General features: G+C 40.2%; 2 protein-coding genes across 3 annotated transcripts; both read right to left on the bottom strand.

Moving 5' to 3' along the window:
- Positions 1–33,716: 33,716 nt before the first annotated feature.
- On the bottom strand, positions 33,717–36,285 carry LOC135568608 (protein-lysine methyltransferase METTL21C-like). Its single transcript, XM_065015418.1, has 4 exons — positions 35,668–36,285; positions 35,361–35,512; positions 34,495–34,612; positions 33,717–34,360 (listed from the first exon to the last, which is right to left on the bottom strand). Exons 1-4 carry the CDS (start codon positions 35,861–35,863, stop codon positions 33,978–33,980), a joined length of 849 nt encoding a protein of 282 aa, XP_064871490.1. The 5' UTR covers positions 35,864–36,285; the 3' UTR covers positions 33,717–33,977.
- On the bottom strand, positions 33,717–55,163 carry LOC135568607 (protein-lysine methyltransferase METTL21C-like). Of its 2 annotated transcripts, XM_065015417.1 has the most exons (5): positions 54,043–55,163; positions 51,882–51,999; positions 49,758–50,003; positions 49,274–49,456; positions 33,717–34,010 (listed from the first exon to the last, which is right to left on the bottom strand). In XM_065015417.1, the coding sequence occupies exons 1-4, from the start codon at positions 54,388–54,390 to the stop codon at positions 49,284–49,286; spliced, it is 885 nt and encodes a 294-aa protein (XP_064871489.1). In that variant the 5' UTR covers positions 54,391–55,163; the 3' UTR covers positions 33,717–34,010; positions 49,274–49,283. The 2 variants fall into 2 exon arrangements, with proteins under 2 accessions (XP_064871489.1, XP_064871488.1); XM_065015416.1 differs by lacking the exon at positions 33,717–34,010 and having other exon boundaries at positions 48,917–49,456.
- Positions 55,164–72,089: the final 16,926 nt, after the last annotated feature.

Genomic DNA, 72,089 nt, shown 5'->3' with positions numbered 1-72,089 from the left:
CTGTCAGTCTCTCTGTCTGTTTGGGTCTCTCTACCTGCTGTCAGTCTCTCTCTGTCTGTTTGGGTCTCTCTACCTGCTGTCAGTCTCTCTGTCTGTTTGGGTCTCTCTACCTGCTGTCAGTCTCTCTCTGTCTGTTTGGGTCTCTCTACCTGCTGTCAGTCTCTCTCTGTCTGTTTGGGTCTCTCTACCTGCTGTCAGTCTCTCTCTGTCTGTTTGGGTCTCTCTACCTGCTGTCAGTCTCTCTGTCTGTTTGGGTCTCTCTACCTGCTGTCTCTCTGTCTGTTTGGGTCTCTCTACCTGCTGTCATCTCTCTCTGTCTGTTTGGGTCTCTCTACCTGCTGTCAGTCTCTCTGTCTGTTTGGGTCTCTCTACCTGCTGTCAGTCTCTCTGTCTGTTTGGGTCTCTCTACCTGCTGTCAGTCTCTCTGTCTGTTTGGGTCTCTCTACCTGCTGTCAGTCTCTCTGTCTGTTTGGGTCTCTACCTGCTGTCAGTCTCTCTCTGTCTGTTTGGGTCTCTCTACCTGCTGTCAGTCTGTCTGTTTGGGTCTCTCTACCTGCTGTCAGTCTCTCTGTCTGTTTGGGTCTCTCTACCTGCTGTCAGTCTCTCTGTCTCTTTCTCTCTCTCTCTCTCTCTCTCTCTTACCTCTCTCTCTCTCTCTCTTCCTCCCTTACCACTCTCTCTCTCTCTCTCTCTTCCTCCCTTACCTCTCTCTTCCTCCCTTATCTCTCTCTCTCTCTGTTTGGGTCTCTCTCTCTCTCTCTCTGTCTGTTTGGGTCTCTCTGCTTCACTCTCTCTGTCTCTCTCTCCTGCTTCCTCCCTGTTTGGGTCCTCTACCTGCTGTCTCTCTCTCTCTCTTCCTCCCTTACCTCTCTCTCTCCCCCCCTCCAGGTTAGACACCAGTTCCCTGTATGATGACCTGAAGGAGAACTTCTCTTCCTACCTGCCACTACATGTTCAGAGGCTGCACCAGCTCGACTCTGAGAAGGTACACACACTATCTGCTGTTGATTAATCGTGTCTAACCCTGATCTCTCTCTTTCTCTGCTGTTGATTGGTCGTGTCTAACCCTGATCTCTCTCTCTCTGCTGTTGATTAGTCGCGTCTAACCCTGATCTCTCTCTCTCTGCTGTTGATTAGTCGTGTCTAACCTTGATCTCTCTCTCTCTCTCTGCTGTTGATTAGTCGTGTCTAACCTTGATCTCTCTCTCTCTCTCTGCTGTTGATTAGTCGTGTCTAACCCTGATCTCTCTCTCTCTGCTGTTGATTAGTCGTGTCTAACCCTGATCTCTCTCTCTTTGCTGTTGATTGGTCGCGTCTAACCCTGATCTCTCTCTCTCTGCTGTTGATTAGTCGTGTCTAACCCTGATCTCTCTCTCTCTGCTGTTGATTAGTCGTGTCTAACCCTGATCTCTCTCTCTCTGCTGTTGATTAGTCGTGTCTAACCCTGATCTCTCTCTGCTGTTGATTGGTCGCGTCTAACCCTGATCTCTCTCTGCTGTTGATTAGTCGTGTCTAACCCTGATCTCTCTCTCTCTCTCTGCTGTTGATTAGTCGTGTCTAACCCTGATCTCTCTCTGCTGTTGATTAGTCGCGTCTAACCCTGATCTCTCTCTCTCTGCTGTTGATTAGTCGTGTCTAACCCTGATCTCTCTCTGCTGTTGATTAGTCGCGTCTAACCCTGATCTCTCTCTGCTGTTGATTAGTCGTGTCTAACCCTGATCTCTCTCTCTCTCTGCTGTTGATTAGTCGTGTCTAACCCTGATCTCTCTCTGCTGTTGATTAGTCGCGTCTAACCCTGATCTCCCTCTCTCTCTGCTGTTGATTAGTCGCGTCTAACCGTGATCTCTCTCTGCTGTTGATTAGTCGCGTCTAACCCTGATCTCTCTCTGTTGTTGATTAGTCCCGTCTAACCTTGATCTCTCTCTCTGCTGTTGATTAGTCGCGTCTAACCCTGATCTCTCTCTCTCTGCTGTTGATTAGTCGCGTCTAACCCTGATCTCTCTCTGCTGTTGATTAGTCGCGTCTAACCCTGATCTCTCTCTGCTGTTGATTAGTCGCGTCTAACCCTGATCTCTCTCTCTGCTGTTGATTAGTCGTGTCTAACCCTGATCTCTCTCTGCTGTTGATTAGTCGCGTCTAACCCTGATCTCTGCTGTTGATTAGTCGCGTCTAACCCTGATCTGCTGTTGATTGGTCGCGTCTAACCCTGATCTCTCTCTCTCTCTCTGCTGTTGATTGGTCGCGTGTCTAACCCTGATCTCTCTCTCTCTCTCTGCTGTTGATTAGCCGTGTCTAACCCTGATCTCTCTCTGCTGTTGATTAGTCCCGTCTAACCCTGATCTCTCTCTGTTGTTGATTAGTCCCGTCTAACCTTGATCTCTCTCTCTGCTGTTGATTAGTCGCGTCTAACCCTGATCTCTCTCTCTGCTGTTGATTAGTCGCGTCTAACCCTGATCTCTCTCTGCTGTTGATTAGTCGCGTCTAACCCTGATCTCTCTCTCTCTGCTGTTGATTAGTCGCGTCTAACCCTGATCTCTCTCTCTGCTGTTGATTAGTCGTGTCTAACCCTGATCTCTCTCTCTTGCTGTTGATTAGTCGCGTCTAACCCTGATCTCTCTCTGCTGTTGATTAGTCGCGTCTAACCCTGATCTCTCTCTCTGCTGTTGATTGGTCGTGTCTAACCCTGATCTCTCTCTGCTGTTGATTGGTCGCGTCTAACCCTGATCTCTCTCTCTGCTGTTGATTGGTCGCGTCTAACCCTGATCTCTCTCTGCTGTTGATTAGTCTTGTCTAACCCTGATCTCTCTCTTTCTCTGCTGTTGATTGGTCGCGTCTAACCCTGATCTCTCTCTGCTGTTGATTAGTCGTGTCTAACCCTGATCTCTCTCTCTGCTGTTGATTGGTCGTGTCTAACCCTGATCTCTCTCTGCTGTTGATTAATCGTGTCTAACCCTGATCTCTCTCTCTCTCGCTGCTGTTGATTAGCCGTGTCTAACCCTGATCTCTCTCTGCTGTTGATTAGTCCCGTCTAACCCTGATCTCTCTTTCTGCTGTTGATTAGTCGCGTCTAACCCTGATCTCCCTCTCTCTCTGCTGTTGATTAGTCGCGTCTAACCGTGATCTCTCTCTGCTGTTGATTAGTCGCGTCTAACCCTGATTTCTCTCTCTGCTGTTGATTGGTCGTTAGACCAGTCCCTAACCCTGATCTCTCCTACTCTCTCCTGCTATTTGATTTTAGACCAGTGTCTAACCCTATCTCTCTCTATCTCTGCTGCTTTGATTAGGGCCGTGTACTAAACCCCCTAGACCAGAACCCTATTCCTATATAGTGCACTATATCCCTATCTCTCTCTGCTGTTGATTAGACCCGAACCCTAACCCTATATAGTGCATCTCTCCCTATTCTGTTATTGATTAGTCCTACTTTAGACCAACCTATAGAACCCTATTCCCTATATAGTGATATTCCCTATAGTAGACCAGGGCCTAACCCTGATCTCTCTCTGCTACTTTGCTGTATGATTAGTGCACTACTTTAGACCAGGGCTATAGAACTCTATTCCCTATATATGTGCATTTTAGACCAGAGCCTAACCCTATTCCCTATCACTACTTTGCTGTTGATTAGTGCACTACTTTAGACCAGGGCCCTATAGAACCCTATTCCCTATATATGTTGATTTTAGACCAGAACCCTATAGAACCCTATTCCCTGATCTAGTCTCTACTTTGACCAGAACCCTATAGAACTAACCCTATATAGTGCACTACTTTAGACCAGCTGAACCCTATTCCCTATTGTGCACTACTTTAGACCAGAACCCTATACCCTATTCCCTATATATCTACTTTAGACCAGCCCTATTCCTATTGTGCACTACTTTAGACCAGGGCCCTATAGAACCCTATTCCCTATCACTACTTTAGCTGTTGATTGGTAGACCAGGCCCTAACCCTATTCCCTATATATAGTGCACTACTTTAGACCAGGGCCCTATAGAACTATTCCCTGATCTAGTGCACTACTTTAGACTCCCTGAACCCTATTGATTGTGCACTACTTTAGACCAGACTAACCCTATATATAGTGCACTACTTTAGACCAGAACCCTATTGATTGGTGCACTACTTTAGACCAGAACTATTCCCTATATAGTGCACTACTTTAGACTGCTGTTGATTGGTGCTACTAACCCTGAACCCTATTCCCTATCACTCTGCTGTATTCCCTATTGTGCACTACTTTAGACCAGGGCCCTAACCCTGATCTCTCTACTTTCCAGCCCTGTATGATATAGTGCACTACTTTAGACCAGGGCCCTAACCCTATCTCTATATAGTGCACTACTTTAGATTGGTCCAGAACCTATTCCCTATCTAGTGCACTACTTTAGACCAGGGCCTCTGCCCTATTGATTGTGCACTACTTTAGACCAGGGTCCCTATACCCTATCCCTCTAGTGCACTACTTTAGACCAGGGTCTATGAACCCTTGGTACTTTAGACCAGAACCCTATTCCTATACACTACTTTAGACCAGGGCCCTATAGAACGCTATTGATTAGGTGCACTACTTTAGACCAGAACCCTATTCCCTATAAATAGTGCACTACTTTAGCTGTATGATTATTCCCTATATAGTGCACTAACCAGAACCCTATTCCCTATATATAGTGCACTACTTTAGACCAGGGCTCTGAACCCTGTTCCCTATTGGCACTACTTTAGACCAGAACCCTATTCCCTATATAGTGCACTACTTTAGACTGCCCTAGTCCCTGATTGTGCACTACTTTAGACCAGAACCCTAACCCCTATATAGTGCACTACTTTAGACCAGAACCCTATTCCTATATGGTGCACTACTTTAGACCAGAACCCTATTCCCTATATGCACTACTTTATGTAGGAGCGTCTTTAGACCAGCGCCTATATATAGTGACATTTAGACCAGAACCCTATTCCCTATATAGTGCACTACTTTAGACAGGGTTCTATAGAACCCTATCCCTATATAGTGCACTACTTTAGACCAGGGCCCTATAGAACCCTAGTCCCCATATAGTGCACTACTTTAGACCAGAACCCTATTCCCTATATAGTGCACTACTTTAGACCAGAACCCTACCCTATCCCTAGAGGTACACTACACTTAGACCAGGGCCCTATAGAACCCTATTCCCAAATAGTGCACCCTTTATTCCCTATATATAGTGCACTACTTTAGACCAGGGCCCTATAGAACCCTATTCCCTATATAGTGCACTACTTTAGACCAGGGCCCTAACCCTATTCCCTATATAGTGCACTACTTTAGACCAGAACCCCTATTCCCTATATAGTGCACTACTTTAGACCAGGGCCCTATAGAACCCTATTCCCTATATAGTACACTACTTTAGTCCAGGTGCCCTACTTTAGAACCCTATTCCCTATATATATATAGTGCACTACTTTAGACCACCCTATTCCCTATATAGTGCACTACTTTAGACCAGAACCCTATTCCCTATATAGTGCACTACTTTAGACCAGGGCCCTATAGAACCCTATTCTATAGAACCCTTTAGATTCCTATTCCCTATATAGTGCACTACTTTAGACCAGAACCCTATAGAACCCTATTCCCTATATATAGTGCACTACTTTAGACCAGGGCCCTATTCCCTATAGTGCACTACTTTAGACCCCTATAGAACCCTATTCCCTATAGTAGTGCACTACTTTAGACCAGGGCCCTATAGAACCCTATTCCCTATATAGTGCACTACTTTAGACCAGGGCCCTATAGAACCCTATTCCCTATATAGTGCACTAGTGACCAGAACCCTATTCCCTATATAGTGCACTACTTTAGACCAGGGCCCTAGAACCCTATTCCCTATATAGTGCACTACTTTAGACCAGAGCCCTATAGAACCCTATTCCCTATATAGTGCACTACTTTAGACCAGAGCCCTATAGAACCCTAGTCCCTATATATAGTGCACTACTTTAGACCAGGGCCCTATAGAACCCTATTCCCTATATATAGTGCACTACTTTAGACCAGGGCCCTATAGAACCCTAGTCCCTATGTAGTGCACTACTTTAGACCAGAACCCTAGTCCCCATATATAGTGCACTACTTTAGACCAGGGCCCTATAGAACCCTAGTCCCTATATAGTGCACTACTTTAGACCAGAACCCTATTCCCTATATATAGTGCACTACTTTAGTCCAGGGCCCTATAGAACCCTATTCCCTATATATAGTGCACTACTTTAGACCAGGACCCTATAGAACCCTAGTCCCTACCCTACGTTAGACCAGAACCCTATTCCTATATAGTGCACTACTTTAGACCAGGGCCCTATAGAACCCTATTCCCTATATATAGTGCACTACTTTAGACCAGGGCCCTATAGAACCCTATTCCCTATATATAGTACACTACTTTAGACCAGGGCCCTATAGAACCCTATTCCCTATATATAGTGCACTACTTTAGACCAGGGCCCTATAGAACCCTATTCCCTATATATAGTGCACTACTTTAGACCAGAACCCTATTCCCTATATAGTGCACTACTTTAGACCAGGGCCCTATAGACCCTATTCCCTTTAGTGCACTACTTTAGACCAGGCCATATAGAACCCTATTCCCTATATAGTACACTACTTTAGACCAGAGCCCTATAGAACCCTATTCCCTATATAGTGCACTACTTTAGACCAGGCCCTATTCTATAGAACCCTATTCCCTATATAGTGCACTACTTTAGACCAGAACCCTATTCCCTATATACTTTTAGACCAGACCATAGAACCCTATTCCCTATATAGTGCACTACTTTAGCCACCCTACTTTAGACTTTAGCCCTATAGAACCCTATTCCCTATATAGTGCACTACTTTAGACCAGAGCCCTATAGAACCCTATTCCCTATATAGTGCACTACTTTAGACCAGAACCCTATTCCCTATATAGTGCACTACTTTAGACCCTATTCCCTATATAGTGCACTACTTTAGACCAGAACCCTATTCCCTATATAGTGCACTACTTTAGACCAGGGCCCTATAGAACCCTATTCCCTATATAGTGCACTACTTTAGACCAGAACCCTATTCCCTATATAGTGCACTACTTTAGACCAGAACCCTATTCCCTATATATATAGTACTTTTTAGACCAGAACCCTATTCCCTATATAGTGCACTACTTTAGACCAGGGCCCTATAGAACCCTATTCCCTATATAGTGCACTACTTTAGACCAGGGCCCTAGAACCCTATTCCCTATATAGTGCACTACTTTAGACCAGGGCCCTATTCCCTATATATAGTACACTACTTTAGACCAGGGCCCTATAGAACCCTATTCCCTATATAGTGCACTACTTTAGACCAGAACCCTATAGAACCCTATTCCCTATATAGTGCACTACTTTAGACCAGAACCCTATAGAACCCTATTCCCTATATAGTGCACTACTTTAGACCAGAACCCTATAGAACCCTATTCCCTATATAGTGCACTACTTTAGACCAGAACCCTATTCCCTATATAGTGCACTACTTTAGACCAGAACCCTATTCCCTATATAGTGCACTACTTTAGACCAGAACCCTATTCCCTATATATAGTGCACTACTTTAGACCAGAACCCTATTCCCTATATAGTGCACTACTTTAGACCAGAACCCTATTCCCTATATAGTGCACTACTTTAGACCAGAACCCTATTCCCTATATATAGTGCACTACTTTAGACCAGAACCCTATTCCCTATATAGTGCACTACTTTAGACCAGGGCCTACTTTAGGGGCCTATAGGCAATAGGGCTCCATTCAGGGCTCATCCTTAGACAGTCAGGTCACAACAGATTGTCTGTCTGTTAAAACCACTCCCCTTTACCTCATTTCTATTGGACAGAGAATTTGTAACTTGATATCTAATAGAACTTCCTGTTTCTGTGTGTTTCCTGCAGTGACATGGAGAAGCAGAAATGTTCCCTGCTGGATGCTCTGTGTAGGAAGGGCTGTGCCCTGGCTGACCTGGTCCTGCTGCCTGCTCCACCCCAGGACGGGGCTGGGGGGCTGGGGAGGCTGGGGGGCCGGAGGGGCCGGGGGGCCGGAGAGGCCGGGGGGGCCGGAGAGGCCGGAGACGGGGCAGAGACAGGGGCCGAAGAGGAGGAGGTGACCAGCTCTGACGACGCCCAACAGGGCAGGGCCAAAGCCTTGACAGACACCTTCTGGGAGCTGCAGAAGTGGGTGGAGCTAACGGACTCTAAGGTGAGGAGAAGAGGTGTGGCCAGCTGTTTCCTCGACGATCCCCGGCTTACGCCACAACTTGCAGTGGATGATGTGTCAACGGTAACGAATCATCCATCTCAATCTTTATGGTCTGATCCCCTTGCTCCCCAGGTGTTGACGTTCTCCTACAAACATGCACTAGTCAATAAGATGTACGGCAGAGCCCTGAAGTTTGCCTCCAAGATCGTAGAAGATAAACCCAGTAGAGAGAACTTGAAGAACTGCATTCAGGTTAGAAACATCTACTTCCTGTCAGTCATGTTTTACAGCCTCAGTCCACCTACCTGATACATCTACTTCCTGTTAGTTATGTTTTACAGCCTCAGTCCAACTACCTGATACATCTACTTCCTGTTAGTCATGTTTTACAGCCTCAGTCCAACTACCTGATACATCTACTTCCTGTTAGTCATGTTTTACAGCCTCAGTCCACCTACCTGATACATCTACTTCCTGTTAGTCCTGTTTTACAGCCTCAGTCCAACTACCTGATACATCTACTTCCTGTCAGTCATGTTAGTCTAAGACTAGCAGTGTTTAATCTGTCTGTAACACTTGAACAAAGAGCCTAAAGCTCAAGAGACATTCAGATAGCAATCTACTTCCTGTATGGTGACATCACGTCCTGTTTGTTTTCAGGTAATGCGGTCCTTGGGCTGGATGCACTGTGCCACTTTCACAGAGAACTGGCTGCCCATCATGTACCCTGCCGACTACACTCCCTTCTAGACACTCTGTTACACACACACACACACACACACACACACACACACACACAGCAGTCATGGATTGACCTCACACACATAAACACACACACACACACACACACACACACAGCAGTCATGGATTGACCTCACACACATAAACACACACACACACACACACACACACACACACACACAGCAGTCATGGATTGACCTCACACACATACACACACACACACACACACACAGCAGTCATGGATTGACCTCACACACACACACACACACACACACACAGCAGTCATGGATTGACCTCACACACACACACACAGCAGTCATGGATTGACCTCACACACACACACACAGCAGTCATGGATTGACCTCACACACACACACACACACACACACACACACACATAAACACACATCTGAAAACAGTCAGCGTTTTTTTTTTTTTTTTTTTAACCAAATCTTGACTGAATTCCTCGAAACAATGTGGTCGCGTAGAGAAGATTTCAACCCAGACACATTTTCAGAGCTTCTTGTTCGAATAAACCCCCCCCCTGGTGTTCAGTTGTAGATAGAAAGATGAAGTCCCAGAACGGATTGGATCGTTTCATCTTTATCTGAATAATATCTTTGTTCTGAATGTTTCACCCTGCTGAATGAACCCGGGCTGTAGAAAGGTACCGACACGCGTCATAATACACATTATAAACAGGCAATATAACACGATATTATTCTCCCTGATGGCGTTTAAAAATGTGTGTGTGTGTGTGTGTGTGTGTGTGTGTGTGTGTGTGTGTGTGCGCGTATGTCTTTTAGAGAAAACAAAAAGGGGGAGGTTTTGTGTTTGGAAGCTGATCATTTTGAGTCGATGTCAAATTGAACCCTGTAGTTTTACTTGAATGTCCATTATTCCTTTGTGTGTGTGTGTGTGTGTGTGTGTGTGTGTGTCCTCTCTTTGGAATCCCTGGAAAGAGCCTCCCTCGTTGTCAGGATTCCACAGTGATCCTGTCCTCGCTTTTGTTTCACCCCTCCCTCCCTCCTTTCCTCCCTCCTTCCCTACCTCCTTCCCTCCTTTCCTCCCTCCTTCCCTACCTCCTTTCTCTGTGCTGTAAATTAAGCATTTGAGGTTTTAGTTACGGTCTGAAGTTCACGGTTCATCTGTCTCATTCTGTCTTCTCGTTGCCAACGACAGTCTCTCCTAATGGCCTTAACTTTAATCAACCACGGGACCGTCGGCGCCGTCCAACTCTAGACTCCAGATCGATCAGAACAACCTCCTCATATCTCTCTGGCTGTGGCCCAAACACCACCCTATTCCCTATATAGTGCACTTCTTGTGACTAGAGCCCTGCGGGGGGTTTCATACGGCTGTGATTTGAAAGCGGTGCACTCTATAAGGGAATAGGTTAACATTTGGGAGGCATCCTATCGGTTCTCTCTGCTGGTGTCAAAAGACCTTTCGGATGAATATTAATGGGATGTCTTGTATTTATATTACAACTCAAAAAACGTAGTCAATTAAACGACAATATTTTACGGAATGTTAAGATTTTAAGGAAATGTACCTTTTATAGTATTATTTTATAACCATATTCTTCCTGGACGACATATGGAAAGTACCAACACACAGTTTTGTTATCACTGTAATGGAATTATGTCACAAATGAATAAAAAGATTTGGAAGAGTAATTGTATGAGTGTCTTATGTAAATATCTGCTCCACCAGTGGACTACTCAGGACTTCCTATATCCATAACCCATTTATATTTGACCATAGAAACTGGAACAAAGACAGCAAAGCACATATATTTTTTAATATTTAATATCAATCCACATCGTGGAAGCCATTTTGAGCCTTTTATTTGTTGTTGTTGTCTGTGTTGTATGTGGGACATATTTGGGAGATGGACCGTTGCTAGGCAACAGTCCCGAAACGCGATTGAGAGAACAAGGACTTCTGAAGCTTCAAGTAAAGCCAATGTTACTAAACTAGTTAGGTTGAATCAGTTTTAAAGTGAAACTAATGAATTATGAAATGTAGTGAATATATGAACCGTTAGTGCAGGATGTCATGTAAAAAAATATTACCGGCATGAAATAGTTTCCAATCGTTCAGATAGTTGTGTTGTAACATTTTGACGGGCTGTTTCTTTCTGCCTGTCTACTGCTATCGTTATGCTGAGTTGACTGTAAAAGATGAATTGCTAAAGTTAGCTAGTAGTGATTAGGGACCGTTAGCCATTTTTAAAATGAGCAGGATACGTTTTCTGAAGGAACTGTGTCTAGCCAACTGGGACAGCCAACTGCCCACATTGGGATCATTTCTCTGCGTGCTTTTTTTATGGCTATGTGGGAAGCTAATCAACTTCAAGAGGGCCGTCTTGGTTTAGCTTGGCGTTAAATAAGCAGCGCACCCCCCTAGTCAACTACTGTAATGAAACCCCCTAGCAGCCCCTAGACTACCATACACACCCTTCTACCATCATGCACTGCCTCAGTCAGAAACTCTGTCTAGACTACCATACACACCCTTCTACCATCATGCACTGCCTCAGTCAGAAACTCTGGCTAGACTACCATACACACCCTTCTACCATCATGCACTGCCTCAGTCAGAAACTCTGTCTAGACTACCATACACACCCTTCTACCATCATGCACTGCCTCAGTCAGAAACTCTGGCTAGACTACCATACACACCCTTCTACCATCATGCACTGCCTCAGTCAGAAATTCTGTCTAGACTACCATACACCCTTCTACCATCATGCACTGCCTCAGTCAGAAACTCTTGTCCAGACTACCATACACACCCTTCTACCATCATGCACTGCCTCAGTCAGAAACTCTTGTCCAGACTACCATACACACCCTTCTACCATCATGCACTGCCTCAGTCAGAAACTCTGGCTAGACTACCATACACACCCTTCTACCATCATGCACTGCCTCTCTACCCCTTCTACAGACATTATAACTGTTATCTCTACCCTTCTACTACCATACACCCTTCTACCATCATGACATTATAACTGATATCCTCAGTCATTAAAACTGAAACTCTTTCTAGACTTACCATACATCTCTACCCCTTCTACCATTATAACTGTTATCCTGTTATCTCTACCTTCCCTACCATACACACCCTTCTACTGATATCTGCCTCTCTACCCCTTCTACAGACATTATAACTGTTATCTCTACCCCTTCTACAGACATTATAACTTCTACAGACATTATAACTGGTATCTCTACCCCTTCTACGGACATTATAACTGATATCCTGTTATCTCTACCCCTTCTACAGACATTAAAACTTATCTCTACCCCTTCTACATACATTAAAACTGTTATCTCTACCCCTTCTACAGACATTATAACTGTTATCTCTACCCCTTCTACAGACATAACTGATATCCTGTTATCTCTACCCTTCTACAGGCATTATAACTGATATCTCTACCCCTTCTACAGACATTATAACTGTTATCCTGTTATCTCTACCCCTTCTACAGACATTATAACTGTTATCTCTACCCCTTCTACAGACAGTATCCTGTTATCTCTACTTCTACAGACATTATAACTGTTATCCTGTTACTGATATCCTGTTATCTCTACCCCTTCTACAGACATTATAACTGGTATCTCTACCCTTCTACAGACATTAAAACTGTTATCTCTACCCCTTCTACAGACATTATAACTGTTATCCTGTTATCTCTACCCCTTCTACAGACATTATAACTGGTATCCTGTTATCTCTACCCCTTCTACAGACATTACAACTGTTATCTCTACCCCTTCTACAGACATTATAACTGGTATCCTGTTATCTCTACCCCTTCTACAGACATTATAACTGTTATCTCTACCCCTTCTACAGACATTATAACTGTTATCCTGTTATCTCTACCCCTTCTACAGACATTATAACTGGTATCCTGTTATCTCTACCCCTTCTACAGACATTATAACTGTTATCTCTACCCTTCTACAGACATAACTGATATCCTGTTATCTCTACCCCTTCTACAGACATTATAACTGTTATCTCTACCCCTTCTACAGACATTATAACTGGTATCCTGTTATCTCTACCCTTCTACAGACATTATAACTGTTATCCTGTTATCTCTACCCCTTCTACAGACATAACTGATATCCTGTTATCTCTACCCCTTCTACAGACATTATAACTGTTATCTCTACTCCTTCTACAGACATTACAACTGTTATCCTGTTATCTCTACCCCTTCTACAGACATTATAACTGTTATCCTGTTATCTCTACCCTTCTACAGACATTAAAACTGTTATCTCTACCCTTCTACAGACATTATAACTGTTATCCTGTTATCTCTACCCTTTCTACAGACATTATAACTGATATCCTGTTATCTCTACCCCTTCTACAGACATTAAAACTGATATCCTGTTATCTCTACCCCTTCTACAGACATTACAACTGTTATCTCTACCCCTTCTACAGACATTATAACTGTTATCCTGTTATCTCTACCCCTTCTACAGACATTACAACTGTTATCTCTACCCCTTCTACAGACATTATAACTGTTATCCTGTTATCTCTACCCCTTCTACAGACATTACAACTGTTATCTCTACCCCTTCTACAGACATTAAAACTGTTATCTCTACCCCTTCTACAGACATTATAACTGTTATCCTGTTATCTCTACCCCTTCTACAGACATTATAACTGGTATCCTGTTATCTCTACCCCTTCTACAGACATTATAACTGATATCTCTACCCCTTCTACAGACATTATAACTGATATCCTGATATCTCTACCCCTTCTACAGACATTATAACTGTTATCCTGTTATCTCTACCCCTTCTACAGACATTATAACTGATATCCTGTTATCTCTACCCCTTCTACAGACATAACTGATATCCTGTTATCTCTACCCCTTCTACAGACATTATAACTGTTATCTCTACCCCTTCTACAGACATAACTGGTATCCTGTTATCTCTACCCCTTCTACAGACATTAAAACTGTTATCTCTACCCCTTCTACAGACATTATAACTGTTATCCTGTTATCTCTACCCCTTCTACAGACATTATAACTGATATCCTGTTATCTCTACCCCTTCTACAGACATTATAACTGTTATCCTGTTATCTCTACCCCTTCTACAGACATTATAACTGTTATCCTGTTATCTCTACCCCTTCTACAGACATTATAACTGTTATCCTGTTATCTCTACCCCTTCTACAGACATTATAACTGGTATCCTGTTATCTCTACCCCTTCTACAGACATTATAACTGGTATCCTGTTATCTCTACCCCTTCTACAGACATTATAACTGGTATCCTGTTATCTCTACCCCTTCTACAGACATTATAACTGGTATCCTGTTATCTCTACCCCTTCTACAGACATTATAACTGATATCCTGTTATCTCTACCCCTTCTACAGACATTATAACTGTTACCTCTACTCCTTCTACAGACATAACTGATATCTCTACCCCTTCTACAGACATTATAACTGATATCCTGTTATCTCTACCCCTTCTACAGACATTATAACTGATATCTCTACCCCTTCTACAGATGTTAAAACTGTTTATCTTGCTGGACACTCATCCCATCATACCAACACAACGATATATTTAGAGAGGAGACCATCTGACACACACATCTATCCATTACCCAATCTCTGTTTACAAACAGCATGTGTAATAGCAGTTTTGAGTCAGTGCTGTGGAGAGATATATACACACACACACACACACCACTATTACTCAGTGTCTGTTTACAAGCAGCATGTGTAATAGCAGTTTTGAGTCAGTGCTGTGGAGAGATATACACACACACACACACACACACACTATTACTCAGTGTCTGTTTACAAACAGCATGTGTAATAGCAGTTTTGAGTCAGTGCTGTGGAGAGATATATACACACACACACACACACACACACTATTACTCAGTGTCTGTTTACAAACAGCATGTGTAATAGCAGTTTTGAGTCAGTGCTGTGGAGAGATATACACACACACACACACACACACACACTATTACTCAGTGTCTGTTTACAAGTAAGTAATCCCAGTTTGTAAATAGAGGTTTGACAGAGAGTTGTTGCACCAAGTTATGCTCTGTGTATTTTCTGGTCACAGCAGGTATTTCTAGTGAGTGTTTTTTACAGGAGCTTGCTGTTAGAAATGGATACCGATGCACAATACGCAATGGAACGTGGTGAATACCTATACACAACACGGTGAATACCTATACATAAACATGGGGAATACCTATACATAAACATGGTGAATACCTATACATAAACATGGTGAATACCTATACATAAACATGGGGAATACTTATACATAAACATGGGGAATACCTATACATAAACATGGGGAATACCTATACACAACATGGTGAATACCTTTACACAACATGGTGAATACCTATACATAAACATGGTGAATACCTATACACAACATGGTGAATATACATAAACATGGGGAATACCTATACATAAACATGGGGCATACCTATACACAACATGGTGAATATCTATACATAAACATGGTGAATACCTATACACAACATGGTGAATATACATAAACATGAGGAATACCTATACATAAACATGGTGAATATACATAAACATGGTGAATACCTATACATAAACATGGTGAATACCTATACATAAACATGGTGAATACCTATACATAAACATGGTGAATACCTATACACAACATGGTGAATATACATAAACATGAGGAATACCTATACATAAACATGGTGAATATACATAAACATGGGGAATACCTATACATAAACATGGTGAATACCTATACATAAACATGGTGAATATACATAAACATGGGGAATACCTATACATAAACATGGGGAATACCTATACATAAACATGGGGAATATACATAAACATGGTGAATACCTATACATAAACATGGTGAATATACATAAACATGGGGAATACCTATACATAAACATGGGGAATATACATAAACATGGGGAATACCTATACATAAACATGGGGAATACCTATACATAAACATGGGGAATATACATAAACATGGGGAATACCTATACATAAACATGGGGAATATACATAAACACGGTGAATATACATAAACATGGTGAATATACATAAACATGGTGAATACCTATACATAAACATGGGGAATACCTATACATAAACATGGGGAATACCTATACATAAACATGGTGAATACCTATACACAACATGGTGAATATACATAAACATGGTGAATACCTATACATAAACATGGGGAATACCTATACATAAACATGGGGAATACCTATACATAAACATGGGGAATACCTATACATAAACATGGGGAATATACATAAACATGGGGAATACCTATACATAAACATGGGGAATACCTATACATAAACATGGTGAATATACATAAACATGGGGAATACCTATACATAAACATGGTGAATATACATAAACATGGTGAATACCTATACACAACATGGTAAATATACATAAACATGGTGAATATACCATGGGGAATACCTATACATAAACATGGTGAATACCTATACATAAACATGGGGAATACCTATACACAACATGGTAAATATACATAAACATGGTGAATATACATAAACATGGGGAATACCTATACATAAACATGGTGAATACCTATACATAAACATGGGGAATACCTATACATAAACATGGTGAATATACATAAACATGGTGAATACCTATACATAAACATGGGGAATACCTATACATAAACATGGTGAATACCTATACATAAACATGGTGAATATACATAAACATGGTGAATATACATAAACATGGTGAATACCTATACATAAACATGGGGAATACCTATACATAAACATGGTGAATACCTATACATAAACATGGGGAATACCTATACATAAACATGGGGAATATACATAAACATGGTGAATACCTATACATAAACATGGAGAATATACATAAACATGGTGAATACCTATACATAAACAGGGGAATACCTATACATAAACATGGTGAATACCTATACATAAACATGGTGAATATACATAAACATGGTGAATACCTATACATAAACATGGGGAATACCTATACATAAACATGGGGAATATACATAAACATGGGGAATATACATAAACATGGTGAATACCTATACATAAACATGGGGAATACCTATACATAAACATGGGGAATACCTATACATAAACATGGGGAATATACATAAACATGGTGAATACCTATACATAAACATGGGGAATACCTATACATAAACATGGGGAATACCTATACATAAACATGGGGAATACCTATACACAACATGGGGAATACCTATACATAAACATGGTGAATACCTATACATAAACATGGGGAATACCTATACATAAACATGGTGAATACCTATACATAAACATGGAGAATACCTATACATAAACATGGGGAATACCTATACATAAACATGGGGAATACCTATACATAAACATGGTGAATACCTATACATAAACATGGTGAATACCTATACATAAACATGGTGAATATACATAAACATGGGGAATACCTATACATAAACATGGGGCATACCTATACATAAACATGGTGAATACCTATACACAACATGGTGAATATACATAAACATGAGGAATACCTATACATAAACATGGTGAATATACATAAACATGGGGAATACCTATACATAAACATGGGGAATACCTATACATAAACATGGTGAATATACATAAACATGGGGAATACCTATACATAAACATGGGGAATACCTATACATAAACATGGGGAATACCTATACATAAACATGGTGAATACCTATACACAACATGGTGAATACCTTTACACAACATGGTGAATACCTATACAGAACATGGTGAATATACATAAACATGGGGAATACCTATACATAAACATGGGGCATACCTATACATAAACATGGTGAATACCTATACACAACATGGTGAATATACATAAACATGAGGAATACCTATACATAAACATGGTGAATATACATAAACATGGGGAATACCTATACATAAACATGGGGAATACCTATACATAAACATGGTGAATATACATAAACATGGGGAATACCTATACATAAACATGGGGAATACCTATACATAAACATGGTGAATACCTATACATAAACATGGGGAATACCTATACATAAACATGGTAAATATACATAAACATGGTGAATACCTATACATAAACATGGTGAATATACATAAACATGGTGAATACCTATACATAAACATGGGGAATACCTATACATAAACATGGAGAATATACATAAACATGGGGAATATACATAAACATGGTGAATACCTATACATAAACATGGGGAATACCTATACATAAACATGGGGAATACCTATACATAAACATGGGGAATATACATAAACATGGTGAATACCTATACATAAACATGGGGAATACCTATACATAAACATGGGGAATACCTATACATAAACATGGGGAATACCTATACATAAACATGGGGAATACCTATACATAAACATGGTGAATACCTATACATAAACATGGGGAATACCTATACATAAACATGGTGAATAACTATACATAAACATGGTGAATACCTATACATAAACATGGTGAATATACATAAACATGGTGAATATACATAAACATGGTGAATACCTATACATAAACATGGGGAATACCTATACATAAACATGGGGAATACCTATACATAAACATGGTGAATATACATAAACATGGTGAATATACATAAACATGGTGAATACCTATACATAAACATGGGGAATACCTATACATAAACATGGGGAATACCTATACATAAACATGGGGAATACCTATACATAAACATGGTGAATACCTATACAGAACATGGTGAATACCTATACACAACATGGTGAATATACATAAACATGGGGAATACCTATACATAAACATGGGGCATACCTATACATAAACATGGTGAATACCTATACACAACATGGTGAATATACATAAACATGAGGAATACCTATACATAAACATGGTGAATATACATAAACATGGGGAATACCTATACATAAACATGGGGAATACCTATACATAAACATGGTGAATATACATAAACATGGGAATACCTATACATAAACATGGGGAATACCTATACATAAACATGGTGAATACCTATACATAAACATGGGGAATACCTATACATAAACATGGTAAATATACATAAACACGGTGAATACCTATACATAAACACGGTGAATATACATAAACATGGTGAATACCTATACATAAACATGGGGAATACCTATACATAAACATGGAGAATATACATAAACATGGGGAATATACATAAACATGGTGAATACCTATACATAAACATGGGGAATACCTATACATAAACATGGGGAATACCTATACATAAACATGGTGAATACCTATACACAACATAATATACATAAACATGGTGAATACCTATACATAAACATGGGGAATACCTATACATAAACATGGGAATACCTATACATAAACATGGGGAATACCTATACATAAACATGGTGAAATACATAAACATGGGGAATACCTATACATAAACATGGGAATACCTATACATAAACATGGTGAATATACATAAACATGGGGAATACCTATACATAAACATGGTGAATATACATAAACATGGTGAATACCTATACACAACATGGTAAATATACATAAACATGGTGAATATACATAAACATGGGGAATACCTATACATAAACATGGTGAATACCTATACATAAACATGGGGAATACCTATACACAACATGGTAAATATACATAAACATGGTGAATATACATAAACATGGGGAATACCTATACATAAACATGGTGAATACCTATACATAAACATGGGGAATACCTATACATAAACATGGTGAATATACATAAACACGGTGAATACCTATACATAAACATGGGGAATACCTATACATAAACATGGTGAATACCTATACACAACATGGTGAATATACATAAACATGGTGAATATACATAAACATGGTGAATACCTATACATAAACATGGGGAATACCTATACATAAACATGGTGAATACCTATACATAAACATGGGGAATACCTATACATAAACATGGGGAATATACATAAACATGGTGAATACCTATACATAAACATGGTGAATACCTATACATAAACATGGGGAATACCTATACATAAACATGGGGAATATACATAAACATGGGGAATATACATAAACATGGTGAATACCTATACATAAACATGGTAAATATACATAAACACGGTGAATACCTATACATAAACATGGGGAATACATAAACATGGGGAATACCTATACATAAACATGGTGAATATACATAAACATGGGGAATACCTATACATAAACATGGGGAATACTTATACATAAACATGGGATACATAAACATGGGGAATATACATAAACATGGGGAATACCTATACATAAACATGGGGAATACCTATACATAAACATGGGAATACCTATACATAAACATGGGGAATATACATAAACATGGTGAATACCTATACATAAACATGGGGAATACCTATACATAAACATGGGAATACCTATACATAAACATGGGAATACCTATACATAAACATACATAAACATGGTGAATACCTATACATAAACATGGGGAATACCTATACATAAACATGGTGAATACCTATACATAAACATGGGGAATACCTATACATAAACATGGGGAATACCTATACATAAACATGGTGAATACCTATACATAAACATGGTGAATACCTATACATAAACATGGTGAATACCTATACATAAACATGGTGAATATACATAAACATGGTGAATAACATGGTGAATACCTATACATAAACATGGGGAATACCTATACATAAACATGGGGAATACCTATACATAAACATGGTGAATATACATAAACATGGTGAATATACATAAACATGGTGAATACCTATACATAAACATGGGAATACCTATACATAAACATGGGGAATACCTATACATAAACATGGGGAATACCTATACATAAACATGGTGAATACCTATACATAAACATGGTGAATACCTATACATAAACATGGTGAATATACATAAACATGGGGAATACCTATACATAAACATGGGGAATACCTATACATAAACATGGTGAATACCTATACATAAACATGGTGAATATACATAAACATGGGGAATACCTATACATAAACATGGTGAATATACATAAACATGGTGAATACCTATACATAAACATGGGGAATACATAAACATGGGGAATACCTATACATAAACATGGTGAATATACATAAACATGGGGAATACCTATACATAAACATGGGGAATACCTATACATAAACATGGTGAATACCTATACATAAACATGGGGAATACCTATACATAAACATGGTAAATATACATAAACACGGTGAATACCTATACATAAACATGGTGAATATACATAAACATGGTGAATACCTATACATAAACATGGGGAATACCTATACATAAACATGGAGAATATACATAAACATGGGGAATATACATAAACATGGTGAATACCTATACATAAACATGGGGAATACCTATACATAAACATGGGGAATACCTATACATAAACATGGTGAATACCTATACACAACATGGTGAATATACATAAACATGGTGAATACCTATACATAAACATGGGGAATACCTATACATAAACATGGGGAATACCTATACATAAACATGGGGAATACCTATACATAAACATGGTGAATATACATAAACATGGGGAATACCTATACATAAACATGGGGAATACCTATACATAAACATGGTGAATATACATAAACATGGGGAATACCTATACATAAACATGGTGAATATACATAAACATGGTGAATACCTATACACAACATGGTAAATATACATAAACATGGTGAATATACATAAACATGGGGAATACCTATACATAAACATGGTGAATACCTATACATAAACATGGGGAATACCTATACACAACATGGTAAATATACATAAACATGGTGAATATACATAAACATGGGGAATACCTATACATAAACATGGTGAATACCTATACATAAACATGGGGAATACCTATACATAAACATGGTGAATATACATAAACACGGTGAATACCTATACATAAACATGGGGAATACCTATACATAAACATGGTGAATACCTATACACAACATGGTGAATATACATAAACATGGTGAATATACATAAACATGGTGAATACCTATACATAAACATGGGGAATACCTATACATAAACATGGTGAATACCTATACATAAACATGGGGAATACCTATACATAAACATGGGGAATATACATAAACATGGTGAATACCTATACATAAACATAGTGAATACCTATACATAAACATGGGGAATACCTATACATAAACATGGGGAATATACATAAACATGGGGAATATACATAAACATGGTGAATACCTATACATAAACATGGAGAATATACATAAACACGGTGAATACCTATACATAAACAGGGGGAATACCTATACATAAACATGGTGAATACCTATACATAAACACGGTGAATATACATAAACATGGTGAATACCTATACATAAACATGGGGAATACCTATACATAAACATGGGGAATATACATAAACATGGGGAATATACATAAACATGGTGAATACCTATACATAAACATGGGGAATACCTATACATAAACATGGGGAATACCTATACATAAACATGGGGAATATACATAAACATGGTGAATACCTATACATAAACATGGGGAATACCTATACATAAACATGGGGAATACCTATACATAAACATGGGGAATACCTATACACAACATGGGGAATACCTATACATAAACATGGTGAATACCTATACATAAACATGGGGAATACCTATACATAAACATGGTGAATACCTATACATAAACATGGGGAATACCTATACATAAACATGGGGAATACCTATACATAAACATGGGGAATACCTATACATAAACATGGTGAATACCTATACATAAACATGGTGAATACCTATACATAAACATGGTGAATATACATAAACATGGTGAATATACATAAACATGGTGAATACCTATACATAAACATGGGGAATACCTATACATAAACATGGGGAATACCTATACATAAACATGGTGAATATACATAAACATGGTGAATATACATAAACATGGTGAATACCTATACATAAACATGGGAATACCTATACATAAACATGGTGAATACCTATACATAAACATGGGGAATACCTATACATAAACATGGGGAATACCTATACATAAACATGGTGAATACCTATACATAAACATGGTGAATACCTATACATAAACATGGGGAATACCTATACATAAACATGGGGAATATACATAAACATGGGGAATATACATAAACATGGTGAATACCTATACATAAACATGGAGAATATACATAAACATGGTGAATACCTATACATAAACATGGGGAATACCTATACATAAACATGGTGAATACCTATACATAAACACGGTGAATATACATAAACATGGTGAATACCTATACATAAACATGGGAATACCTATACATAAACATGGGGAATATACATAAACATGGGGAATATACATAAACATGGTGAATACCTATACATAAACATGGGGAATACCTATACATAAACATGGGGAATACCTATACATAAACATGGGGAATATACATAAACATGGTGAATACCTATACATAAACATGGGGAATACCTATACATAAACATGGGGAATACCTATACATAAACATGGGGAATACCTATACATAAACATGGGGAATACCTATACATAAACATGGGGAATACCTATACATAAACATGGTGAATACCTATACATAAACATGGTGAATACCTATACATAAACATGGTGAATATACATAAACATGGTGAATATACATAAACATGGTGAATACCTATACATAAACATGGGGAATACCTATACATAAACATGGGGAATACCTATACATAAACATGGTGAATATACATAAACATGGTGAATATACATAAACATGGTGAATACCTATACACAACATGGTGAATACCTTTACACAACATGGTGAATACCTATACAGAACATGGTGAATACCTATACACAACATGGTGAATATACATAAACATGGGGAATACCTATACATAAACATGGGGCATACCTATACATAAACATGGTGAATACCTATACACAACATGGTGAATATACATAAACATGAGGAATACCTATACATAAACATGGTGAATATACATAAACATGGGGAATACCTATACATAAACATGGGGAATACCTATACATAAACATGGTGAATATACATAAACATGGGGAATACCTATACATAAACATGGGGAATACCTATACATAAACATGGTGAATACCTATACATAAACATGGGGAATACCTATACATAAACATGGTAAATATACATAAACACGGTGAATACCTATACATAAACATGGTGAATATACATAAACATGGTGAATACCTATACATAAACATGGGGAATACCTATACATAAACATGGAGAATATACATAAACATGGGGAATATACATAAACATGGGGAATATACATAAACATGGGGAATATACATAAACATGGGGAATACCTATACATAAACATGGGGAATACCTATACATAAACATGGGGAATACCTATACATAAACATGGGGAATATACATAAACATGGGGAATACCTATACATAAACATGGGGAATACCTATACATAAACATGGGGAATACCTATACATAAACATGGGGAATACCTATAAAACATGGGAATACCTATACATAAACATGGGAATACCTATACATAAACATGGGAATACCTATACATAAACATGGGAATACCTATACATAAACATGGTGAATACCTATACATAAACATGGGGAATACCTATACATAAACATGGTGAATACCTATACATAAACATGGGAATACCTATACATAAACATGGGGAATATACATAAACATGGTGAATACCTATACATAAACATGGGGAAGACCTATACATAAACATGGGGAATATACATAAACATGGTGAATACCTATACATAAACATGGGGAATACCTATACATAAACATGGGGAATATACATAAACATGGTGAATACCTATACATAAACATGGTGAATACCTATACATAAACATGCTGAATACATAAACATGGGGAATACCTATACATAAACATGGTAAATATACATAAACACGGTGAATATACATAAACATGGTGAATACCTATACATAAACATGGGGAATACCTATACATAAACATGGAGAATATACATAAACATGGGGAATATACATAAACATGGTGAATACCTATACATAAACATGGGGAATACCTATACATAAACATGGGGAATACCTATACATAAACATGGTGAATACCTATACACAACATGGTGAATATACATAAACATGGTGAATACCTATACATAAACATGGGGAATACCTATACATAAACATGGGGAATACCTATACATAAACATGGGGAATACCTATACATAAACATGGTGAATATACATAAACATGGGGAATACCTATACATAAACATGGGGAATACCTATACATAAACATGGTGAATATACATAAACATGGGGAATACCTATACATAAACATGGTGAATATACATAAACATGGTGAATACCTATACACAACATGGTAAATATACATAAACATGGTGAATATACATAAACATGGGGAATACCTATACATAAACATGGTGAATACCTATACATAAACATGGGGAATACCTATACACAACATGGTAAATATACATAAACATGGTGAATATACATAAACATGGGGAATACCTATACATAAACATGGTGAATACCTATACATAAACATGGGGAATACCTATACATAAACATGGTGAATATACATAAACATGGTGAATATACATAAACATGGTGAATACCTATACATAAACATGGGGAATACCTATACATAAACATGGTGAATACCTATACATAAACATGGGGAATACCTATACATAAACATGGGGAATATACATAAACATGGTGAATACCTATACATAAACATGGTGAATACCTATACATAAACATGGGGAATACCTATACATAAACATGGGGAATATACATAAACATGGGGAATATACATAAACATGGTGAATACCTATACATAAACATGGAGAATATACATAAACACGGTGAATACCTATACATAAACAGGGGGAATACCTATACATAAACATGGTGAATACCTATACATAAACACGGTGAATATACATAAACATGGGGAATATACATAAACATGGGGAATATACATAAACATGGGGAATACCTATACATAAACATGGGGAATACCTATACATAAACATGGGGAATACCTATACATAAACATGGGGAATATACATAAACATGGGGAATACCTATACATAAACATGGGGAATACCTATACATAAACATGGGGAATACCTATACATAAACATGGGGAATACCTATACATAAACATGGGGAATACCTATACATAAACATGGGGAATACCTATACATAAACATGGTGAATACCTATACATAAACATGGGGAATACCTATACACAACATGGTGAATACCTATACATAAACATGGGGAATACCTATACATAAACATGGGGAATATACATAAACATGGTGAATACCTATACATAAACATGGGGAAGACCTATACATAAACATGGGGAATATACATAAACATGGTGAATACCTATACATAAACATGGGGAATACCTATACATAAACATGGGGAATACCTATACATAAACATGGGGAATACCTATACATAAACATGGGGAATACCTATACATAAACATGGTGAATACCTATACATAAACATGGGGAATACCTATACATAAACATGGTGAATACCTATACATAAACATGGGGAATACCTATACATAAACATGGGGAATATACATAAACATGGTGAATACCTATACATAAACATGGTGAATACCTATACATAAACATGGGGAATACCTATACACAACATGGTGAATACCTATACATAAACATGATGAATACCTATACATAAACATGGTGAATATACATAAACATGGGGAATACCTATACATAAACATGGGGAATACCTATACATAAACATGGGGAATACCTATACATAAACATGGGAATACCTATACATAAACATGGTGAATACCTATACATAAACATGGGGAATACCTATACATAAACATGGTGAATACCTATACATAAACATGGGGAATACCTATACATAAACATGGTGAATATACATAAACATGGTGAATATACATAAACATGGTGAATATACATAAACATGGGGAATACCTATACATAAACATGGGGAATACCTATACATAAACATGGTGAATACCTATACATAAACATGGTGAATACCTATACATAAACATGGTGAATACCTATACATAAACATGGGGAATACCTATACACAACATGGTGAATACCTATACATAAACATGATGAATACCTATACATAAACATGCTGAATACATAAACATGGGGAATACCTATACATAAACATGGTGAATATACATAAACATGGGGAATACCTATACATAAACATGGGGAATATACATAAACATGGTGAATACCTATACATAAACATGGTGAATACCTATACATAAACATGGGGAATACCTATACACAACATGGTGAATACCTATACATAAACATGGTGAATACCTATACATAAACATGGTGAATATACATAAACATGGGGAATACCTATACATAAACATGGGGAATACCTATACATAAACATGGGGAATACCTATACATAAACATGGGGAATACCTATACATAAACATGGTGAATACCTATACATAAACATGGGGAATACCTATACATAAACATGGTGAATACCTATACATAAACATGGGGAATACCTATACATAAACATGGGGAATATACATAAACATGGGGAATACCTATACATAAACATGGTGAATACCTATACATAAACATGGTGAATACCTATACATAAACATGGGGAATACCTATACATAAACATGATGAATACCTATACATAAACATGGTGAATATACATAAACATGGGGAATACCTATACATAAACATGGGGAATACCTATACATAAACATGGGGAATACCTATACATAAACATGGGGAATACCTATACATAAACATGGTGAATACCTATACATAAACATGGGGAATACCTATACATAAACATGGTGAATACCTATACATAAACATGGGGAATACCTATACATAAACATGGTGAATATACATAAACATGGTGAATATACATAAACATGGTGAATATACATAAACATGGGGAATACCTATACATAAACATGGGGAATACCTATACATAAACATGGTGAATACCTATACATAAACATGGTGAATACCTATACATAAACATGGTGAATACCTATACATAAACATGGGGAATACCTATACACAACATGGTGAATACCTATACATAAACATGATGAATACCTATACATAAACATGGTGAATACCTGCCTCTGCCCTACATAGCTCGGTATGAGGGGGTCTGATGAGGGGGACAGGGCCAAAGGAAATGGCTGGTCCACAGAGAGAGGGAGTGATGTCAGTGTCTGATTCTGTTGTGATATTGTTGTACTGTGACCTTTTATACTTATTTTGACTTGGTAACCAATAGCAAGCCATTTCTAGATTTAACCTATCATAGAGGGCAGTGGTTGCCGGGTGAACTGATTCAAATGGCAGCTTGGAGGCAACCCCCATACCAGTATGTTGTTGTAGTATTGTTGTACTGTGACCAACCCCCATTCCAGTATGTTGTTGTAGTATTGTTGTACTGTGACCAACCCCCATTCCAGTATGTTGTTGTGGTATTGTTGTACTGTGACCAACCCCCATTCCAGTATGTTGTTGTAGTATTGTTGTACTGTGACCAACCCCCATTCCAGTATGTTGTTGTAGTATTGTTGTACTGTGACCAACCCCCATTCCAGTATGTTGTTGTGGTATTGTTGTACTGTGACCAACCCCCATTCCAGTATGCTGTTGTAGTATTGTTGTACTGTGACCAACCCCCATTCCAGTATGTTGTTGTGGTATTGTTGTACTGTGACCAACCCCCATTCCAGTATGTTGTTGTGGTATTGTTGTACTGTGACCAACCAACGTACCAGTATGTTGTTTGACATGTAGATTTTCTGACCAGGACATTATATACAGTATCTCTCTCTGTCATATATCTGGTATGTTGATTTGAAGAGTTAGCTGGCTAGCTTGTAAAGTGGCGAATTAAAGTAATGTTAGCCTAGCTTTTTCTGTTTAGCTAGTTAAATTAGCTAGTTGTGTAAAAGAAAATCGTAACTTTCAAGCTAGCTGTGAAGAGTAAGTTTACAGTATGTTCTTAACTCGGTTACATTTAGTATTATTTTATATCAATATTTTTATTCGGCCACATATAGAAAATACCAACACACTATTTTGTTATCATAGTCACTGTAATGGAAGTATGTCACAAATGGGAAAATAATTCTGAATGAAAAGATTTGGAAGACTAATTGTCTCGCATTGTGACTGTGTTATGTATTTCTCAGGTCCACCAGCAGCATACTTACCATATCCATTATTATTATTATTATTATTATTATTATTGGTATTATTATTATTGGTATTATTATTATTATTGGTATTATTATTAATATTATTATTATTATTATTATTATTATTATTATTATTATTATTATTATTGGTATTATTATTAATATTATTATTATTATTATTGGTATTATTATTATTATTATTATTATTATTATTGGTATTATTATTATTATTATTATTATTGGTATTATTATTATTATTATTATTATTATTATTATTATTGTTATTATTATTATTATTATTGGTATTATTATTATTATTATTATTATTATTATTATTGGTATTATTATTATTATTATTATTATTATTATTATTGGTATTATTATTATTATTATTATTATTATATTATTATTATTATTATTATTATTATTGGTATTATTAATATTATTATTATTGGTATTATTATTATTATTATTGGTATTATTATATTACTATTATTATTGGTATTATTATTATTATTATTATTATTGGTATTATTATTATTATTATTATTATTGTTATTATTATTATTATTGGTATTATTATTATTATTATTATTATTATTATTATTGGTATTATTATTATTATTATTATTATTATTATTATTATTATTGGTATTATTATTATTACTATTATTATTGGTATTATTATTATTATTATTATTATTATTATTATTATTATTATTATTATTATTATTATTGGTATTATTATTATTATTATTATTATTATTATTATTATTATTATTATTATTATTATTGGTATTATTATTATTATTATTATTATTATTATTATTATTATTATTGGTATTATTATTATTATTATTATTATTATTGGTATTATTATTATTATTATTATTATTATTATTATTATTATTATTGGTATTATTATTATTATTGGTATTATTATTATTACTATTATTATTATTATTATTATTGGTATTATTATTATTACTATTATTATTATTATTATTATTGGTATTATTATTATTATTATTATTATTGGTATTATTATTATTATTATTATTGGTATTATTATTATTATTATTATTATTATTGGTATTATTATTATTGGTATTATTATTATTATTATTGGTATTATTATTATTATTATTGGTATTATTATTATTATTATTATTATTATTGGTATTATTATTATTATTATTATTATTGGTATTATTATTATTATTATTATTATTATTATTATTGGTATTATTATTATTGGTATTATTATTATTATTATTGGTATTATTATTATTATTATTGGTATTATTATTATTATTATTATTATTGGTATTATTATTATTATTGGTATTATTATTATTATTATTATTATTATTGGTATTATTATTATTATTATTATTATTATTATTATTATTATTATTATTATTGGTATTATTATTATTATTATTATTATTATTGGTATTATTATTATTATTATTATTATTATTATTGGTATTATTATTATTGGTATTATTATTATTATTGGTATTATTATTATTATTATTGGTATTATTATTATTATTATTATTATTGGTATTATTATTATTATTGGTATTATTATTATTATTATTATTATTATTATTGGTATTATTATTATTATTGGTATTATTATTATTATTATTATTATTATTATTATTATTATTATTATTATTATTATTGGTATTATTATTATTATTGGTATTATTATTATTATTATTATTATTGGTATTATTATTATTATTGGTATTATTATTATTATTGGTATTATTATTATTATTATTATTATTATTATTATTATTATTATTATTATTGGTATTATTATTATTATTATTATTATTGGTATTATTATTATTATTATTATTTTTTTTATTGGTATTATTATTATTATTATTATTATTATTATTATTGGTATTATTATTATTATTATTATTATTATTATTATTATTATTATTATTATTATTATTATTGGTATTATTATTATTATTATTATTATTATTATTATTGGTATTATTATTATTATTATTATTATTATTATTATTATTATTATTATTATTGGTATTATTATTATTATTATTATTATTATTATTATTATTGGTATTATTATTATTATTATTATTATTATTATTATTATTATTATTGGTATTATTATTATTATTATTATTATTATTATTATTATTATTATTATTATTATTGGTATTATTATTATTATTATTATTATTATTGGTATTATTATTATTGGTATTATTATTATTACTATTATTATTATTATTATTGGTATTATTATTATTATTATTATTATTGGTATTATTATTATTATTATTATTATTATTGGTATTATTATTATTATTATTATTATTATTATTATTATTATTATTATTGGTATTATTATTATTATTATTATTATTATTATTATTATTGGTATTATTAATATTATTATTGGTATTATTATTATTATTATTATTATTATTGGTATTATTATTATTATTATTATTGGTATTATTATTATTATTATTGGTATTATTATTATTATTATTATTATTATTATTATTATTATTATTATTGGTATTATTATTATTATTATTATTATTATTGGTATTATTAATATTGTTAATATTATTATTATTGGTATTATTATTATTATTATTATTATTATTGGTATTATTATTATTATTATTATTATTATTATTATTGGTATTATTAATATTGTTAATATTATTATTATTGGTATTATTATTATTATTATTATTGGTATTATTATTATTATTATTATTATTATTATTGGTATTATTATTATTATTATTATTATTATTATTGGTATTATTATTATTATTATTATTATTGGTATTATTAATATTATTATTGGTATTATTATTATTATTATTATTATTATTATTGGTATTATTATTATTATTATTATTGGTATTATTAATATTATTATTATTGGTATTATTATTATTATTATTGGTATTATTATTATTATTATTATTGGTATTATTATTATTATTGGTATTATTATTATTGGTATTATTAATATTGTTAATATTATTATTATTGGTATTATTATTATTATTATTGGTATTATTATTATTGGTATTATTAATATTGTTAATATTATTATTATTGGTATTATTATTATTATTATTATTATTATTATTATTATTATTATTATTATTGGTATTATTATTATTATTATTGGTATTATTATTATTATTATTGGTATTATTATTGGTATTATTATTATTGGTATTATTAATATTATTATTGGTATTATTATTATTGGTATTATTAATATTGTTAATATTATTATTATTATTATTATTATTATTGGTATTATTAATATTGTTAATATTATTATTATTGGTATTATTATTATTATTATTGGTATTATTAATATTGTTAATATTATTATTATTATTATTATTATTATTGGTATTATTAATATTGTTAATATTATTATTATTGGTATTATTATTATTATTATTATTATTATTATTGGTATTATTATTATTATTATTATTATTATTGGTATTATTATTATTATTATTATTATTATTATTATTATTATTATTATTATATTATTATTATTATTGGTATTATTATTATTACTATTATTATTGGTATTATTATTATTACTTATTATTATTATTATTATTATTATTATTATTATTATTATTATTATTGGTATTATTATTATTATTATTATTATTGGTATTATTATTATTATTATTATTATTATTATTATTATTATTATTGGTATTATTATTATTATTATTATTATTGGTATTATTATTATTATTATTATTATTATTATTGGTATTATTATTATTATTATTATTATTATTATTGGTATTATTATTATTATTATTATTATTATTATTATTATTGTTATTATTATTATTATTATTATTATTATTATTATTATTGGTATTATTATTATTATTATTATTATTATTATTATTATTATTGGTATTATTATTATTATTATTATTGGTATTATTATTTGACCATACAAACTGAAACCTGACAGCGAAGTGCATACATTTTAATATTAATATCAACTATCTAAGTACGTGTGTAAAAACAAAGTAAACAATAAAGCACTATATATAGTAGATCATTAGAAAGTACATCAACAACAACATCAGTAGTCCATCAACGTCCATTATCATTAGCCAAGATGGCCGCCTTCTGTCTTCAAGCATTTCTCAGAGGAAGAAGAAAAGACTCGGAAGTCTTGGTTACAGTCGGCAGGATGTCGACAGTAGTTCCTCATCCTTCTTTCCACAATTCCTACCTTTTATATGTGGCCTTGTAGATCTTAACCTCTCCCATCTCAGCCAGCAGGGTGGTGTTGAATGTGTTCTTGAAGTCCTCAGTGAATACCAGGTTTGTCTTGAGGCGGATCTTGTTGGCCCAGATCATAGTGTTTCCTGGACGACAGAAGTATTTCATGGTAACCAACAGCTCCTCTAAGTCGTGGTGATACACCACGTCAGCCGCCAGCACGTAGTCATAGCGATACACGGATCGTGGGTAAGTGCGTTCCACCTCAGGACCCCAGGACAGAGCTGTCACCTCAGGTGTATATGTAGAGCGCCCTCTGGTGTTTCGGAGCAAGTTGTATCTCAGATTACTAAGGACGTCTGGGAGGTCGGTGGCCGTCACCTGGGCACCTGGGGACACATTACATAAGGAGCTTCTTAAGAAGAAGAAGAAGAAGGAAGATGTCTTTTGTAATCAGTTATCACCAGATACAGCAGCTGATGGGATTAGAGTCTAAAACTCAAAGGTAATGAGTAAGACTTACCCAGTAGACTGGCGACGATAGACACTAATCCTGTCCCTGATCCCAGTTCCAAAACCTGCTTTCCTTTCAGATCTATCACATCAGTATTGGTCTCCAGGTAGTTACATAGAGCCAACGCCTGCAGGGGAGCAAATACATTATATTACTATGTGTAGCCTATCACCACCTAGTGGTCCATCACGTGTTGCAGGTAGGACCTTTATAGAAGTCCACCACTAGGTGGCAGTAGTCCATTTGTCTGTTTCCCTGTAGAAGAGCAATCTGAACAGGAAGGCCAGAAGACACCTGTTGTTCCATGTGACAGTAGACAGTAGTCCACCACTAGGGGGCAGTAGTCCACCACTAGGTGGCAGTAGTCCACCACTAGGTGGCAGTAGTCCACCACTAGGGGGCAGTAGTCCACCACTAGGTGGCAGTAGTCCATTTGTCTGTTTCCCTGTAGAAGAGCAATCTGAACAGGAAGGCCAGAAGACACCTGTTGTTCCATGTGACAGTAGACAGTAGTCCACCACTAGGGGGCAGTAGTCCACCACTAGGTGGCAGTAGTCCATTTGTCTGTTTCCCTGTAGAAGAGCAATCTGAACAGGAAGGCCAGAAGACACCTGTTGTTCCATGTGAGTGTTTGGTGCAGTGATTTATCCTGCCGACTACGCCAAATGTAGTGATTTATCCTGCCGACAACGCCAAATGTAGTGAATAATCCTGCCGACAAGGCCAAATGTAGTGATTTATCCTGCCGACAACGCCAAATGTAGTGATTTATCCTGCCGACAAGGCCAAATGTAGTGATTTATCCTGCCCGACAAGGCCAAATGTAGTGATTTATCCTGCCGACAACGCCAAATGTAGTGTAGAACTGTACTCACTGCTGGCCATATCACTCCGCCATGGGAGTCCATTGCCTCGACGATGTTGATTTTGTGCCCAGCATAGAAGTAGACCTCTCTGTCCAGTCGTATCCAGGGGACGTGGGTATTATCCAGCTGGGCATCTCCTGTATCCTTGGTGTCCAGCTCCTCTACACAGGAATGGAACAAACCACTCATTCACATTCTAATGGGGATCGATCATACCATTTCTATTTCCTGGGTGTGTACTGTCAATGGTAGACTTGTGTTGTTGAATGATTGAGTCTGAGTATCTAGGCATTAAAAAATGATGTCAATGACTCACCGATAATGTCTTCGTCAGTCGCTTCGGTGCTACAGCGGGAGTTAGTGTTTTCTGCTTCTTCATTGTCATCTGATTCCTCCTCACAGTCTATCACTGTTGTCTCGCTATCATCTTTCTCATCTTCATCTTCCTCCTCCTCTACTGTAATGAAAGCAGTGTCCTTCTCATCTTTGTGATTTGTGCCTAAAGGATCCATAAAAAAAGGTACAGCCAGCACTCTCTACAGGCTCAGTCTCTACTAATGGTACAGCCAGCACTCTCTACAGGCTCAGTCTCTACTAATGGTACAGCCAGCACTCTCTACAGGCTCAGTCTCTACTAATGGTACAGCCAGCACTCTCTACAGGCTCAGTCTCTACTAATGGTACAGCCAGCACTCTCTACAGGCTCAGTCTCTACTAATGGTACAGCCAGCACTCTCTACAGGCTCAGTCTCTACTAATGGTACAGCCAGCACTCTCTACAGGCTCAGTCTCTACTAATGGTACAGCCAGCACTCTCTACAGGCTCAGTCTCTACTAATGGTACAGCCAGCACTCTCTACAGGCTCAGTCTCTACTAATGGTACAGCCAGCACTCTCTACAGGCTCAGTCTCTACTAATGGTACAGCCAGCACTCTCTACAGGCTCAGTCTCTACTAATGGTACAGCCAGCACTCTCTACAGGCTCAGTCTCTACTAATGGTACAGCCAGCACTCTCTACAGGCTCAGTCTCTACTAATGGTACAGCCAGCACTCTCTACAGGCTCAGTCTCTACTAATGGTACAGCCAGTACTCTCTACAGGCTCAGTCTCTACTAATGGTACAGCCAGCACTCTCTACAGGCTCAGTCTCTACTAATGGTACAGCCAGTACTCTCTACAGGCTCAGTCTCTACTAATGGTACAGCCAGCACTCTCTACAGGCTCAGTCTCTACTAATGGTACAGCCAGTACTCTCTACAGGCTCAGTCTCTACTAATGGTACAGCCAGCACTCTCTACAGGCTCAGTCTCTACTAATGGTACAGCCAGCACTCTCTACAGGCTCAGTCTCTACTAATGGTACAGCCAGTACTCTCTACAGGCTCAGTCTCTACTAATGGTACAGCCAGCACTCTCTACAGGCTCAGTCTCTACTAATGGTACAGCCAGCACTCTCTACAGGCTCAGTCTCTACTAATGGTACAGCCAGCACTCTCTACAGGCTCAGTCTCTACTAATGGTACAGCCAGCACTCTCTACAGGCTCAGTCTCTCCCACACTTTGTAAACCCCAAGTCCAACACTTGAGTTTTTATCCCTCTCCCCCTCTCCCTAACTTCACCCCTCCCCGAACCATGTTTGGTAACAACATATTTTTCCCCCGCTAACAGTCTGTCAAAGCTAAGTACTGTAATGAAATCCTGACCCCCCTTAGACACCCTTCCACAGCCCTCGTCCATTCCCCATATGGACTGCCTGACAGCGGAGTTGACGAGAGAGCAGAAACGGCCGCTTTTAAAACCCTTTATCAAACCAAAAACCATCACCTACCTACTGCAGTCCTTGGTTTTATTTGGTCAGTGGGGTTTTGGGGGTCAACCCTCCACCTTTCTGTCTTGGTTTTCCATCTCGTACTTAACCAATCAATGATTAATGAAGTATTTTGTCTCTTCTTCTTGTTGAAGATCGTTCTAACTGAATCTTAGGAAGTCTCAGAGTCGAGGTTTTAATACTTTATCTGAATCCTCCTGGGTCGTCTCAGAGTCGAGGTTTTAAGACTGATCTGAATCCTGCTGGGTCGTCTCAGAGTCGAGGTTTAAAGACTGATCTGAATCCTGCTGGGTCGTCTCAGAGTCGAGGTTTTAAGACTGATCTGAATCCTGCTGGGTCGTCTCAGAGTCGAGGTTTAAAGACTGATCTGAATCCTGCTGGGTCGTCTCAGAGTCGAGGTTTTAAGACTGATCAGAACCTTGCTGGGTCGTCTCAGAGTCGAGGTTTTAAGACTGATCTGAATCCTCCTGGGTCGTCTCAGAGTCAAGGTTTTAAGACTGATCAGAATCCTCCTGGGTCGTCTCAGAATCCTCCTGGGTCGTCTCAGAGTCGAGGTTTTAAGACTGATCAGAATCCTGCTGGGTCGTCTCAGAATCCTGCTGGGTCGTCTCAGAATCCTGCTGGGTCGTCTCAGAGTCAAGGTTTTAAGACTGATCAGAATCCTGCTGGGTCGTCTCAGAGTCGAGGTTTTAAGACTGATCAGAACCCTGCTGGGTCGTCTCAGAATCCTCCTGGGTCGTCTCAGAGTCGAGGTTTTAAGACTGAACAGAATCCTGCTGGGTCGTCTCAGAGTCGAGGTTTAAAGACTGATCAGAACCCTGCTGGGTCGTCTCAGAGTCGAGGTTTTAAGACTGATCAGAATCCTGCTGGGTCGTCTCAGAGTCGAGGTTTTAAGACTGATCTGAATCCTCCTGGGTCGTCTCAGAGTCGAGGTTTTAAGACTGATCAGAATCCTCCTGGGTCGTCTCAGAATCCTCCTGGGTCGTCTCAGAGTCGAGGTTTTAAGACTGATCAGAATCCTCCTGGGTCGTCTCAGAATCCTCCTGGGTCGTCTCAGAGTCGAGGTTTTAAGACTGATCAGAATCCTGCTGGGTCGTCTCAGAATCCTGCTGGGTCGTCTCAGAATCCTGCTGGGTCGTCTCAGAGTCGAGGTTTTAAGACTGATCAGAATCCTGCTGGGTCGTCTCAGAGTCGAGGTTTTAAGACTGATCAGAACCCTGCTGGGTCGTCTCAGAGTCAAGGTTTTAAGACTGATCAGAATCCTGCTGGGTCGTCTCAGAATCCTCCTGGGTCGTCTCAGAGTCGAGGTTTTAAGACTGATCAGAATCCTGCTGGGTCGTCTCAGAGTCGAGGTTTTAAGACTGATCTGAATCCTCCTGGGTCGTCTCAGAATCCTCCTGGGTCGTCTCAGAATCCTGCTGGGTCGTCTCAGAGTCGAGGTTTTAAGACTGATCAGAACCCTGCTGGGTCGTCTCAGAGTCGAGGTTTTAAGACTGATCAGAACCCTGCTGGGTCGTCTCAGAGTCGAGGTTTTAAGACTATGAGAGTCAGAATCCTTCATCACACCAACCCGACTCTATATTTAGAGATGGAACCATCCGAAACACACACAAACACATTTTAGATTTAAACAAACAATATCTAAACCACCGTAAACTGTCAACTCCATCTCCCTGATATACTAAGATAGGATATGACTTTTTGGTTCAAATATGTTTACTTTAATGAGGTTTTAGAGTCATGAAGCAACTGAGGACAGGGCCTGAAATGAACACCAGCCACCAGGCACCAGGCACCAGGCACCAGCCACCAGGCACCAGCCACCAGGCACCAGCCACCACCAGCCACCAGGCACCAGCCACCACCAGCCACCAGCCACTAGGCACCAGGCACCAGCCACCAGGCACCACCAGCCACCAGCCACCAGGCACCAGCCACCACCAGCCACCAGGCACCAGCCACCAGCCACCAGGCACCAGCCACCAGGCACCAGCCACCACCAGCCACCAGCCACCAGGCACCAGCCACCAGGCACCAGCCACCACCAGCCACCAGCCACCAGGCACCAGCCACCACCAGCCACCAGGCACCAGCCACCAGCAGACACCAGCCACCACCAGCCACCAGGCACCAGGCACCAGCCACCAGCAGCCACCAGCCACCAGCCACCAGGCACCACCAGCCACCAGGCACCAGCCACCAGCCACCAGCCACCAGGCACCAGCCACCAGCCACCACCAGACACCACCAGACACCACCAGCCACCAGCAGCCACCAGGCACCAGGCACCAGCCACCAGCCACCACCAGGCACCAGGCACCAGCCACCAGCCACCACCAGCCACCAGCCACCACCAGCCACCAGGCACCAGCCACCAGCCACCACCAGCCACCAGGCACCAGCCACCAGGCACCAGCCACCAGCCACCACCAGGCACCAGCCACCACCAGCCACCACCAGGCACCAGCCACCACCAGGCACCAGCCACCAGCCACCAGCCAAATGTGTGTAGATTTTGGCAATGACAGGTAAATATGTTTACTTCATCAGTCACATTGGCGGGTGGTCAGGGGTCAGGGGTCAGGGGTCAGGGCTACACAGTGCCAGCATTCCACTCGCATTTGCAAATTAAAATAAAGTTAAAAGTCAAGTATGAGCACATTTATGGCAAAAAAATAAACTGTGTAAGTAGCCGTTTTCAAATGATTTCAGACATTTTTTTGTTCATAGCTGGTAATCGCAAACAAAGAATTAGGAAACCTAAAGCCCTCCTCGTACATCAACCCTGCCTGGTTTGTGGACTATGAGCAGCTGTGAGCAGCTGTGAGTGAAGTGCTGAAAGACAGATTTTTTATAGAAGCGCCGCCACAGGCAGAAACTTTGCTCTAATTTATTTGAAAGTGTTTATCTTGACTTGTTCACAAGCCAGGTTGTTTTTCAATGTTTCAGTTGGTTTCAACTGCCGGCAAAGAGAAGTCAGCTACTAGTCAGGCATATTACCACGGTAACCTCCCGTCCTTAAAGGGGCAGCTCAACATTTTGTCTGATCACAACAACACAAATACAATCCATGTCTCAATTGTCTCAAGGCTTATAATGTCTTCTTTAACCTGTCTCCTGTCTTCACCTAAACTGGTCAGTGTCTGTCATGGAAAGAGCAGGTGTTCTTAATGTTTTGTCCACTCAGTGTATGTGGCTGTAACATCTGACCTGAGTGGTGACCTGTGTTGGCTTGACTCTGGTAGCAGGTGTTCTTAATGTTTTGCAACGATTAGTAACAGTCTGATTTAGTCTCCTTGTAGGGACACTTATAAATGAGGCCTAATTAAAAACAGTTATCTGGTTCCCTTGTTTGTTTGGATCACCAAAATACCACGGTCTACATTACGGTGAGGTCAATGACTAATGTAGCTCATTGGGAAGCATAGCTTTATGGAATGGGAGATTGAGGGGTATCCCCCCCCAGCCAAGAGGAAGTCTACGGGAAACCCACCTCACCACTTAGTGAGACTGAAATAGGACGAGGGATGACAGAGAGCATGAGGTATGTCTTAAAGATGTCTCAGGATGATTGATGGATGAGTTGTGTCTTAAATGGATCTTTCTCGGGGGGAGGTCGAAAGGGCAGACGAGGGCGGGGTCCAAATCCCTGACGGACACCTTCTGGAAGCTGCCTGAAGTGGGTGGAGCTAGCTGAGCCTCCCTTAAAGGGATAGTCCCACTCCAGAATGAAACTCCTATTCATTTGGTGAGTCTATGTTCTATGAGTGGGTCAAATAACAATCGTCGCCATGATTGTAACTTCGAAGTGGTCCGTCTGCGAAATCAGGAAATCGTTTTTTGTTGTGCCGCATCTTCACGATAAGGTTCTGTTCGCTGGAGAAAACGAACTGTTAAAACAACGACGCCCAGATCACCAAATCAGCCAATAGATAGTATGACATACTGGTTTTAGGACCCATCCGTCGGTCTATATCGTCACTCAGATGTTCTCTCACACCAAATTATTCAACTTGGTTTTTCCCTCCAACTGTTTCCTCACCGCAGTGCCACTTTCTCTTCTCCCCACTCTGCCCTGTGTTTGAGGTCAAAAAAGGGGCCGTCGCCGTAGCAACGTCAGAGCCCACAAGCACACTGCAAAGCAGAGGTCGCCGTAGCAACGTCAGAGCCCACACACACACTGCAAAGCAGAGGTCGCCGTAGCAACGTCAGAGCCCACACGCACACTGCAAAGCAGAGGTCGCCGTAGCAACGTCAGAGCCCACACACACACTGCAAAGCAGACGTCGCCGTAGCAACATCAGAGCCCACACACACTGCAAAGCAGACGTCGCCGTAACAACATCAGAGCCCACACGCACTGCAAAGCAGACGTCGCCGTAGCAACGTCAGAGCCCACACACACTGCAAAGCAGACGTCGCCGTAGCAACGTCAGAGCCCACACACTGCAAAGCAGATGTCGCCGTAGCAACGTCAGAGCCCACACACTCTGCAAAGCAGACGTCGCCGTAGCAATGTAAGAGCCCACACACTCTGCAAAGCAGACGTCGCCGTAGCAACGTCAGAGCCCACACACTCTGCAAAGCAGACGTCGCCGTAGCAACGTCAGAGCCCACACACTCTGCAAAGCAGACGTCGCCATAGCAACGTCAGAGCCCACACACTCTGCAAAGCAGACGTCGCCGTAACAACGTCAGAGCCCACACACACTGCAAAGCAGACGTCGCCGTAGCAACGTCAGAGCCCACACACACTGCAAAGCAGACGTCGCCGTAGCGACGTCAGAGCCCACACACTGCAAAGCAGATGTCGCCGTAGCAACGTCAGAGCCCACACACTCTGCAAAGCAGACGTCGCCGTAGCAACGTAAGAGCCCACACACTCTGCAAAGCAGACGTCGCCGTAGCAACGTCAGAGCCCACACACTCTGCAAAGCAGACGTCGCCGTAGCAACGTCAGAGCCCACACACTCTGCAAAGCAGACGTCGCCGTAGCAACGTCAGAGCCCACACACACTGCAAAGCAGACGTCGCCAAAGCAACGTCAGAGCCCACACACACTGCAAAGCAGACATCGCCGTAGCAACGTCAGAGCCCACACACTCTGCAAAGCAGACGTCGCCGTAGCAACGTCAGAGCCCACACACTCTGCAAAGCAGACGTCGCCGTAGCAACGTCAGAGCCCACACACACTGCAAAGCAGACGTCGCCAAAGCAACGTCAGAGCCCACACACACTGCAAAGCAGACATCGCCGTAGCAACGTCAGAGCCCACACACTCTGCAAAGCAGACGTCGCCGTAGCAACGTCAGAGCCCACACACTCTGCAAAGCAGACGTCGCCGTAGCAACGTCAGAGCCCACACACTCTGCAAAACAGACGTCGCCGTAGCAACGTCAGAGCCCACACACTCTACAAAACAGACGTCGCCGTAGCAACGTCAGAGCCCACACACTCTGCAAAACAGACGTCGCCGTAGCAACGTCAGAGCCCACACACACACTGCAAAGCAGACGTCGCCGTAGCAACGTCAGAGCCCACACACACACTGCAAAGCAGACGTCGCCGTAGCAACATCAGAGCCCACACACACACTGCAAAGCAGACGTCGCCGTAGCAACGTCAGAGCCCACACACACACTGCAAAGCAGACGTCGCCGTAGCAACACTTTGCAAAGCAGACGATCTGCATATTGAACACCGGTGAGATTGTAGACTCCTTAAATTGATCGTTCCGTTTGTTTAGGAGATTTGACAGCTAGCTGATTCACGTGCTGACATCACCCGTGGTATTATTGTGTGAAAGGTACGTTTGCTAGCCCAGAGAGATAGCAAAGCATTGTGGGTTTTGTAGTTGACTGGAGCTACAACAGATGTCCACAAGGAGTTTCACATGTTGCTACCAACCTTATTAAAGTGACAACATGAAACATGTTATATGAGTTGTATTTAACACTGTAAATATTAAATGGTGTATTAAGTGACAACATGAAACATGTTATATGAGTTGTATTTAACACTGTACATATTAAATGGTGCATTAAAGTGTCCCTGTAACCTTTTACTATGTGGCTACTGTGAGACCAAACGTCTTTTACTATGTGGCTACTGTGAGACCAAACGTCTTTTACTATGTGGCTACTGTGAGACCAAACGTCTTTTACTATGTGGCTACTGTGAGACCAAACGTCTTTTACTATGTGGCTACTGTGAGACCAAACGTCTTTTACTATGTGGCTACTGTGAGACCAAACGTCTTTTACTATGTGGCTACTGTGAGACCAAACGTCTTTTACTATGTGGCTACTGTGAGACCAAACGTCTTTTACTATGTGGCTACTGTGAGACCAAACGTCTTTTACTATGTGGCTACTGTGAGACCAAACGTCTTTTACTATGTGGCTACTGTGAGACCAAACGTCTTTTACTATGTGGCTACTGTGAGACCAAACGTCTTTTACTATGTGGCTACTGTGAGACCAAACGCCTTTTACTATGTGGCTACTGTGAGACCAAACGTCTTTTACTATGTGGCTACTGTGAGACCAAACGTCTTTTACTATGTGGCTACTGTGAGACCAAACGTCTTTTACTATGTGGCTACTGTGAGACCAAACGTCTTTTACTATGTGGCTACTGTGAGACCAAACGTCTTTTACTATGTGGCTACTGTGAGACCAAACGTCTTTTACTATGTGGCTACTGTGAGACCAAACGTCTTTTACTATGTGGCTACTGTGAGACCAAACGTCTTTTACTATGTGGCTACTGTGAGACCAAACGTCTTTTACTATGTGGCTACTGTGAGACCAAACGTCAACTTAAGACAAAGATATGTGAGCATAGGAGCACCATTCACAACCACGATGAAAAAATCACCTGTTGCCAGGCATTTCAACAGCCATAATCATGATGGAAAATCACCTGTTGCCAGGCATTTCAACAGTCATAATCATGATGGAAAATCACCTGTTGCCAGGCATTTCAACAGTCATAATCATGATGGAAAATCACCTGTTGCCAGGCATTTCTACAGTCATAATCATGATGGAAAATCACCTGTTGCCAGGCATTTCTACAGTCATAATCATGATGGAAAATCACCTGTTGCCAGGCATTTCAACAGCCATAATCATGATGAAAAATCACCTGTTGCCAGGCATTTCTACAGCCATAATCATGAACTAAGTACCTTACTTCATACGGCCGTTGAATTGGTGAAGGCGCCACCTAGTGGAGGACATGGGGATAAATTACTTCTCCATGGAGAGACACACATTGGTTAGATCGCTTGATCACTCTAGCAGTTCTCAATGAGGAATGGTCTTTTTCTAGTATGTTCTAAATAGACCAAAAATGTAGGTAATGACATCATAATGACCGGTAATGACATCATAATGACAGGGAATGACATCATAATGACAGGGAATGACATCATAATGACCAGTAATGACATCATAATGACCGGTAATGACATCATAATGACCGGTAATGACATCATAATGACCAGTAATGTCATCATAATGACAGGGAATGACATCATAATGACCAGTAATGACATCATAATGACAGGGAATGACATCATAATGACCAGTAATGACATCATAATGACCGGTAATGACATCATAATGACCGATAATGACATCATAATGACAGGGAATGACATCATAATGACAGGGAATGACATCCCTGTCAATTACGTTCCGGCGCCGACAGAGATGGCCACCTCGCTTCGCGTTCCTAGGAAACTATGCAGTTTTTTGTTTTTTTACGTGTTATTTCTTACATTAGTACCCCAGGTCATCTTAGGTTTCATTACATACAGTCGAGAAGAACTACTGAATATAAGATCAGCGTCAACTCACCATCAGTGCGACCAAGAATATGATTTTCGCGACGCGGATCCTGTGTTCTGCCTTTCAAACAGGACAACGGAATGGATCCCATGCAGCGACCCAAAAAAACGACTCAGAAAAAGAGGGAAACGAGGCGGTCTTCTGGTCAGACTCCGGAGACGGGCACATCGTGCACCACTCCCCAGCATTCTTCTCGCCAATGTCCAGTCTCTTGACAACAAGGTTGATGAAATCCGAGCAAGGGCAGCATTCCAGAGGGACATCAGAGATTGTAACGTTCTTTGCTTCACGGAAACATGGCTCACTGGAGAGACGCTATCGGAGGCGGTGCAGCCAGCGGGTTTCTCCACGCATCGCGCCGACAGAAACAAACATCTTTCTGGTAAGAAGAGGGGCGTATGCCTCATGACTAACGAGACATAGTGTGATGAAAGAAACATACAGGAACTCAAATCCTTCTGTTCACCTGATTTAGAATTCCTCACAATCAAATGTCGACCACATTATCTACCAAGAGAATTCTCTTCGATTATAATCACAGCCGTATATATCCCCCCCCCAAGCAGACACATCGATGGCTCTGAACGAACTTTATTTGACTCTTTGCAAACTGGAATCCATTTATCCGGAGGCTGCATTCATTGTAGCTGGGGATTTTAACAAGGCTGATCTGAAAACAAGACTCCCTAAATTTTATCAGCATATCGATTGCGCAACCAGGGGTGGAAAAACCTTGGATCATTGTTACTCTAACTTCCGCGACGCATATAAGGCCCTGCCCCGCCCCCCTTTCGGAAAAGCTGACCACGGCTCCATTTTGTTGATCCCTGCCTACAGACAGAAACTAAAAAAAAGAAGCTCCCACTCTGAGGTCTGTCCAACGCTGGTCCGACCAAGCTGACTCCACACTCCAAGAGCTTCCATCACGTGGACTGGGATATGTTTCGTATTGCGTCAGATAACAATATTGACGAATACGCTGATTCGGTGTGCGAGTTCATTAGAACGTGCGTTGAAGATGTCGTTCCCATAGCAACGATTAAAACATTCCCTAACCAGAAACCGTGGATTGATGGCAGCATTCGCGTGAAACTGAAAGCGCGAACCACTGCTTTTAATCAGGGCAAGGTGACTGGTAACATGACCGAATACAAACATTGCAGCTATTCCCTCCGCAAGGCTATCAAACAATCTAAGCGTCAGTACAGAGACAAAGTAGAATCTCAATTCAACGGCTCAGACACAAGAGGCATGTGGCAGGGTCTACAGTCAATCACGGACTACAAGAAGAAACCCAGCCCAGTCACGGACCAGGATGTCTTGCTCCCAGGCAGACTAAATAACTTTTTTGCCCTCTTTGAGGACAATACAGTGCCACTGACACGGCCTGCAACGAAAACATGCGGACTCTCCTTCACTGCAGCCGAGGTGAGTAAGACATTTAAACGTGTTAACCCTCGCAAGGCTGCAGGCCCAGACGGCATCCCCAGCCGCGCCCTCAGAGCATGCGCAGACCAGCTGGCCGGTGTGTTTACGGACATATTCAATCAATCCCTATACCAGTCTGCTGTTCCCACATGCTTCAAGAGGGCCACCATTGTTCCTGTTCCCAAGAAAGCTAAGGTAACCGAGCTAAACGACTACCGCCCCGTAGCACTCACTTCCGTCATCATGAAGTGCTTTGAGAGACTAGTCAAGGACCATATCACCTCCACCCTACCTGACACCCTAGTCCCACTCCAATTTGCTTACCGCCCAAATAGGTCCACAGACGATGCAATCTCAACCACACTGCCCTAACCCATCTGGACAAGAGGAATACCTATGTGAGAATGCTGTTCATCGACTACAGCTCGGCATTCAACACCATAGTACCCTCCAAGCTCGTCATCAAGCTCGAGACCCTGGGTCTCGACCCCGCCCTGTGCAACTGGGTACTGGACTTCCTGACGGGCCGCCCCCAGGTGGTGAGGGTAGGCAACAACATCTCCACCCCGCTGATCCTCAACACTGGGGCCCCACAAGAGTGCGTTCTGAGCCCTCTCCTGTACTCCCTGTTCACCCACGACTGCGTGGCCACGCACGCCTCCAACTCAATCATCAAGTTTGCGGACGACACAACAGTGGTAGGCTTGATTACAAACAACGACGAGACGGCCTACAGGGAGGAGGTGAGGGCCCTCGGAGTGTGGTGTCAGGAAAATAACCTCACACTCAACGTCAACAAAACTAAGGAGATGATTGTGGACTTCAGGAAACAGCAGAGGGAACACCCCCCTATCCACATCGATGGAACAGTAGTGGAGAGGGTAGCAAGTTTTAAGTTCCTCGGCATACACATCACAGACAAACTGAATTGGTCCACTCACACAGACAGCATCGTGAAGAAGGCGCAGCAGCGCCTCTTCAACCTCAGGAGGCTGAAGAAATTCGGCTTGCATCCTTATGTAATACATGTATCACTAGCCACTTTAAACAATGCTACCTTATATAATGTTACTTACCCTACATTATTCATCTCATATGCATATGTATATACTGTACCCTATATCATCGACTGCATCCTTATGTAATACATGTATCACTAGCCACTTTAACTATGCCACTTTGTTTACATACTCATCTCATGTGTATATACTGCACTCGATATCATCTACTGTATCTTGCCTATGCTGCTCTGTACCATCACTCATTCATATATCTTTATGTACATATTCTTTATCCCTTTACACTTGTGTGTATAAGACAGTAGTTTTGGAATTGTTAGTTAGATTACTTGTTGGTTATTACTGCATTGTCGGAACTAGAAGCACAAGCATTTCGCGACACTCGCATTAACATCTGCCAACCATGTGTATGTGACAAATAACATTTGATTTGATTTGATTTTCATAATGACCGGTAATGACATCATAATGACAGGGAATGACATCATAATGACAGGGAATGACATCATAATGACCGGTAATGACATCATAATTACCGGTAATGACGTCATAATGACCAGTAATGTCATCATAATGACAGGGAATGACATCATAATGACCAGTAATGACATCATAATGACCGGTAATGACATCATAATGACCGGTAATGACATCATAATGACCGGTAATGACATCATAATGACCAGTAATGACATCATAATGACCAGTAATGACATCACAATGACCGGTAATGACATCATAATGACCGGTAATGACATCATAATGACCGATAATGACATCATAATGACAGGGAATGACGTCATAATGTAATTGTATTGTGTCTTTATTTGATTGTCATGTTTCCCCACACAGCTTCCTCTGCTGGGATCTCTGGATCTGGATTGGATACTGACTTGGAATTTAGAATGATGCTCGTCTGTGAGGTTTTGTTGTTGTGAGATTGATTACCATTGCCTCGCACGCTGAAAAGGGCTCATACCCCAAACGTTTGTTCGGCAATAAAAATATGTCAATGTATGGTTATTTACCGGAGAGCTGTCCAATTTCTGTTCTTTGAACCACACACCTTGTAGAATCCATGCCCAGAAGAATTCAGGCTGTTCTGGGGGCAAAGGGAGTTCCGACCCAGTACTAGATGGGTGTACCTAATAAACTGGCCACTGAGTGTCTGTTTTCCATAAGAGTTGTGTGAAGTTGGTAGGATCTTATTCACAATGATTCACAGCTGTAATGGCTGCCGAAGGTGCTTCCACCAAACATTGACTCTGGGCAGGGGGGGGGAAGGTGAAGACATGTTTTATTTAATTAAACAACATTTTCTATCATTTTTATTTTACTTTTGAAGATGTGCAGTTGGTTGTGTAGATTGGTAGGAAAGAAATTCAATGTAATAAGTGTTTTGATATGTTCAGGGCAGCAAAAAGTGAATGTGTAGATTTTTACTAGAAACTTTATAACAAATTATATTTGAATACAGAATGGAACAAGACAACAAAGTACAAACATTTATAATATTATCAATACAAACTACATGTAACAACTACGTAAACAATAAAGCACTACATATAGCAGGTAAGTATTGAGTAGAACATCAAACATCAACAAATGACATCATCAGTAGTCCATCAACGTCCGTTATCATTAGCCAAGATGGCCGCCTTCTGTCTTCAAGCATTTCTCAGAGGAAGAAGGGACAGGAAGTCTTGGTTACATTTGGCATAGTCTGCAGGATGTTACCTATTCCTTTGTCTTCCCTAATCCCTACCTTTTACACATAATGGGCATAAACCTCTCCCATCTCAGCCAGCAGGGTGGTGTTGAATGTGTTCCTCTGTCTCTCTGCATGTGGCCTTGTAGATCTTAACCTCTCCCATCTCAGCCAGCAGGGTGGTGTTGAAGGTGTTCTTGAAGTCCTCAGTGAATACCAGGTCTGTGGGAAAACGGACCTTGTTGGCCCAGATCAGAGTGGTTCCTAAGGGAAATCAAATGAGTTGTTTAAGGCTTTCATGTCTTACGTTCGGGGATTTGTTGTACTTTAAACTGTTCAATGAATCTATCAATGAATCAAGTGTTCATCCAACAAATCAACCAAACAACCAACCAACCAATCAACAAATCAATAATTGAACAAATCAACCAATCAATCAATAAACCAATCAATAATTTAACAAATTAACCAATCAATAATTTAACAAATCAAACAATCAATCAATAAACTAATCAATAATTTAACCAATCAGTCAATCAATCAACTAATCAGTCAATCAATCAACCTGGACGGCAGAAGTATCTCATGGTGAACAGCAGCTCTTCCAGGTAGTCATGGTGATACACCACGTCAGCCGCCAGCACGTAGTCATAGCGATAGACAGATCTGGGGTAGATGCGTTCCACGTCAGGACCCCAGGACAGAGCTGCAGCTTGGGGAGTGTTCCTCCAACGTCCTCTTGTGTTACGGAGCAGGTTGGCTCTCAGGTTACCTATGATCTCTGGTAGGTCTGTAGCTGTGACCCAGGCACCTGGGGACAGGAAGCACTCTGTTATTCAACTAACAGACACACAGGTGGCCAGTACCAAACAAACCCCTAGCCTCTAGTCATCTAGTGCCTAGGACACCATGCAGATCTGAAAAGATTGGATAGGTGTAAGTGGTATAGAATGCTAGGACCTCATCCACCTTGCTAGGCCCTCCTCCACCTTGATAGGATCTCCTCCCCCTTGACAGGACCTCCTCCACCTTGATAGGACCTCCTCCCCCTTGCTAGGACCTCCTCCACCTAGCTAGGGCCTCCTCCCCCTTGCTAGGACCTCCTCCACCTAGCTAGGACCTCCTCCCCCTTGCTAGGACCTCCTCCACCTTGCTAGGACCTTCTCCACCTTGATATGACCTCCTCCCCTTGCTAGGACCTCCTCCACCTTGATATGACCTCCTCCCCTTGCTAGGGCCTCCTCCCCTTGCTAGGGCCTCCTCCCACTTGCTAGGACCTCCTCCCCTTGCGAGGACCTCCTCCACCTAGCTAGGGCCTCCTCCCCCTAGCTAGGCCTCCTCCCCCTTGCTAGGGACCTCCTCCACCTAGCTAGGACCTCCTCCACCTTGCTAGGACCTCCTCCACCTTGATAGGACCTCCTCCACCTTGATAGGACCTCCTCCCCCCTTGATAGGACCTCCTCCACCTAGCTAGGACCTCCCTCCCCCCTTGCTAGGACCTCCTCCACCTTGATAGGACCTCCTCCACCTTGATAGGACCTCCCCCCTTGATAGGACCTCCTCCACCTAGCTAGGACCTCCTCCCCTTGCTAGGACCTCCTCCACCTTGATAGGACCTCCTCCCCTTGATAGACCTCCTCCACCTTGATAGGACCTCCTCCACCTTTATAGGACCTCCTCCACCTTGATAGGACCTCCTCCCCCTTGATAGGACCTCCTCCACCTAGCTAGGGCCTCCTCCCCCTTGCTAGGACCTCCTCCACCTAGCTAGGACCTCCTCCACCTTGATATGACCTCCTCCCCCTTGCTAGGACCTCCTCCACCTTGATATGACCTCCTCCCCCTTGCAAGGGCCTCCTCCCCCTTGCTAGGGCCTCCTCCCACTTGCTAGGACCTCCTCCCCCTTGCGAGGACCTCCTCCACCTAGCTAGGGCCTCCTCCCCCTAGCTAGGGCCTCCTCCCCCTTGCTAGGACCTCCTCCACCTAGCTAGGACCTCCTCCACCTTGCTAGGACCTCCTCCACCTTGATCGGACCTCCTCCACCTTGATAGGACCTCCTCCACCTTGATAAGACCTCCTCCACCTTGATAGGACCTCCTCCCCCTTGATAGGACCTCCTCCACCTAGCTAGGGCCTCCTCCCCCTTGCTAGGACCTCCTCCACCTTGATAGGACCTCCTCCACCTTGATAGGACCTCCTCCCCCTTGCTAGGACCCCCTCCACCTAGCTAGGACCTCCTCCCTTGCTAGGACCTCCACCTAGCTAGGACCTCCTCCCCCTTGCTAGGACCTCCTCCACCTTGATAGGACCTCCTCCCCCTTGATATGACCTCCTCCACCTAGCTAGGACCTCCTCCCCTTGATAGGACCTCCTCCACCTAGCTAGGGCCTCCTCCCCTTGCTAGGACCTCCTCCACCTAGCTAGGACCTCCTCCACCTTGAAAGGACCTCCTCCACCATGCTAGCCACCTTGGTAGGACCTCATCCACCTTGCTAGCCACCTTGATAGGACCTCCTCCACCTTGCTAGCCACCTTGGTAGGACCTCCTCCATCTTGCTAGCCCCCCTGACAGGACCTCCTCCACCTTGCTAGCCACTTTGATAGGCTAGGTAGAAATGTTGCCATATTTCTTACACCTCTCCGATCTTCTCAGATGTACAATATGAGTACATTTAATGCCCAGACTCACCTAGGAGTGTGGCTACAATAGACACTAGGCCAGGACCTGCTCCTAGCTCCAGCACTGCCTTGTCCACCAGGTTCAACTGCTCAACGTTGGTCTCTAGGTAGTGACACAAAGCCAACGCCTGCAGGCAACCAGAGTTACTATAGAAACCATCATTACAGTTGTTAGAACTTCAACCATTGTTACTATAGAAACCATCATTACAGTTGATAGAACTTCATTAATCTTCATGAAACATTTAACCAATCATCATCCTCCATCCACACTGTGAAACATTTAACCAATCATCATCCTCCATCCACACTTAATCAGCGTTATTCTGTGAGTTCATTGGACTTCAAAAGGAAAAGAATTTGAGCTACTTTGTTAAATTCTCGAAGTGAGTAACTTAATACCACATCCATCCGTACCATATTTCCCAGCATGCTCTATTGTAGGTTGATTTTTTAGAATTGTTGGTTTCAATACCTGTGTTTTTGCCTATACATTGATTGATTCATCTTATGCTATACAAACATAAATTACATACATTTTTCTAAACGAATTAGAAGTTGGACTTATTGAACCTGTTACTGAGACGGCTGTTTGAGTTCATATGATTTAGGAAATCTGAAGAATGAATTTTCCCATCCTGTCAGTCATTCTTATGCAGGGAGATTAAAGGTTCCAACTTCAACCATAGTTACTATAGAAACCATCATTCTTATGCAGGGAGATTAATGGTTCCAACTTCAACCATTGTTACTATAGAAACCATCTTTATAGTTGTTAGAACTTCAACCATAGTTACTATAGAAAACATCATTATAGTTATTAGAACTTCAACCATAGTTACTATAGAAACCATCTTTATAGTTGTTAGAACTTCAACCATAGTTACTATAGAAAACATCATTATAGTTATTAGAACTTCAACCATAGTTACTATAGAAACCATCATTCTTATGCAGGGAGATTAAAGTAAACCAGAAGTTTCAGACCACTGTGGTATCTCCCTCCTTACTTCCATCCTAATCGCCATCCTCCGCTATCATTGTTACCTATGAATGTCATGTTAAATAGTAGACTAACTCACTGCTATCATTGGTACCTATGAATGTCATGTTAAATAGTAGACTAACTCACTGCTATCATTGGTATCTATGAATGTCATGTTAAATAGTAGACTAACTCACTGCTATCATTGGTATCTATGAATGTCATGTTAAATAGTAGACTGACTCACTGCTATCATTATAGTAGACTAACTCACTGCTATCATTGGTATCTATGAATGTCATGTTAAATAGTAGACTAACTCACTGCTATCATTGGTATCCATGAATGTCATGTTAAATAGTAGACTAACTCATTGCTATCATTATAGTAGACTAACTCACTGCTATCATTGGTATCTATGAATGTCATGTTAAATAGTAGACTAACTCATTGCTATCATTGGTATCTATGAATGACATGTTAAATAGTAGACTAACTCATTGCTATCATTATAGTAGACTAACTCACTGCTATCATTGGTATCTATGAATGACATGTTAAATAGTAGACTAACTCATTGCTATCATTATAGTAGACTAACTCACTGCTATCATTATAGTAGACTAACTCACTGCTATCATTGGTATCTATGAATGTCATGTTAAATAGTAGACTAACTCACTGCTATCATTATAGTAGACTAACTCACTGCTATCATTGGTATCTATGAATGTCATGTTAAATAGTAGACTAACTCACTGCTATCATTATAGTAGACTAACTCACTGCTATCATTGGTACCTATGAATGTCATGTTAAATAGTAGACTAACTCATTGCTATCATTGTTACCTATGAATGACATGTTAAATAGTAGACTAACTCATTGCTATCATTGGTACCTATGGATGTCATGTTAAATAGTAGACTAACTCACTGCTATCATTGGTATCTATGGATGTCATGTTAAATAGTAGACTAACTCACTGCTATCATTGGTATCTATGAATGTCATGTTAAATAGTAGACTAACTCACTGCTATCATTGGTACCTATGGATGTCATGTTAAATAGTAGACTAACTCATTGCTATCATTGGTACCTATGGATGTCATGTTAAATAGTAGACTAACTCACTGCTATCATTGGTACCTATGAATGTCATGTTAAATAGTAGACTAACTCACCGCTGGCCAGATGACAGCACCGTAAGAGTCCAAGGCCTCAAAGATACTGATCTCCTTTCCTACGTAGCAAAACACCTCTTTACCAAACTTGGAGTAGGTAGTGGGGGCCCAGGCCTGCTCCTTCTGCTGCTGGGGTTCAGTCTCCTTGGCTTGGTCATCCGATTCCTCCTCACCGTCTATCACTGTTGTCTCGGTATCATCTTCCTCCTCTTCATCTGACTCCTCATCTGACTCCTCATCATCATCGTTCTCGTCCTCCTCATTTTTCTTCTCGTCTTCCGTTTCCTTCTCTTCTTTCATGATCGCAGTCTTTTCCTCCTCTTGGTGTGATGTGCATAAAGGGTCCATAGAAACCTGATAAATTACAATGTTACTTCCTCTGCACTGATATATAGTGTCGTAGCTGATGTTGCGTAGCTGATGTTACGTTGATACCTTATCTTCTAATGGTACAGTCAGCCCTCTCTTCAGGCTCAGTCTCTCCCACTCTTTGTAATCACAGCCCTCTCTTCAGGCTCAGTCTCTCCCACTCTTTGTAATCACAGCCTTCTCTTCAGGCTCAGTCTCTCCCACTCTTTGTAATCACAGCCCTCTCTTCAGGCTCAGTCTCTCCCACTCTTTGTAAACACAGCCCTCTCTTCAGGCTCAGTCTCTCCCACTCTTTGTAATCACAGCCCTCTCTTCAGGCTCAGTCTCTCCCACTCTTTGTAATCACAGCCCTCTCTTCAGGCTCAGTCTCTCCCACTCTTTGTAATCACAGCCCTCTCTTCAGGCTCAGTCTCTCCCACTCTTTGTAAACACAGCGTCTCTTCAGGCTCAGTCTCTCCCACTCTTTGTAATCACAGCCCTCTCTTCAGGCTCAGTCTCTCCCACTCTTTGTAATCACAGCCCTCTCTTCAGGCTCAGTCTCTCCCACTCTTTGTAATCACAGCCCTCTCTTCAGGCTCAGTCTCTCCCACTCTTTGTAAACACAGCCCTCTCTTCAGGCTCAGTCTCTCCCACTCTTTGTAAACACAGCGTCTCTTCAGGCTCAGTCTCTCCCACTCTTTGTAAACACAGCGTCTCTTCAGGCTCAGTCTCTCCCACTCTTTGTAATCACAGCATCCAACACTTGAGTTTTATCTCCCCTCCCTAATTTCACCCCTGCCTTTCTTCACTCCTCCCTGTTACCCTGTTTGGTAACAACATATTTTTGCTGCTCAAGGCTACGCACTGTAATGACACCCTGACCCCCCCCCCCCCCCCCCCCTCTAGCCTCGACCATCCCCGTATGGACGGCCTCACACAGAACTATGTTGCACTAAATGCACCGTCAACCAAATAATGGAACTAACATCTCACCCAAAATAACATCTCAGTCAATACACTCCTCATATTCTCATCTCAGTCAATACACTCCTCATATTCTCATCTCAGTCAATACACTCCTCATATTCTCATCTCAGTCATTACACTCCTCATATTCTCATCTCAGTCATTACACTCCTCATATTCTCATCTCAGTCAATACACTCCTCATATTCTCATCTCAGTCATTACACTCCTCATATTCTCATCTCAGTCAATACACTCCTCATATTCTCATCTCAGTCATTACACTCCTCATATTCTCATCTCAGTCAATACACTCCTCATATTCTCATCTCAGTCAATACACTCCTCATATTCTCATCTCAGTCATTACACTCCTCATATTCTCATCTCAGTCAATACACTCCTCATATTCTCATCTCAGTCAATACACTCCTCATATTCTCATCTCAGTCATTACACTCCTCATATTCTCATCTCAGTCATTACACTCCTCATATTCTCATCTCAGTCATTACACTCCTCATATTCTCATCTCAGTCAATACACTCCTCATATTCTCATCTCAGTCAATACACTCCTCATATTCTTTGATGCATTGAAAAATACAGTGTGAGCGGCTATTCAGGCTCTATTCTGGTTCTATTCTGGTTCTATTCAGGCTCTATTCTGGTTCTATTCTGGTTCTATTCAGGCTCTATTCTGGTTCTATTCTGGTTCTATTCTGGTTCTATTCTGGCTCTATTCTGGCTCTATTCTGGTTTGACTCTGGTATATCTGTAGCAGGTGTTCTTAATGTTTTGTCTACTCAGTGTATGTGGCTGTACAATCTGACCTGTGTTGGCTTGACTCTGGTATGTCTGGAGCAGGTTTAGTAACAGTCTTGACCTCTGGGTCTGATTTAGCCTCCTTGTAGGGACACTTAGAAATGAGGCTAATTAAAAACAGGGAGTTCTCTGGTTCCCGGGTTTGCGCCCGGCCCACCACAAGCGTCGCTAGTGCGCAATGGGACGAGGACATCCATACCGGACAAACCCTCCCCTAACCCGGACGGCGCTGGGCCAAACCCTCCCCTAACCCGGACGACGCTGGGCCAAACCCTCCCCTAACCCGGACGGCGCTGGGCCAAACCCTCCCCTAACCCGGACGGCGCTGGGCCAAACCCTCCCCTAACCCGGACGACGCTGGGCCAAACCCTCCCCTAACCCGGACGGTGCTGGGCCAAACCCTCCCCTAACCCGGACGGCGCTGGACCAAACCCTCCCCTAACCCGGACGACGCTGGGACAAACCCTCCCCTAACCCAGACGGCGCTGGGCCAAACCCTACCCTAACCCGGACGGCGCTGGGCCATTTGTGCACCGCCCGATGGGTCTCCCGGTCGCGGCCGGCTGCAACTGAACCTGGACTCCATAGCTTCACCAGAGGACAGGGGTAACAGAATAGGGCTGTCTGCTAGCTGATCTACCCTCATAGATCCACCAGAGGACAGGGGTAACAGAATAGGGCTGTCTGCTATCTGCTCTACCCTCATAGATCCACCAGAGGACAGGGGTAACAGAATAGGGCTGTCTGCTATCTGCTCTACCCTCATAGATCCACCAGAGGACAGGGGTAACAGAATAGGGCTGTCTGCTAGCTGCTCTACCCTCATAGATCCACCAGAGGACAGGGGTAACAGAATAGGGCTGTCTGCTATCTGATCTACCCTCATAGATCTGCCAGAGGACAGGGGTAACAGAATAGGGCTGTCTGCTAGCTGCTCTACCCTCATAGATCCACCAGAGGACAGGGGTAACAGAATAGGGCTTTCTGCTGTGCAATCTCATATGTCAGACCCCGGGCAGACCCCAAGACAGGTCATCAGGGGGTATTTGTAACTCTGACCTCCATTAAAAAACTGTTTTGATTTAGTCAGCGTTTGGCCTGGCTAAGAGAATTTGACCTGAATACGCCAGCTCTCGGGTTTCTGATATGACCGTTAAAGCCAAATCTAATCCATCCTGAAACCCTTTTGTCAGAGGTCCTTGGTATGCCCCTGCCTCTGCCCTACATAGCTCGGTATGAGGGGGTCTGATGAGGGGGACAGGGCCAAAGGAAATGGCTGGTCCACAGAGAGAGGGAGTGATGTCAGTGTCTGATTCTGTTGTGGTACTGTGACCTTTTATACTGGTTTTGACTTGGTAACCAATAGCAAGCCATTTCTAGATTTAACCTATCATAGAGGGCAGAGGTTGCCGGAGGAACTGATTCAAATGGCAGCTTGGAGGCAACCCCCATACCACAGGGGGAGGCACCAGCATGTTGTTTGATGTTTAGATTTTCTGACCAGGACATTATACACAGTATCTCTCTCTCTGTCATATATCTGGTTGGCCCAGGACATTATACACAGTATCTCTCTCTGTCATATATGTGGTTGGCCCAGGACATTATACACAGTATCTCTCTCTCTGTCATATATCTGGTTGGCCCAGGACATTATACACAGTATCTCTCTCTCTGTCATATATCTGGTTGGCCCAGGACATTATACACAGTATCTCTCTCTCTGTCATATATCTGGTTGGCCCAGGACATTATACACAGTATCTCTCTCTGTCATATATCTGGTTGGCCCAGGACATTATACACAGTATCTCTCTCTCTGTCATATATCTGGTTGGCCCAGGACATTATACACAGTATCTCTCTCTGTCATATATCTGGTTGGTCACAGTACAACAATACTACTCTGTCTCTCTCTGTCTCTAAGGACTAGATTCAATCAGATCTGGCAAGAAGTACAGGGGGGGGCGGGGGTGTATGTTTAGCTGTGGTAGGGGTCTGGTGTTGTAGTGTTATGGGGGGGGTATGTTTAGTTGTGGTAGGGGTCTGGTGTTGTAGTGTTATGGGGGGGTATGTTTAGTTGTGGTAGGGGCCTGGTGTTGTAGTGTTATGGGGGTATGTTTAGTTGTGGTAGGGGCCTGGTGTTGTAGTGTTATGGGGGGTATGTTTAGTTGTGGTAGGGGGCCTGGTGTTGTAGTGTTATGGGGGGGTATGTTTAGTTGTGGTAGGGGTCTGGTGTTGTAGTGTTATGGGGGGTATGTTTAGTTGTGGTAGGGGTCTGGTGTTGTAGTGTTATGGGGGGTATGTTTAGTTGTGGTAGGGGTCTGGTGTTGTAGTGTTATGGGGGGGGTATGTTTAGTTGTGGTAGGGGGTCTGGTGTTGTAGTGTTATGGGGGGTATGTTTAGTTGTGGTAGGGGGCCTGGTGTTGTAGTGTTATGGGGGGTATGTTTAGTTGTGGTAGGGGGCCTGGTGTTGTAGTGTTATGGGGGGGTATGTTTAGTTGTGGTAGGGGTCTGGTGTTGTAGTGTTATGGGGGGGTATGTTTAGTTGTGGTAGGGGTCTGGTGTTGTAGTGTTATGGGGGGTATGTTTAGTTGTGGTAGGGGGCCTGGTGTTGTAGTGTTATGGGGGGGTATGTTTAGTTGTGGTAGGGGGCCTGGTGTTGTAGTGTTATGGGGGGTATGTTTAGTTGTGGTAGGGGGCCTGGTGTTGTAGTGTTATGGGGGTATGTTTAGTTGTGGTAGGGGGCCTGGTGTTGTAGTGTTATGGGGGGTATGTTTAGTTGTGGTAGGGGTCTGGTGTTGTAGTGTTATGGGGGGTATGTTTAGTTGTGGTAGGGGTCTGGTGTTGTAGTGTTATGGGGGGTATGTTTAGTTGTGGTAGGGGGTCTGGTGTTGTAGTGTTATGGGGTATGTTTAGTTGTGGTAGGGGTCTGGTGTTGTAGTGTTATGGGGGTATGTTTAGTTGTGGTAGGGGGCCTGGTGTTGTAGTGTTATGGGGGGGTTTAGTTGTATGTTTAGTTGTGGTAGGGGTCTGGTGTTGTAGTGTTATGGGGGGGTATGTTTAGTTGTGGTAGGGGTCTGGTGTTGTAGTGTTATGGGGGGTATGTTTAGTTGTGGTAGGGGTCTGGTGTTGTAGTGTTATGGGGGGGGTATGTTTAGTTGTGGTAGGGGCCTGGTGTTGTAGTGTTATGGGGGTATGTTTAGTTGTGGTAGGGGTCTGGTGTTGTAGTGTTATGGGAGGGGGTATGTTTAGTTGTGGTAGGGGCCTGGTGTTGTAGTGTTATGGGGGGGGTATGTTTAGTTGTGGTAGGGGCCTGGTGTTGTAGTGTTATGGGAGGGTATGTTTAGTTGTGGTAGGGGTCTGGTGTTGTAGTGTTATGGGGGGTATGTTTAGTTGTGGTAGGGGCCTGGTGTTGTAGTGTTATGGGGGGTATGTTTAGTTGTGGTAGGGGGTCTGGTGTTGTAGTGTTATGGGGGGTATGTTTAGTTGTGGTAGGGGGCCTGGTGTTGTAGTGTTATGGGGGTATGTTTAGTTGTGGTAGGGGGTCTGGTGTTGTAGTGTTATGGGGGTATGTTTAGTTGTGGTAGGGGGCCTGGTGTTGTAGTGTTATGGGGGGTATGTTTAGTTGTGGTAGGGGTCTGGTGTTGTAGTGTTATGGGGTATGTTTAGTTGTGGTAGGGGGCCTGGTGTTGTAGTGTTATGGGGGTATGTTTAGTTGTGGTAGGGGTCTGGTGTTGTAGTGTTATGGGGGGGTATGTTTAGTTGTGGTAGGGGGTCTGGTGTTGTAGTGTTATGGGGGGTATGTTTAGTTGTGGTAGGGGTCTGGTGTTGTAGTGTTATGGGGGGTATGTTTAGTTGTGGTAGGGGTCTGGTGTTGTAGTGTTATGGGGGGGGTATGTTTAGTTGTGGTAGGGGTCTGGTGTTGTAGTGTTATGGGGGTATGTTTAGTTGTGGTAGGGGTCTGGTGTTGTAGTGTTATGGGGGGTATGTTTAGTTGTGGTAGGGGTCTGGTGTTGTAGTGTTATGGGGGGGGTATGTTTAGTTGTGGTAGGGGGTCTGGTGTTGTAGTGTTATGGGGTATGTTTAGTTGTGGTAGGGGTCTGGTGTTGTAGTGTTATGGGGGGTATGTTTAGTTGTGGTAGGGGCCTGGTGTTGTAGTGTTATGGGGGGTGTGTTTAGTTGTGGTAGGGGCCTGGTGTTGTAGTGTTATGGGGGGTATGTTTAGTTGTGGTAGGGGTCTGGTGTTGTAGTGTTATGGGGGGTATGTTTAGTTGTGGTAGGGGGTCTGGTGTTGTAGTGTTATGGGGGGGTATGTTTAGTTGTGGTAGGGGCCTGGTGTTGTAGTGTTATATGTTTAGTTGTTAGGGGTCTGGTATGTTTAGTTGTGGTAGGGGGTCTGGTGTTGTAGTGTTATGGGGGTATGTTTAGTTGTGGTAGGGGGTCTGGTGTTGTAGTGTTATGGGGGTATGTTTAGTTGTGGTAGGGGTCTGGTGTTGTAGTGTTATGGGGGGGTATGTTTAGTTGTGGTAGGGGTCTGGTGTTGTAGTGTTATGGGGGGTATGTTTAGTTGTGGTAGGGGGTCTGGTGTTGTAGTGTTATGGGGGGTATGTTTAGTTGTGGTAGGGGGCCTGGTGTTGTAGTGTTATGGGGGGTATGTTTAGTTGTGGTAGGGGGCCTGGTGTTGTAGTGTTATGGGGGGTATGTTTAGTTGTGGTAGGGGGCCTGGTGTTGTAGTGTTATGGGGGGTATGTTTAGTTGTGGTAGGGGTCTGGTGTTGTAGTGTTATGGGGGGTATGTTTAGTTGTGGTAGGGGTCTGGTGTTGTAGTGTTATGGGGGGGTATGTTTAGTTGTGGTAGGGGCCTGGTGTTGTAGTGTTATGGGGTATGTTTAGTTGTGGTAGGGGTCTGGTGTTGTAGTGTTATGGGGGGTATATGTTTAGTTGTGGTAGGGGCCTGGTGTTGTAGTGTTATGGGGGGTATGTTTAGTTGTGGTAGGGGGTCTGGTGTTGTAGTGTTATGGGGGGTATGTTTAGTTGTGGTAGGGGCCTGGTGTTGTAGTGTTATGGGGGGGGTATGTTTAGTTGTGGTAGGGGTCTGGTGTTGTAGTGTTATGGGGGGTATGTTTAGTTGTATTATAGGGGTATGTTTAGTTGGTAGGGGCCTGGTGTTGTAGTGTTATTGACGGGGTATGTTTAGTTGTGGTAGGGGTCTGGTGTTGTAGTGTTATGGGGGGGTATGTTTAGTTGTATGTAGAGGCAGACCAGAGGTGTTTATAATGTACTTTATTTCTCAGAATGTTTATTTGGTAGACCAGGGTCTTTATAATGTACTGTTATTGACAGACCAGTATGTTTAGTTGTACTGTAGACAGACCAGAGTGTTTATAATGTACTGTATTGACAGACCAGATGTTTATCAGTGTGGTGGTTTATAATGTACTGGTTTGACCAGTGTTTATAATGGGTATTGACAGACCAGAGGTGTTTATAATGTACTGTATTGACAGACCAGAGGTGTTTATAATGTACTGTATTTCAGACCAGAGGTGTTTATAATGTACTGTATTGACAGACCAGAGGTGTTTATAATGTACTGTATTGACAGACCAGAGGTGTTTATCATGTACTGTATTGACAGACCAGAGGTGTTTATAATGTACTGTATTGACAGACCAGAGGTGTTTATCATGTACTGTATTGACAGACCAGAGGTGTTTATAATGTACTGTATTGACAGACCAGAGGTGTTTATAATGTACTGTATTGACAGACCAGAGGTGTTTATAATGTACTGTATTGACAGACCAGAGGTGTTTATAATGTACTGTATTGACAGACCAGAGGTGTTTATAATGTACTGTATTGACAGACCAGAGGTGTTTATAATGTACTGTATTGACAGACCAGAGGTGTTTATCATGTACTGTATTGACAGACCAGAGGTGTTTATAATGTACTGTATTGACAGACCAGAGGTGTTTATAATGTACTGTATTGACAGACCAGAGGTGTTTATAATGTACTGTATTGACAGACCAGAGGTGTTTATAATGTACTGTATTGACAGACCAGAGGTGTTTATAATGTACTGTATTGACAGACCAGAGGTGTTTATCATGTACTGTATTAACAGACCAGAGGTGTTTATAATGTACTGTATTGACAGACCAGAGGTGTTTATCATGTACTGTATTGACAGACCAGAGGTGTTTATAATGTACTGTATTGACAGACCAGAGGTGTTTATCATGTACTGTATTGACAGACCAGAGGTGTTTATAATGTACTGTATTGACAGACCAGAGGTGTTTATCATGTACTGTATTGACAGACCAGAGGTGTTTATAATGTACTGTATTGACAGACCAGAGGTGTTTATAATGTACTGTATTGACAGACCAGAGGTGTTTATAATGTACTGTATTGACAGACCAGAGGTGTTTATAATGTACTGTATTGACAGACCAGAGGTGTTTATAATGTACTGTATTGACAGACCAGAGGTGTTTATAATGTACTGTATTGACAGACCAGAGGTGTTTATAATGTACTGTATTGACAGACCAGAGGTGTTTATAATGTACTGTATTGACAGACCAGAGGTGTTTATAATGTACTGTATTGACAGACCAGAGGTGTTTATAATGTACTGTATTGACAGACCAGAGGTGTTTATCATGTACTGTATTGACAGACCAGAGGTGTTTATAATGTACTGTATTGACAGACCAGAGGTGTTTATAATGTACTGTATTGACAGACCAGAGGTGTTTATAATGTACTGTATTGACAGACCAGAGGTGTTTATAATGTACTGTATTGACAGACCAGAGGTGTTTATAATGTACTGTATTGACAGACCAGAGGTGTTTATAATGTACTGTATTGACAGACCAGAGGTGTTTATAATGTACTGTATTGACAGACCAGAGGTGTTTATAATGTACTGTATTGACAGACCAGAGGTGTTTATAATGTACTGTATTTACAGACCAGAGGTGTTTATAATGTACTGTATTGACAGACCAGAGGTGTTTATCATGTACTGTATTGACAGACCAGAGGTGTTTATAATGTACTGTATTGACAGACCAGAGGTGTTTATCATGTACTGTATTGACAGACCAGAGGTGTTTATAATGTACTGTATTGACAGACCAGAGGTGTTTATAATGTACTGTATTGACAGACCAGAGGTGTTTATAATGTACTGTATTGACAGACCAGAGGTGTTTATAATGTACTGTATTGACAGACCAGAGGTGTTTATAATGTATTGACAGACCAGAGTGTTTATTGACAGACCAGAGGTGTTTATAATGTACTGTATTGACAGACCAGAGGTGTTTATCATGTACTGTATTGACAGACCAGAGGTGTTTATAATGTACTGTATTGACAGACCAGAGGTGTTTATCATGTACTGTATTGACAGACCAGAGGTGTTTATAATGTACTGTATTGACAGACCAGAGGTGTTTATAATGTACTGTATTGACAGACCAGAGGTGTTTATAATGTACTGTTTATGTTTATAATGTACTGTATTGACAGACCAGAGGTGTTTATAATGTACTGTATTGACAGACCAGAGGTGTTTATAATGTACTGTATTGACAGACCAGAGGTGTTTATCATGTACTGTATTGACAGACCAGAGTGTTTATAATGTACTGTATTGACAGACCAGAGGTGTTTATCATGTACTGTATTGACAGACCAGAGGTGTTTATAATGTACTGTATTGACAGACCAGAGGTGTTTATCATGTACTGTATTGACAGACCAGAGGTGTTTATAATGTACTGTATTGACAGACCAGAGGTGTTTATAATGTACTGTATTGACAGACCAGAGGTGTTTATAATGTACTGTATTGACAGACCAGAGGTGTTTATAATGTACTGTATTGACAGACCAGAGGTGTTTATAATGTACTGTATTGACAGACCAGAGGTGTTTATAATGTACTGTATTGACAGACCAGAGGTGTTTATCATGTACTGTATTGACAGACCAGAGGTGTTTATAATGTACTGTATTGACAGACCAGAGGTGTTTATAATGTACTGTATTGACAGACCAGAGGTGTTTATAATGTACTGTATTGACAGACCAGAGGTGTTTATAATGTACTGTATTGACAGACCAGAGGTGTTTATAATGTACTGTATTGACAGACCAGAGGTGTTTATCATGTACTGTATTGACAGACCAGAGGTGTTTATAATGTACTGTATTGACAGACCAGAGGTGTTTATAATGTACTGTATTGACAGACCAGAGGTGTTTATAATGTACTGTATTGACAGACCAGAGGTGTTTATCATGTACTGTATTGACAGACCAGAGGTGTTTATAATGTACTGTATTGACAGACCAGAGGTGTTTATCATGTACTGTATTGACAGACCAGAGGTGTTTATAATGTACTGTATTGACAGACCAGAGGTGTTTATCATGTACTGTATTAACAGACCAGAGGTGTTTATAATGTACTGTATTGACAGACCAGAGGTGTTTATAATGTACTGTATTGACAGACCAGAGGTGTTTATCATGTACTGTATTGACAGATCAGAGGTGTTTATAATGTACTGTATTGACAGACCAGAGGTGTTTATAATGTACTGTATTGACAGACCAGAGGTGTTTATAATGTACTGTATTGACAGACCAGAGGTGTTTATCATGTACTGTATTGACAGACCAGAGGTGTTTATAATGTCCTGTATTGACAGACCAGAGGTGTTTATCATGTACTGTATTAACAGACCAGAGGTGTTTATAATGTACTGTATTGACAGATCAGAAGTGTTTATAATGTACTGTATTGACAGACCAGAGGTGTTTATAATGTACTGTATTGACAGACCAGAGGTGTTTATAATGTACTGTATTGACAGACCAGAGGTGTTTATAATGTACTGTATTGACAGACCAGAGGTGTTTATCATGTACTGTATTGACAGACCAGAGGTGTTTATAATGTCCTGTATTTCTCAGACCAGAGGTGTTTATAATGTACTGTATTGACAGACCAGAGGTGTTTATCATGTACTGTATTAACAGACCAGAGGTGTTTATCATGTACTGTATTGACAGACCAGAGGTGTTTATCATGTACTGTATTGACAGACCAGAGGTGTTTATCATGTACTGTATTGACAGATCAGAGGTGTTTATAATGTACTGTATTGACAGACCAGAGGTGTTTATCATGTACTGTATTAACAGACCAGAGGTGTTTATAATGTACTGTATTGACAGACCAGAGGTGTTTATAATGTACTGTATTGACAGATCAGAGGTGTTTATAATGTACTGTATTGACAGACCAGAGGTGTTTATAATGTCCTGTATTTCTCAGACCAGAGGTGTTTATAATGTCCTGTATTTCTCAGACCAGAGGTGTTTATAATGTACTGTATTGACAGACAAGAGGTGTTTATAATGTACTGTATTGACAGACCAGAGGTGTTTATAATGTACTGTATTGACAGACCAGAGGTGTTTATCAATTTACATTTACATTTAAGTCATTTACAGACCTCTTTTCAGAGGTTACAAGTTGCTTTCACCTTATGACATCCAGTGGAACAGTAGTGCATCTAAATCTTTTAAGGGGGTAGAGGGGATGTTTATCTGTACTATATTGACAGACCAGAGGTGTTTATAATGTACTGTATTGACAGACCAGAGGTGTTTACAGACCAGAGACCAGTGTTTATAATGTACTGTATTGACAGACCAGAGTGTTTATCTGTACTGTATTGACAGACCAGAGGTGTTTATAATGTACTGTATTGACAGACCAGAGGTGTTTATAATGTACTGTATTGACAGACCAGAGGTGTTTATAATGTACTGTATTGACAGACCAGAGGTGTTTATAATGTACTGTATTGACAGACCAGAGGTGTTTATAATGTACTGTATTGACAGACCAGAGGTGTTTATCATGTACTGTATTGACAGACCAGAGGTGTTTATAATGTACTGTATTGACAGACCAGAGGTGTTTATAATGTACTGTATTGTTTATAATGTACTGTATTGACAGACCAGAGGTGTTTATCATGTACTGTATTGACAGACCAGAGGTGTTTATAATGTACTGTATTGACAGACCAGAGGTGTTTATAATGTACTGTATTGACAGACCAGAGGTGTTTATAATGTACTGTATTGACAGACCAGAGGTGTTTATAATGTACTGTATTGACAGACCAGAGGTGTTTATAATGTACTGTATTGACAGACCAGAGGTGTTTATCATGTACTGTATTGACAGACCAGAGGTGTTTATAATGTACTGTATTGACAGACCAGAGGTGTTTATAATGTACTGTATTGACAGACCAGAGGTGTTTATCATGTACTGTATTGACAGACCAGAGGTGTTTATAATGTACTGTATTGACAGACCAGAGGTGTTTATAATGTACTGTATTGACAGACCAGAGGTGTTTATAATGTACTGTATTGACAGACCAGAGGTGTTTATCATGTACTGTATTGACAGACCAGAGGTGTTTATAATGTACTGTATTGACAGACCAGAGGTGTTTATAATGTACTGTATTGACAGACCAGAGGTGTTTATAATGTACTGTATTGACAGACCAGAGGTGTTTATAATGTACTGTATTGACAGACCAGAGGTGTTTATAATGTACTGTATTGACAGACCAGAGGTGTTTATAATGTACTGTATTGACAGACCAGAGGTGTTTATCATGTACTGTATTGACAGATCAGAGGTGTTTATAATGTACTGTATTGACAGACCAGAGGTGTTTATATAATGACAGACCAGAGGTGTTTATAATGTACTGTATTGACAGACCAGAGGTGTTTATAATGTACTGTATTGACAGACCAGAGGTGTTTATAATGTACTGTATTGACAGACCAGAGGTGTTTATAATGTACTGTATTGACAGACCAGAGGTGTTTATCATGTACTGTATTGACAGACCAGAGGTGTTTATATGTACTGTATTGACAGACCAGAGGTGTTTATAATGTACTGTATTGACAGACCAGAGGTGTTTATAATGTACTGTATTGACAGATCAGAGGTGTTTATAATGTACTGTTTACAGACCAGAGGTGTTTATCATGTACTGTATTGAGGTGTTTATAATGTACTGTATTGACAGACCAGGTGTTTATAATGTACTGTATTGACAGACCAGAGTGTTTATAATGTACTGTATTGACAGACCAGAGGTTTTTATAATGTACTGTATTGACAGACCAGAGGTGTTTATAATGTACTGTATTGACAGACCAGAGGTGTTTATAATGTCCAGAGGTGTTTATAATGTACTGTATTGACAGACCAGAGGTGTTTATCATTTACATTTACATTTACTTTAAGTATTGACTTTTCAGAGACCAGAGGTGTTTCATAATGTGGACTGTATTGCATCTAAATCTTTTAAGAGGTGTTTATCCTATCTGTACTATATTGACAGACCAGAGGTGTTTATAATGTACTGTATTGACAGACCAGAGGTGTTTATCATGTACTGTATTGACAGACCAGAGGTGTTTATCATGTACTGTATTGACAGACCAGAGGTGTTTATCATGTACTGTATTGACAGACCAGAGGTGTTTATAATGTACTGTATTGACAGACCAGAGGTGTTTATAATGTACTGTATTGACAGACCAGAGGTGTTTATAATGTACTGTATTGACAGACCAGAGGTGTTTATAATGTACTGTATTGACAGACCAGAGGTGTTTATAATGTACTGTATTGACAGACCAGAGGTGTTTATAATGTCCTGTATTGACAGACCAGAGGTGTTTATAATGTACTGTATTGACAGACCAGAGGTGTTTATAATGTCCTGTATTGACAGACCAGAGGTTTTATAATGTACTGTATTGACAGACCAGAGGTGTTTATAATGTCCTGTATTGACAGACCAGAGGTGTTTATAATGTACTGTATTGACAGACCAGAGGTGTTTATAATGTACTGTATTGACAGACCAGAGGTGTTTATCATGTACTGTATTGACAGACCAGAGGTGTTTATCATGTACTGTATTGACAGACCAGAGGTGTTTATCATGTACTGTATTGACAGATCAGAGGTGTTTATAATGTACTGTATTGACAGACCAGAGGTGTTTATCATGTACTGTATTAACAGACCAGAGGTGTTTATAATGTACTGTATTGACAGACCAGAGGTGTTTATAATGTACTGTATTGACAGACCAGAGGTGTTTATAATGTCCTGTATTTCTCAGACCAGAGGTGTTTATAATGTCCTGTATTTCTCAGACCAGAGGTGTTTATAATGTACTGTATTGACAGACCAGAGGTGTTTATAATGTACTGTATTGACAGACCAGAGGTGTTTATAATGTACTGTATTGACAGACCAGAGGTGTTTATCATTTACATTTACATTTAAGTCATTTAGCAGACGCTCTTTTCCAGAGCGACTTACAAATTGGTGCTTTCACCTTATGACATCCAGTGGAACAGTAGTGCATCTAAATCTTTTAAGGGGGGGGTGAGAGGGATTACTTTATCCTATCCTGTACTATATTGACAGACCAGAGGTGTTTATAATGTACTGTATTGACAGACCAGAGGTGTTTATAATGTACTGTATTGACAGACCAGAGGTGTTTATCATGTACTGTATTGACAGACCAGAGGTGTTTATAATGTACTGTATTGACAGACCAGAGGTGTTTATCCTGTACTATATTGACAGACCAGAGGTGTTTATAATGTACTGTATTGACAGACCAGAGGTGTTTATAATGTACTGTATTGACAGACCAGAGGTGTTTATAATGTCCTGTATTGACAGACCAGAGGTGTTTATAATGTACTGTATTGACAGACCAGAGGTGTTTATAATGTACTGTATTGACAGACCAGAGGTGTTTATAATGTACTGTATTGACAGACCAGAGGTGTTTATAATGTACTGTATTGACAGACCAGAGGTGTTTATAATGTACTGTATTTACAGACCAGAGGTGTTTATAATGTACTGTATTGACAGACCAGAGGTGTTTATAATGTACTGTATTGACAGACCAGAGGTGTTTATAATGTACTGTATTAACAGACCAGAGGTGTTTATAATGTACTGTATTGACAGACCAGAGGTGTTTATAATGTACTGTATTGACAGACCAGAGGTGTTTATAATGTACTGTATTGACAGACCAGAGGTGTTTATAATGTACTGTATTGACAGACCAGAGGTGTTTATAATGTACTGTATTGACAGACCAGAGGTGTTTATAATGTACTGTATTGACAGACCAGAGGTGTAAGTCTTGTTTAACAAGCAGGTCTTGATTATGTACAGCAACACATTAGGTGAAGCAGGTCTTGTTATGTACAGCAACACATCAGGTGAAGCAGGTCTTGTTTATGTACAGCAACACATCAGGTGAAGCAGGTCTTGATTATGTACAGCAACACATTAGGTGAAGCAGGTCTTGTTATGTACAGCAACACATCAGGTGAAGCAGGTCTTGTTATGTACAGCAACACATCAGGTGAAGCAGGTCTTGTTATGTACAGCAACACATTAGGTGAATCAGGTCTTGTTTATGTACAGCAACACATTAGGTGAAGCAGGTCTTGTTATGTACAGCAACACATCAGGTGAAGCAGGTCTTGTTTATGTACAGCAACACATCAGGTGAAGCAGGTGAAGCAGGTCTTGTTTATGTACAGCAACACATCAGGTGAAGCAGGTCTTGTTTATGTACAGCAACACATCAGGTGAAGCAGGTGAAGCAGGTCTTGTTTATGTACAGCAACACATTAGGTGAAGCAGGTCTTGTTATGTACAGCAACACATCAGGTGAAGCAGGTGAAGCAGGTCTTGATTATGTACAGCAACACATTAGGTGAAGCAGGTCTTGTTATGTACAGCAACACATCAGGTGAAGCAGGTGAAGCAGGTCTTGATTATGTACAGCAACACATCAGGTGAAGCAGGTCTTGTTTATGTACAGCAACACATCAGGTGAAGCAGGTCTTGTTATGTACAGCAACACATCAGGTGAAGCAGGTCTTGTTATGTACAGCAACACATCAGGTGAAGCAGGTCTTGATTATGTACAGCAACACATCAGGTGAAGCAGGTCTTGTTATGTACAGCAACACATCAGGTGAAGCAGGTCTTGTTTATGTACAGCAACACATCAGGTGAAGCAGGTCTTGATTATGTACAGCAACACATCAGGTGAAGCAGGTCTTGTTATGTACAGCAACACATCAGGTGAAGCAGGTCTTGTTATGTACAGCAACACATCAGGTGAAGCAGGTGAAGCAGGTCTTGATTATGTACAGCAACACATCAGGTGAAGCAGGTCTTGTTATGTACAGCAACACATCAGGTGAAGCAGGTCTTGTTTATGTACAGCAACACATTAGGTGAAGCAGGTCTTGTTTATGTACAGCAACACATCAGGTGAAGCAGGTCTTGTTTATGTACAGCAACACATCAGGTGAAGCAGGTGAAGCAGGTCTTGTTTATGTACAGCAACACATCAGGTGAAGCAGGTCTTGTTTATGTACAGCAACACATCAGGTGAAGCAGGTCTTGTTATGTACAGCAACACAACAGGTGAAGCAGGTCTTGTTTATGTACAGCAACACATCAGGTGAATCAGGTGAAGCAGGTCTTGTTTATGTACAGCAACACAACAGGTGAATCAGGTCTTGTTTATGTACAGCAACACATCAGGTGAAGCAGGTCTTGTTTATGTACAGCAACACAACAGGTGAAGCAGGTCTTGTTTATGTACAGCAACACATCAGGTGAAGCAGGTCTTGTTTATGTACAGCAACACAACAGGTGAAGCAGGTCTTGTTTATGTACAGCAACACATCAGGTGAATCAGGTCTTGTTTATGTACAGCAACACATCAGGTGAAGCAGGTCTTGTTTATGTACAGCAACACAACAGGTGAAGCAGGTCTTGTTTATGTACAGCAACACAACAGGTGAAGCAGGTCTTGTTTATGTACAGCAACACAACAGGTGAAGCAGGTTCTTATGTACAGCAACACATCAGGTGAAGCAGACACTATACATCTTCAATCAGAGATACAACTGAATAACAGAGAAAACAATAAAATACTGATCTGCCCAGAGATGAAGGGAAGGGGAGTTCAAGACCCAGACATGAAGGGAAGGGGAGTTCAAGACCCAGACATGAAGGGAAGGGGAGTTCAAGACCCAGACATGAAGAGAGGAGAGTTCAAGACCCAGACATGAAGGGAAGGGGAGTTCAAGACCCAGACATGAAGGGAAGGGGAGTTCAAGACCCAGACATGAAGAGAGGAGAGTTCAAGACCCAGACATGAAGAGAGGAGAGTTCAAGACCCAGACATGAAGAGAGGAGAGTTCAAGACCCAGACATGAAGGGGAGTTCAATGCCCAGATATGAAGGGGAGTTCAAGGCCCAGACATGAAGGGAAGGAGAGTTCAAGGCCCAGACATGAAGGGAAGGGGAGTTCAAGACCCAGACATGAAGGGAAGGGGAGTTCAAGGCCCAGACATGAAGGGAAGGGGAGTTCAAGGCCCAGACATGAAGGGAAGGGGAGTTCAAGACCCAGACATGAAGGGAAGGGGAGTTCAAGACCCAGACATGAAGGGAAGGGGAGTTCAAGGCCCAGACATGAAGGGAAGGGGAGTTCAAGACCCAGACATGAAGGGAAGGGAGTTCAAGACCCAGACATGAAGGGAAGGGGAGTTCAAGGCCCAGACATGAAGGGAAGGGAGTTCAAGACCCAGACATGAAGGGAAGGGGAGTTCAAGGCCCAGACATGAAGAGGAGAGTTCAAGACCCAGACATGAAGGGAGTTCAATGCCCAGATATGAAGGGGAGTTCAAGGCC

The sequence above is a fragment of the Oncorhynchus nerka genome, unplaced genomic scaffold (genome assembly GCF_034236695.1).
Source record: "Oncorhynchus nerka isolate Pitt River unplaced genomic scaffold, Oner_Uvic_2.0 unplaced_scaffold_1449, whole genome shotgun sequence".
Lineage (NCBI taxonomy): Eukaryota > Metazoa > Chordata > Actinopteri > Salmoniformes > Salmonidae > Oncorhynchus > Oncorhynchus nerka.
Note: the sequence above shows the minus strand (reverse complement) of the source record. Positions and strands in the feature narration are given on the sequence as shown.

What these genes read in the sequence shown, in the direction of transcription:
- LOC135568608 (XM_065015418.1), bottom strand. Translation starts at nt 35,863, where the DNA reads ATGGATCCTTTAGGCACAAATCACAAAGATGAGAAGGACACTGCTTTC. An exon ending in GCGGAGTGATATGGCCAGCA is followed by an intron (nt 34,613 to 35,360) that starts GTGAGTACAGTT and finishes GCTCCCCTGCAG; the next exon opens with GCGTTGGCTCTATGTAACTA. An exon ending in TATCGTCGCCAGTCTACTGG is followed by an intron (nt 34,361 to 34,494) that starts GTAAGTCTTACT and finishes ATGTGTCCCCAG; the next exon opens with GTGCCCAGGTGACGGCCACC.
- LOC135568607 (XM_065015417.1), bottom strand. Translation starts at nt 54,390, where the DNA reads ATGGACCCTTTATGCACATCACACCAAGAGGAGGAAAAGACTGCGATC. An exon ending in GTGCTGTCATCTGGCCAGCG is followed by an intron (nt 52,000 to 54,042) that starts GTGAGTTAGTCT and finishes GGTTGCCTGCAG; the next exon opens with GCGTTGGCTTTGTGTCACTA. An exon ending in TATTGTAGCCACACTCCTAG is followed by an intron (nt 50,004 to 51,881) that starts GTGAGTCTGGGC and finishes TCCTGTCCCCAG; the next exon opens with GTGCCTGGGTCACAGCTACA.